The 72,089-nt window shown below is 43.9% G+C and overlaps 1 pseudogene; it reads left to right on the top strand.

The window, feature by feature from the left end:
* Positions 1–33,442: 33,442 nt before the first annotated feature.
* On the top strand, positions 33,443–63,712 carry LOC144824178 (forkhead box protein F2-like; annotated as a pseudogene).
* Positions 63,713–72,089: the final 8,377 nt, after the last annotated feature.

Raw genomic sequence — 72,089 nt, 5'->3', positions numbered from 1 at the left:
CGCAGGGTGGGCTGTCCCTCGCAGGAAAGCCCAGTAAAACTGACGCAGTAAAATCTACAAGATTTCACTGAGTCAGTTTTACGACGCTGCTGCGTCAAATCCTTACACGAACCACCCCGTTAAGTATGGGCGGCCCCTGTGCAATGCAGGAGTTGCGTCACGCTTGCGACACAACTCCAGCAATGCGCCGCCTGTACGCCACAAGATGCATCACGCATCTGCCCCTCCTTGCACCATGGTGCGCCGCATTGTAAATGAGACATATCCATGGTGGTGCAACGAGGGGTTACGTGACACATCTGTTCTGGTGCATCCCTGCTGATTTTCAGAGATGCGCCAGAAGTTGTAAATCTGCCCCTCAGTTTTCCCTGTTTCATGCCTGAGTAGCGCATGCAGTCCGCGTGTTTTTTCTTTGTGGTCTGGGATTTGTAGTCCTGTTATTCAGGTTAGAAAACCAGGACAAGTTCCACAATGTATAGAGAACCCCTTAGCTGGTCGATGCACTCATGCACTCAGCCCGGAAACTCGAGAGGTCTGAAGTTGTAGTCTTGCTTGTTTCTGACACGAACCGAGGGGTCAACCCTGCAACTGGGAGAACCCATCAATCAGGGATGTGTGTGTTTGCTTTTCCAGGTGTTCGTTTTTCCTCATTAATTGAAAGCACGGTGTTTCCCCGCCAAAGCAATGCTCCTATTGCCTCAATAAATGAGTGTTTGTATCTGTCTTTGTCAGGAGAACATAGACAATGTGTGTTTGTTTAATGGCCCATTTTGTTGCCAGCTGATGATTATTATGGCTATGCATTATCGGCCGCGCAGCACCTGATATGAACAGTTTGCACCTGTGTAAGTGCAGCTGCAAAAGCAATTCAGATTGCTGTGTGTGTGATGTCTGTCTACACCCAGCTCTGTCTTGACTTGTTCATATACCGTTTAATATTTTAAGGCTGGATTTAGATTGTACTGCTTGGGCTCGTTTTTAAAAAATACAGGTTCATTGTCAGTTATTTGTATGGAAGCCAAAACTGCAATTGCATGCCGGGATTTTCAAACTCTCATTTACAATGTTGCAACTGAAACTACAAGTCCCAAACTGCGATGCACCCTTGGCTAAAAAGCCGGAAGTAACTGAAGATGCCACCCGTGACATAGGGCCTAATTAGCAGCAATGCCTTGCGTAGAGCATTCTACATTCCTTATAACATGCAAGCAGTTTGACTCAGTCAAGTGCATGTTTAACAGTGAAGCATCCAATAGCCTGTATAACACCAGTTAACTTAGGGCAACGTGTAAAGTATTTATGCAGAACCAAAACAGTAATGAAGTCGAAATTCAGGACAATAAAAATCTGAAACCGAATAAGAAATATAGAGTAAAGTGTAATAAACAAAATGACACCATCAGGCCCTATGTCACTTTGGTTTTATGGGTATCTGTCAGGTAAGTTTCAGGGTATCAAATACAGTGCAGAATCAATTTGTTGGTCGACCAGTTAAACCTCGGATGGACGGAGGTTAATTTCAGTTACAGAAAATTGGGCATAGAAACGCTCGCTATTAATATGTGCTGCTGGATACGGGGAGAGGGGTTGGCCTAACGGCTAGGGCGCTCGACCTCGGACCTGGAGGAACTGGGTTCGAGTCTCGGTAAAGACGCCAAAACCTCCTGTGGTTCTGGGCAAATCAATTAATCTCCCCGTGCCTAAAATGAAAGTAACTGGAAAAAAAACCGTAAAAAATGTAACGTATCTGGAAAAATATGTAAAGCGCTCTGATACCTGATTCGGTTCGCGCTATATAAAACTCTGCAAAAAAAAAAATGTCAACAAATATTATTAACATCAGTGTATGTGCATGGTAATAAGACGAAATTGTCATGTAGAAAACAGGAAATGACAGGACCACCCTAGAACTTACACATACTGTCCTCCACATTATAATTTTACATTTCAGGAACTTCCCTGGTAGCTCCTCCTTGGCCATACTGCTAAATAAATGTACACAAACTTACCAGCTTCAGGGAGGAGGACGAGTTATGGCTCACACATCTCTCACAACTTACCTAGAAATAATGTGTATTAGGCAAGTCACAAACACCAGCCAGAGGCTGTCAGATATTTGATTTATTGTTGCGAGTTATGGTAGGGAATCTGCCTTTTTTGTGTGATAACCCCATATATGGGGACTATCCGATTTGCATGCTTAGAACTCTGTGCCCTTTACATCTGCTAACCTGGCGCATAGAGCCTGTGCTCCCTCTTTAAACATGAATACATTGGTTTATTCCTAATTGGCACATTTAACGTGCCTTTTGGTCCCTAGAATATGGTGTAGAAGGTGCATCCAGGGCAGAAATTAAACGCCACTCATGGACTGCAGACAGGCTAAACTTAAGGCAAAGTGTAAAGTATTTAAGCAGAACCAAAATAGAAATGAAGTCGAAATTCAGGACAATAAAAATCCGAAACTGAATAAGAAATATAGAGTAAAGTGTAATAAACAAAATGGCACCAAAATGATCCAATAAGGGGAACAGGAGACATACATTTTTTTTTTTTTTTGTGTCCTCATATTTGCCACCAAATAGAATGACTCCAAATGGAAACTCTCAACTCTCCCAACACAAAAAAAACACCTTACTGTGCGCCCTGGAATAATTGGTTATATGTGTGGCCTTCGAGAAGTCTCCCAGAGGTGGGTTTTCTACTAGTCCAACTTCCCTGTTCGATGTTCCTGTACCTTGTCCTGGGGAGGACCAGACCACAAACCCCCTGGCTTAATCATTGGACGTTTAGTGTCTAACTGTCCGACCATTTAAGCAACGGTGCCCAAATCTTTTCCGCCTCCTCTCCACCACATTTGAGGTCTGTTTTACTAATAGCCATAATGTTCTTTAAGCATTCTGCAAACCTAGGAGGGGTTGGGGATTTCCATTCTTTGCATACCTCTCTTCTAGCGATGACAATCACATAAAATATAAACTGGGTAATATTATCTGTCAAATCATATTCTTCCAACAAACCCATCAAAATCAACCTAGGGCTACCTGTGATTGTTCTAACCAGTGCCTCCCCCAAGAAGGTACAGACTGCTAACCAGTAATTTTTAATCTCACTACATTCTACAAAAATATGTATGTCATCTGCCTCTGCATGTTTACATCTGGGGCATACATGTAGTGTTCCAGAAATTTTTGAAAGCTTGGAGGGGGTCCAGTATACCCTGTATGCCGTAAAAAGATGATTTCGCCTAAGATTAGCGGGTTTTATTGTTTTCTGAGAGATTGCAAAAGAATCTAACCATACCTCTAGTTGTTTCTCAGGATCTTCTCCTATTATGTTTCCCCAGAGTTTCGAGATCTCTGCCTCTTGACTATCATTTGCCCTAATTAATGCGTTATACCACGCTGAGACCTCACCCTTCCAACCTACTTGTCTGTTTGCCAGGTCTAAAAAGTCACAATCTTCAGTTTCTGACATCCAGTTTTGGCTCCCCCACCATGATGATAGCTGATAATATTTAAACCTGGCTAGAGCTCCTCCTGTTATATTAGATAAGGATACCCAATCCATTAGTTTTTGATTCATCTGGAGATCTCCCCATCGATTTAAACCCGCCTCCCTCAGGGGCAATGAGAGTCTATCTAATAGACATTCTGGTGTTCCGGGGGAGTCCCAAATTGGTGCTGAAGAGTTATAATATGGAATTTCCCATATTTTACATGCTATTTGCCAAACTTTTAGGGCAGTTAGTAAAATTTTGAGGCGGACTTTTTTGTAGAATTTTTGGGCACCGAATTTAAACAAGAAAAATTCAAGGCCCTGAGGTAGGTCAGATAGAAGAGCTTGAAACAAACGACCATGTGACGATGCATCTAATTTATTGGCCAGGAGTCTAAAAATTTTTAAGTGAAATGCATAGCAGTAATTAAACAAATCAGGGAGAGCCAGTCCTCCTATTTTTAGCCCTCTCCTTAGCTTCTTCCAGGCAATTCTTGGGGACTTAGATGCCCAAATAAATGAACCTATTTTCCCCTGAAGATTTAAGATATCTTTATTGTGGAATGTTAGCGGAATACTGTTGAATAAAAAAGTCACTTTTGGTAATACTACCATTTTAATTAAATTAACTCTTCCATAAATACTAAGAGGAAGATTAGACCATCTTTGAAGAAGTTTGGTAATGTCTTTCACCACGACCTGCCAAGACACTTTAGGTAAGTCTAATAAATCTTTAGTAATATGTATACCCAAGTATCTAATCTTAATCTTTACATCAGGAATGGGGATAGGGCTATTCCAGCTCATTATATCTGTTTTATTTTTGTTGATGCCGTATCCTGAAACTGCTCCGTATTCTTCTGCGAGAGTGAATAACTTTGGGATCGCTTCTAATGGGTTTGTGGTATATAATAACAGATCATCAGCGTATAATGCAGTTTTAAGTTCCAACCCACCCATGTTGAAAGAAGATATTGTTGGGTCGGATCTAATCACCATAGCAAAAGGCTCAATATATAAATCGAAAAGGAGAGGAGACAGGGGACAGCCCTGCCTCGTCCCTCTCGATATCTCGAACCAGTCTGACAAGGCTCCGTTGACTAAAACCTTAGCTCGTGGATGTCCGTATAGGTTTTTAACAGCCTGTATAAAAGGTAGTGGAAAACCAAACCTTATTAGAGTGTCCCACAGAAATACCCAGTTGACTTGGTCGAAAGCTTTCGCGGCATCAATTGCCACGATGGTGAGTGGCAATCCCTTATATAGAGCATAATCTATTGCGCCTATAACCTGAAAGGTCAGCTCATTAAGTTGTCTTCCTGGAATGTAGCCCCTTTGGTCAGGGTGAATAACAGTTTTAATAACTTTAGATAGTCTTTCAGCCAATATTCCAGAAAATATTTTAAGGTCCGAGTTTAAAAGAGATATGGGTCTGTATGATTCTATATTCTTTGGATCTTTGTTTGGCTTTACGATTAGGGTAATGGTGGCCTCGAACCATGATGGTGGGATACTCCCTTTTTGCTGATAGATGGTATTAAAAAGAGTCAGTAGATGTGGAGTGATCTCGTTCTCATAATCTTTATAGATCTCAGTCGGCAGACCATCAGGGCCCGGGGCTTTATTCCTACTCATTTTCTTTAGTTGAGCTCTTATTTCCCCCTCTGTAATGTCTCTTGACAGGGTCTTCTTATCCTCTTCATTCAATTGTGGTAGTGCCCTTTGGTTCCACCACTTCTCTAGGTCTTCTGTGCCAATCTTGATGTTTTCTTGATATAGCTCCTCCATAAATCCTCTGGCTTCCTCCCTAATTTCTTCTTCCTTAAATAACTGATTTCCAGAGGCCCTTTGGATCAGGATGTCAATGTTATTTCTATTCCTGTCTGCTCTTGCTTTCCACGCCAGAAGTGCCCCACATTTTTCTCCGTATTCGAAGTTTTTTAGTTTTCTAACTTCCCATCTGTCGTGGATCTGTTTATCAGCACTGGCTTTAAGACTCAGCTGCAGCTCAAAGAGTTCTTTTTCTAGTTCTGGGATCCTTTCCCTTTCCTCCAGAACTGCGTGTTGAAGCTCCAGCTCTTTCTTTTTAATAGAATCAAGGTCTTTGATTTCTGTGTCTTTAATCTCTTTTCTTTTTAATCTCATTTGGAATCCCAATACACCTCTGAAGAAAGCCTTGAATGACTCCCACACTATCTGTTCTAATGCTGAGCCCACATTAAATGAGAAATACTCCCTTATACTATTACAGATTTTAGCTTTCATATTATCATCTAAGAGGATTGTTCTGTCAAGAGTCCATCTGCGTTCGCTGGTAGCATTTGAAAGGTTGATATTGAGCTGTACTACTGAGTGGTCCGAAAGGCCTACGGGGATGTGAATAACCGAGGTCAGAGCTGGTTCCAAAAGGTGATCTACCAAGAATAAGTCAATTCTCGAAAATTGCTTGTATTTTTTACTATAGAAAGAGTATTCTCTGAGATCACCGTTTTTTGTTCTCCATGCATCCAGCAAATTATGTTCTTTCATTATATTTTTCAAAACAGTGAGGGATTTCTTCGGCAAGGTATATTTCGCTCTTGAAGTACGGTCTAATTGAATGTCGAAGACAAGATTAAAGTCTCCCCCCAAGATCAGAGGTGCCCTACTGGAGATTAAAACCCTCTCGAGTTTAACCAAAAAAGTTTCATTATCCTCATTGGGGCCATAGTAGACTGCAACATTGTAAGGTGTACCTGCTACTGAGAGCTCAGCTGCCAACCATCTCCCTGTCTGGTCTGTATCCCACCTCTGAACTCTAATATTCCTGTTTGCTCTGATGATTATTGCTACTCCTTTATTTGTTCCCTTTTGCCTAGAGCATAAAATGTCCTGTACCCAATGCCTTTTCTCAAAGACCTTCTTACACTAATTTTCCTCAATGTGAGTCTCCTGGAGTAGGTATATACTAGCTTCAAGCTTCTTTAAGAAATCACAAACCCTCTGCTGTTTCCTTCGATTTCCTATTCCATTAAGATTCCAAGATATGATTTTACTGTTTATATAGGGGTTAGTAGCCATAACCATATTTTGCTCTCCATGTTCGGCTCAATTATGTTACCTAAGATAGCTAATTGTGCGTTTATGTTTCTGTGTTTGTCTGTGTATGTGAATAGTTGTTTCAGAGTTTCTATATTTAAATGAGGACTTTTTTCTTTTTTTCCACCCTCCCCCCCCCCTCTCCCCCCCACATCCCCCTCCCCAAGGAACCCCCCCTTCAACTTGGGCGTTTGTACTGCCCTTGTGGAGCTCTCCACCTATCGAGCACTCTCTACAGCTCTAGTCCCTTATCCCGTGACAGCACCTAGTGATAGCAACACAAGTTAATTCATCAATACCTACATGCAATTTTAATGCTTCCCTAAGCTCAGACCTTTACCTCATCTCCCTCCTTTTTGCGTAAAATTAATCATACCTAATGTGCAAATCCCAAAAACTATGTGATAGTGTTTTTGTTTATTTTTTTTAATTATTTTTTTTTCCCCAACAATTCGTATGGCTTGGTACATCATGATATATCATTTAATTAATTAATATCTTAATAGTTATCTTACGCCTCAGAATTATATCATGCCTTTCAGACATACATTTTTAAAGTTTTGATCAGAAATAGTGACAAGAAACATGAAGTGCTTTGTAGACTGGAACCTAAGCTTAATTGGATGCAGACTGCTATGGAGCACAACAGGTGAACTAGACCAACCAGGTTCGTCATGGTCAACATTTCACCTTCTGACTTTAGTCCTTAGGACAAAGGAGTCCACTTCTAAAGCCGCTCAAGACCCCAGGTGAGGCACTCAGGGTATCAGGCAGAGGCCACACATCAGGGTCCAGTTGCCACCAGTTATCTGGGTAGTCGCAGAAAAAGGCCTCTTGTAGCTTGTTGTGTCCCTGCTGCTTTAACTGGAGGTCAGCTCCATGAATCTTAGAGTCCACTTTGTCTTGAGTCCAAGAGGGATCAAGTTTAGTACTCCAGGGCTCCTCTCAGGTCACACACAGCAGGTTCAGTTTTCTTCTGGTCTTCCTCAGGTCTTGGAGTGTTCTGAGAGCAAGTAGGTAGGAATGACTCCTAGGCACGCCGTAACTAATGGAGTAACATTGTATGGAGCCAGTCCAACCCACTGTGTGTATTCGCAAGGTGGCAGCAATCTTCAGCCAATCTAAACCTGGTCTCTGAGGGTTGGGGGTGTGTGTGCAGAGTGTACTGTGGTAATCCTAGTGTACACCCACATCTAATTCTAAAATCCAGTTTGAGGCAGTCACAGCACACCCAGTAAACCCAGAGACAGAAGTCTGGTAAAGCAAGGAAGGTTTTCCAACAATCAGACAATTGACACATAATAATTGTTTTGGCATCCTGTTAACCTTCCTTTCAAGTGCGTCCCCAGTGTTAAAAAATTGAAAAAGCAGAAACAGACATTTGATGAGACACAGCAGGTCTTTTAGCAACCAGACACTGGATACACAAGAATTACTTTGGAATGCATTTTTCCTTCCTTTCAAGTATGCTCCCAGTGTCATATGTAAAACCCAGCAAGCCTGTGAAACAAGATTCAACATTCAAGCAGGATTTGATACTGTAATGTCAAAAAGGATGCCGGGGGCAGTCCCTTCACCATTGGAAAGACCTACCATCGTGGTTCAGTGGGGAATCATATCCCTACAACAGTGGTGGTGCCTGCCAGGTACCGCCGTAGGGATTATGATGCCCCTTTCTGCCTGCTTTTTTCATGGCGGGTAACCCGCCATGAAAAGGCTGGCAGAAAAGGAGTTTGAAGGCCTGTGGTGGGCTCCCCTTCCTCCTTGGCCCTCCAATATGGTGCCCCCTACATCTCCCTGAACCACGTGGCAGGCACCGCATGGTACCTACCACAGAGTGCAGGGATATGTCAAGAGTCCCCTTTTTGTATCGTGGCGAGTGCTACAGCCAACAGCACCCGCTGCAAGCCTCCCTATAGTTTTTGCATCCCAAGTTAGAACAAACGGGTTTCAGCCATTTTCTCCTCGCCTGACCATACACTGGGCAGGCGAATAGAAAGTGAGCGATAGATTCCGTAGGGGAGGCAGAGCCCGGGCACCCTGTGTCACTCTCCTTCGACTGCCTCCAACCTGCTCTAAAATCGTTCAGTGGGAGGGTGCCAAACCTGAACTTCAGATATAGAGCCCTGTCTCTCGGGGACTCAATAAGATCCAGGAGGGATTCTAGTTTAGGGGCAGACTTGACAACTAAAAAAGTTTCCGTCAGGGTACCGTGTTTCAGATTTCTTGAGGCAACTACAGAAACCCAGTCCCAATAGGCTTTCTTTACAACTTGTTTAGATGGTGGATTCTGACTCACCCAGGCCTCTCCCAATCCAATGTCCTCCAAAAGCTGTTTCAATTTCGATAGCCAAACTATCTTATAGCCTGTATCTAGTTGGATTAGTTCAGTCAGGGTAGAGGCGTAGTGACATAGTTCCGGGGTCTTTCTGGGGCGTGTCCAGAACAGTAAGGGGCGCAGCCTTGCCACCTCATTTATTGGATGTCTCCTAAGATCATAACGGAGCAGGACTAGTGGGGTCGATAGGGGGAGCGAGACCAGATCTCTAAAGAACTTGTTCTCTGATCTTACTAAGTCCGTAACATTCTTGAAACCCCACAGTTCCGCCCCGTATAGAGATGAGGGCAAGGCCTTTCCCTCGTAGACCTTGATGGCAGGGGCCACGGGGCGACTATGGGAAAGGCGCTGATGTCTAGCAATGGCCCCGACACAAGTTTATGATTGAGCAGCATTTTTGCCAGATGGGAGGACCAATTCATCCGGCTGTTGACACGCGCACACCCAGGTAGTCAAAGGCTTCGACAAGTTCCAGAGGGGAATCATTCAACCTGATGTTGTTTCTAAAACTTTTCGATGGTGCCAGTGCCATTAGCTTTGTTTTAGATGTGTTTATAGTCAGGCCTCTGGCATCACAGAACTGGGTGAAGTGGACGAGTAGTTTTTGTAGCCCCATAGGGCTTTTTGAGATCAAGAGGGTATCGTCCGCGAAAAGCAACGTGGGCGTTTTTCCCCCCGCCAGGGTTGGGGCATCGGCCGTGTCCTCCCTCAAATGGTCCACCACCCCATTGACGAATAGGGAGAACAAGGTCGAGGCCTTAACGCAACCCTGGCGAACCCCCCTCTCAACCGCTATCCGCTAGTCAATTGGCCCTGGCTACCCCACCTCACTCTGGCATAATTCCCCGCATGGAGATGTTTAATGAGGTCCAGGATCAGGGGGGGGGTACCTAGATCAAACAGTACCTGTCATAGCTTGGCACGAGGGACCAGGTCAAAGGCCGTTCTTAGATCAATGAACGCCAAATAAAGGCTGCCTTTCTCGATAGTTATAGACTTCCAATAAATTGCAAAAAATCTGAAGACCTGGCCCATCGTGCCAACCCCCTGTCTGAACCCTGCCTGGAAGTGTGACAAAATGCCATCCTCATCAATCCATGTCCTCAGTCTCGTCAGGAGGACCCTGCCAACCACTTTCTGAGCTATGTCGATTAAACTAATCGGTCTGTAGTTGGTAGGATCCTCCCTATCCCCCTTCTTGTAGATAGTCACCACCTCTGCGCCCTTCCAGGAGTCTGGCACTGGGTGACTACTCACAACAAGGTTAAGAATCCGGAGAATAAAATGCACCAAGAGGTTTTTATCATAAAGCATTAGATCACCGGGGAGTCCATCGGGACCGGCTGCCTTACCCGGCGCGATTGTTGCGATTGCCGATAGGACCTCTCTTAGCCCAAACTGTTCCCCCTGATTAACACATGTGCTAAATACATAAATGGTACTTTTCCACTCGAGCTATCAACGTATTACAGAGCAGCTGCTTTGTCACCAGTCAGGTGGTGATCTCCAGCTACTCCCTGTTTTTAAAGCACAACACAAGTTTCGAAAAATAGGATAACTCCATGTTACTGTAGCAGCACGGTTACAGCTTTGGGCCCTTCTTTTTCATAATCAGTGCATTCTGGAAATTGTAGTCTTGATTGTTAAATTGTACCAATTTTACTAGCTCACCTGTTAATAATAGTTAAAGGAAATGCCAAACCAAGAAAAATAATATCCCAGTCCATAGAGCCGTCTGTGCCCTCTGGTCACCAAACACAAGTCGTAAAACACAAGCATGCCTGTTTGGTATAGGCGGTGCAATGATATCACAGGGTGTGACATCATAGGAAGTGATGTTGCAATTTGTACGCTCTCCTGGCTTGAAAATGCAACCTACTTTTCAGCCTGTGACATGAACTCATTTTTTTGTAGTTCTCCAAGAAAGTCTTCTTTGAGTTACCTACATAGTAATATGTTTATATATCTCTCTTTCTTGTATGCATTCATGTCCTATATTTGTTAGTTCTCAACATTGAAGCACTGCAGATGCCGTAATGAATCTCAGTGGGATGAACAACTTGGACAAACGTGCAATCTAGAGAATCAATTTTAATTATTGTTATTATTATGAATACTTTCGGCCACCATCAAAGTGTTTTGTTGTTGTTTTTTTGTGTTTTAAAAAGTGTGGACATGACCCAAGAGTATCAGAGCACTGTATAAATGAATGAAATAAATAAACAGAGCTGAATTTAAAATATGTACATCTAGCAAAAACATATACCAACTTCAGTAAGATAAGTTATGGGGTTCAAGAGTGATTGTTAAACGACCTCCATTCATTAACAAATCATTGGGAAGGCTTTACCGTGATTGTTTTTTAAGAGTCTGCTTTCCTTCCGTTTTATTCCAGTTACCCATTGGGGAATGTTGTGTGGGGTCTATTGGAGTGGCAGTGTTTCTGGTCTGTATTGGTAATATTGTCATTTTGCTGGCCAATGTCCCCGAAGGACAGATTCACTCTAATTTTAAGAGCGGAATCTGTTAATTAATATCTTTTTAACCTATTTTTTGAAGACTTGGGTTGATGGGTTAGACGGAACCTTGGGCAGTAGGGAGGTCCAAATCCCTGGAGCCGACCTAGAAAAGAAACATGTGTATGTTTTTTGTTTCCTGAATCTGGGGGGTTATACCCTGAGAGCGTTTGTGCTTCTGAGGGAGCGGCTCCCTCCTGAAATTCAAATCTTCTCTGCCAGGGGCCTTGGTTTATTTTAGTGCAAGGCTGCCCTCCAGAGGGAGCCATAAGAGATTTAAGTAATGGATGTTTTCAACTCGTTAATTGCCTGTTACCAATCTAGCTGCTGCGTTGAGAATTGCTTCGAGTGGGATCATTCTCGATTTTGGGAAGACTTGAAAGGGTTGCCGATCCATATTCTAGTCTTAAGACCATTTATGATTGTACTACTTATTTGAAGTCTTGAGGTGGCAGGAATGGTTTCACTTTCTTCAGTAGATTGAGTTAGAATGACTCACTGCTTGTGGTTGCTCTGATATGTGCTAGCAAGTTCAGATTCTTGTCCAGTGTTATTCCAAGGGAGATGGTTTGCAGTTGAGGGCATCTAGTTGATTGAGCCACTCTTGGATGCATGTACGGAGAAAAAAGTAGGAATTCTGTTTTCAGAGAGATCAGCTTGAGGTTGTTTTGGGCTAGCCAGGACTGCATTTTGACTGGAGTTTTATTTAGTTGAATAAGATCCTCTAGGGAGGATATCTTTATGTATAATTGTGTGTCATTTGCGTACAAGTGGCATGCAATGTTGAATTGTTTGAAGCGCTCTGTTAGTGGCACCATATAAAGGTTAACAAGTGTGGGGAAAAGGTCCATCCTTGGGTGGGACTCTGCAACTCACTGGTGTGGCCCCTGAGAAAGAGTTGCCTAGTTTGATTAGTTGTGAGGGTTCCGCAGGAAGGATGCAAACCAGAAGAGCACTTTCCCAGACAGCTCCATTCTGTTTTTTAGCTGTTTCAGTAGGTTGTTGTGGTTGGCCGTGTCCAACGCTGATGACAGGACTAGTAGGATGAGTAGGTAGGAGTCATTGTTGTCTAACATCTTTAGGGAGTCATCAATTAAGTGTCAATGGCCAATTCTGTGATGTGCCCAGGTATGAACCCTGATTGAATTCATCAATGTGTTGCTTCAATTGGTTGTGCAAATATTTTTCCAACAACTTGGCCAGAACCAGGCGAAAGTTGCTCTGGGTTGTAGGATCTGCTCCTACTTTTTCAGGAGGGGTGTCACTTGCCCACCCTTCAGCCAGTCCGGGATGATACCCTCTTCCTATGATAAATATATAATCTTCGTCAGTCTGGGTGAAAAGAGGTAACTGCGTTTCTTAAGTATTGTTGAGGGCATAGGGTAGTTGATATGCAAACTTGGTTTCATAGCTAGTAAAGTCTTGTGTACCTCCTCCCCGTTTAGTGTTTTGAACTCACTCCTGATAGCTTGATTTTTGGTCTTGGATGTGTGAGATGTTGTCTGTTCTCCCATGTGTAAGGAGATAGAATGTTGGAATGATGATCATTGTCTAAGGTGACTCTAAGCCTTTCTTTGTTGGCTACAATTTCCTTTTCTATTCCCCAACATTGCTTTAATTGAAAAATGAAGAGAAGGCTTCATAGTTTTCCACTGTGTTTTTGCTGATCTTGGTTGTCTTTTTTCCCCCGGATTGTTGGTAAAAATGTCAAATAATCGTCTTGGGTGATTCTTTGCGTTGTCAAGTTGGGAGCTGAAGTATGATGTTTTTGCGTTCTAAGTGTGTTTTTGTAGCTGTTCTGACGATTACGTAGTTTGATTAGGAGAAGCATTGAGGGTTCCTGTTGCCACATTTTTTCTGCTAGTGTAGGACTCCTTCTTTCCTTGTTTAGATTGTGATTGTACCAAGGGTGAGAGGGTTTGATTTTTTGTCTTTTGAGGGCCAGTGGGGCTACCGGCTTCTTTATAATTGATATTGTATGGTTTTAGTCCCTGGTTAATTCGAGAACATTCTGTGTTCCTGTTGTGGGACTGAGGTCTTTCTTGCAACTTACATTCATTTCCGCTCTGTTACAGTTTTTTTATGTACAGATCCAGCATCTCCATTTGGTTTCTCGCGCTTTAGTTTTCTGTCTGTGCATATTTAGTTGGAAAATGATTGAGTAATGATCAGACCAGTCATTGGGTGTGATTGTGTCTATCAATCATTTGTTGGCATTCCATCTCTGGATATGATTGATTGAGAGTTGAACCTATGTTATTAGTTTGGCTTGTGCAAGATTGGTTCCATTTTTGATCAGAGAAGAGTTGCTTTAGAGTAGAAACCTGTGTATCATCCTCGTCATTCGAGTGGAGTTTGAAGTCTCCGAGAAAAACAGCATTCTGGTATAGTATAGAGTGTACTGTAATTGTTTCCATTATATGTTAAACTAACAGTTATTTGTCTCCTTGAAAGTGGTAAAAGAGATGTACTGGGTAGATTTTTGCACTCCTATATTCACAGGACAACAGACAGTTTCCTGGAAAAAGTTGTGACTAGTAGGGATTTCTCATGAACGATCATGATCCATCCTCCTTGTTGTTGTCATTGATCAAGGCATTGCATGGTGTAGTTTGGAGGCACGATTATGTCAAGCAAGGGTGTAGACCATTGATTTAGCCAGGTTTTTCATCAGAAATAGCATGTCCAGATCATTGTGGAGATCATTTGGGTGATGTCTGTGATATGTTTACTCACTGTTCTGCAGTTGAGAAGCATACATTTTAGGGTCGGTTTTGATAGGCACGAGGTATGAAGAGTTGGAGTCCATGGGATCTCAATTAGGTTCCTGTGGTTTGTATTCTGACTTTTATCCTTTTGCCTTTGTCTTTTCTTGAAGTCGATAATCAATATGCTGCAGGTTGTAACTGAGGCTAGCAGTGATGAATCCTTGTAGCATAGAAGCAAGCATTCAATGTATGTTGTGGAGAGATGCTTGTGTGCTCTTCGGGGCTGAAAAGTGGATGTCCAGGGTTGGGTGGCATCGTTTGTGGTTGAATGAGAGAGGTTGTTCACTCTTGGGGTTAATGTTTCATGTATGTAAAACTTAAACTCTTGGAAAGCTAGTAAGGATTCCCTAATGTTCATATTAGCTATATTTAATCCCTTGATTATGTTATCAATTTTGTGTTCAAGGTTGTTTACCTGGGTAGTCCAGAATGAAGACTGATAGAGTTCGTGGGCATGTCACCTCTCTCATAATCTGTAAAGAGTGGTTCAGTCAGTTGTTTTTCCCTATGGTTTGATCTGGGTGTGTGGTCTTTGTGACCAGTGGAGTCTGAGTTGGGTGATCACCATATTGCATGTAAACCTACATGTCCGTTCCTTGGATGGTTGGGGTCATTGTGATGTATCTTTCCTTGTGAGATGTCTGGAGCTTCTTTTGTGATGTGTTTACCTCTTAAACTTTTCTGACATCTATCACTAGGAGTACGACTGGTGGGCTTACTGATGGAGTCGATGTGCGTTTTTTTGAGCTTTAGTGATCACACATATTTGGGGGTCCTTTAAAGTCTTCATTCCAGAGGAGTGTTGTTTTGGGCTCTTAACATTTATATCTGGCTTATCTGTTCAAATTCCTTTGGTTCTCGGTTCCTTTCCATTAGTCACTTTGATGTGTCTGAGGGTTATTGGCCGGATTCCGGGAGACTGGAGTTTGCCTTGTGTCCTGATTAGTAATTGTCGATGTTATGGGACTGTCAGGCTTCATGTGAAGGTTGAAGATAGCTGAGTTTGTGACTTGTTTGTTTACGTTGTAGAACAATTTCAGCTGTGGTGTCATAGGTGAGTCTTACGGTGTGGAACATTCCATTTTAGTTGGAATTGAGTCTTGTTCTGGTGTGGTTTTTTCCTCAAGTTTGTTGCTTAGTTTCTATGTCTTGGGGTGTATTCTGGTTTAGGTGTGCTCTTGTGTGTTCTCTTCGTTTGGGGAACCATTGATCAAAGATTTCAAGGTTAGGATCAGATGCTTGAACCAGATTGATCCCATTCTTGTATATTACTATTGTAGCTTCTGCATCAAATAGGCGGGAGGGAGATATAGGCAATTTGAGACCATGTGGAATCTTAGTGGACTTTGATAACTGTAGAGTTGTGTGGAATGCTTTTTTCCACCTAGCTGTACAGCGACTGAGGAAGATAAGGTCTGCATTAGGTCTTTCTTTAGGTGAAGGATTGGCTTTTGCTAGACTGTGTGTAAACTGTTTTACTGCATTCTTGGATAGATTTAATAGGTACTTTATTTTGAGGGAGTTTGGTACGAATTCTGAGAGGCATCTTCTGGAAGGTTGATTGTCCATGTATCCATGGTGGTGTTAGTGGACGATTCTGACTAATGGTCAGGATCTCAATACCCTTATATTGCTTTCAGTGATACGGGAGAAAGATTCACACTCCTCTACGGGCTACCCGGTTATGCCTATTAGAGGGATTATCCTAAGAGCCCTTTGATGATTGCCTCGCCAAAGGCAATGAGGTGACGAGTCCTTCTTTCCTTTCTCTCATTCAGTCTAGTCACATTGAGGCCTTCATTCCTGATTGTGAAGCAACGTGCCACAGGTCCTTTAGATGGTTTCGCTGATTGAGGACCACCCCCCCCCCCCATCGACTTGAGTATGTGGTCCTCTTGTAGTTAGGAGAAAACCACCAAACAGAAGTGTTGGTGTGACCTCTTCTAGCCACCTACAAAACTGACAGCGGTGCGTAGTGATTGACTGTTGGACGGTGTTGGGCAGGTATTGCCTGTCGGTCTGCTAGGGCCACATACTCAGGGAAGGAGAAACCCGCTGGAAAGCGATTATAATTGTCATTATGCAATAGTGAGTGGGCATTCTGAGTGTCATAAATATAACTGAGGGTTGGTATTTACTTTAGTAATTAATCTGCTGCCTACCCATAGGGGTACCTTTGGACCGAGGATCTTGCACAATCGCGTTCAGGGTCATCCTGGTGCCATTCCAAGATGGCCACTCCTAAAAACTCTCAGGGTTAACAGCATGAATCTCACGTCAACAGTCCTATCTTCTTTTCAGTGGGACAACTTTTAGTTTTAGTACAAGGCCTATTTCTGTGGACAAGCACTTCTGTGCTGCTTTCAATTAGGGAAGAAGGTCAACAGTCCCCTTTTTGTTTCTATACACTCCGAGGAAGGGCTATCATCTTGGAAAGAGGCCCTCATGATTGAAGGGGAATCCTAAGATGTCTGTGAAGCAGGCAAAGGCCCTGAAATTACACCGACTTCTAAAGCGAAACACCTCGGGAAGGAGAGGCTGACCCACTGAACCCCAGCATAAGGGGCAAGAGCCCAGCGAAGCCTGTCTCTGGTAGGTAGCAACCTCCCTCTCTCATGCAGGCCTAGGTGTGAAATGCTATCAGGGGATGCGGTCCCACATCTAAAACAACATCGGTACTGTGCTGCTGCACCATCAGGCAGCCTCGGGAGAAACCGGTTAGACCAAAGGCCGGCGCACCTAGCGGACTAAGAGGTGCAGAGTGCATTTGGTCTCAGACCTATGCACCCTCCCTGTGGCCACCTGTCATTGTCCTCGGGACAGCGGGTGCGAACACTGTCACAGCGGCTAACGAGCTCCACTCCCTTGATCTGGTCTTCTCTGCTGTCGATGTATCACGTCCTACGGTCCTCAACAGTCTGGATGGGGAGGCAGGAGGTCATTAATAATGCAAGGCCTCCAAGTGAGGTCTGCAGTGCTAATACGAATGATGACTCTTAGCTAGCTGGTACCACTGGAAAGTGATGAAGCAGATAAACTGCTGAATACTTTAACTGACACATAAAACAGATTATGACACATTGGAGAGAAAAATGACAAAAGTGCACCGACTGTGCTAACTATACATTAAGGAATCATCACAAATCTTGGGAAGACTTAGTAACTGCATCGTAAAAGCATGCAGATGAGAGTAAAATTTGATGAAAATCAGTCATTTAATTAACATAGATTGCACATAATCTACTAGTATTGGTATATCTTTAGAATAGAAGGTGTTAAGTGATGAGTTCACATGGTTAGAAAAATGTTCTAATAACCTTATGTAATAATAATGTGTATGAATAATTAATTAAAAACAATGTAATCTAGATTACATTATATGTGTTTTTAGGAGTCTTATTCTAAACCTCATGTTTTGTATTTGTGAAATTGTGCACCAAGTGAGAAAGGAGAAAAGGGTGCTGCATGTTTATACTGAAACCAAACACTTTGAAAGTTTCAGGGAATACTCTCCATATATGTACTATTATGAATCACAAGAAACAATGTTAATTTATGTTTTGAAATAATTTTACACGTTGGTACTTTGAAAATGCAGTAATATGTCATAGTTACACTTGCTATTTGAAACAAAATTAAAATGCTTTATGGATGCAAATAAGTTGAAAGAAATGTATGAGGTCCCAGAAGTTGTAAGTAAAACGTATATTTCAATTATTTTATATTCTGTATTTCATTAACCAAATTAAAATTAAGCCTGCATTTTTCTTACTTTGCTTGATTCTGTTCTCACGGAAAGGCTTCCTAAACTTCATCATCATTTGAGTTTTATAAAGCGCATGGTTACACTAGCAAGTGTGTCCCCGCGCTGCTCGCTACAGTTGATTCCTAGAGTCCAAGGCATGAATGTTTGCAGAGTCCTTAGTCCGGTCTAGTCTTTGGGGAAGAGAACAGTTTTCAAATGTCTTCGAAAGTTAGACTCGGAGGGTTCCAGCCGCAGTTATTCTGGCAGCTGGTTCCATATCCTAGCGGTCGTGACTCTAAAGGATTTCCCACCCATTCTAGCCGTTTTGACCTTCGGGACCTGTACTTGCCCAGTGCCGCATGATCTGAGTTGACGGGTGGGTTCGTATCGTTTCAGAAGGCCAAGCAGATACCTTGGGCCTCTGCCATGAAGAATGCGATGTCCTACACATAGGGCTTTGAAAGTTACCCGTTCCCTAATCGGGAGCCAGTGGAGTTCTCAATGCTTTTTTTGTTGATGCCCTTCTAGGGAGTTGTAGGATCAAGCGGGCCGCTGCACTCTGTATTCGTTGTAGTCTCGAGAGGCTTTTTCCGCTGGCCCCTAGATACAGCACATTTCCATAGTCCAACCTTGATGTTATTAAGGTATGGACCAGGGTCTGGCGTACCGGTATGGGCATTAGGTCCAGCGTTTTCCTAAGGACCCGCAGTATCCCAAAACAGGTGCCTGCCACCTGTTTGGTTTTATGGTCGAACGATAGGTTTCTATCTAACCATACCCCTAAGTTCTTCACTAGATTACTAGGAGTGGGCAGTTCCCCCAGTTCTTCCAGCCACCAGGCTGAGGTCCACACTGATGGGGATTTACCTACGATCAATACCTCCGTCTTATTCCCATTAAGTCGGAGGCAGTTGTCCGCCATCCATCGTGCCACCTCCTGCATGCAGGACGTGAAGTTGTTAGCGCATTGCTCCTCTGGCTGCGTCAGGGTCACAATCAGTTGTGTATCATCTGCATACGACACCGTCTCAACCCCATATATGTCTGTGATACCCCCTACTGGGGCCACATACAGATTGAATAGGGTGGGGCTGAGACTGGAGCCTTGTGGCACTCCCTGATTGAGTGTGATTTCTTTAGATCTGAACTGGCCCTGAGCGACCTGAAAGGTTCGATCTGTGAGGAATGATTTAAACCATTCCCATGCTTTCCCTCTCACCCCTCCCTTTTTGAGGCACTGTAGCAGTGTGTGATGAGCTACAGTGTCAAAAGCGGCACTGAGGTCAAGGAGAATCAGTGCCGCCGTCTGGCCTTCGTCTGCATACCTTCGTAGGGCTTCCGTTGAGGATAGCAGGGCTGACTCGGTCGAGTGTAAAGCTCGAAAGCCCGACTGTGAAGGGTGGAGCAGTCCATTAGTTTCAGCAAAGTCCGAGAGTTGTTTATTAGCTGCTTTCCCAGCAATTTTTGCAAAATAGGGGAGGAGGGAAATGGGTCGTAGATTGTCCAGTTTTTCTAGACTGATATTAGGTTTTTTCCTCAAGGGAAGTACTATTGCTCTTTTCCATGCAATAGGAACTACTCCTGTTTTAAAGGAGAGGGCCAGGAGATGACTAATATATGGCTCCAGGGTGGTTATGCTGCCATGTAGCCTTTTTGGGGTTGCTGGATCACTTGGTGAACCTGATTCGATGCTACATGCTATATGGCATATTGTTTCAGGAGAGGGTGCTATAAGTGCCGAGAGACAATTAATCTCTTGTGCATTCAGGGCACTTTCTACCATCCCAACACCTGCTCTGGCTGTATCTGGGAAGCCAGCGTAGATTTTGTCTACTTTGGTAGCAAAAAACTCTGCTATTTGATTATATATAAACTTGTAATGTGAAAAGAAACTATGTCTCACTGAGAGAGTTCCCCTGCTCATATGAGGACTATCTGCAACAATATCGATACTTTGGTAACATCTGCCATGGGAACATGTCCTCTTGAATTCACTCATGCTTTTGCAAAAGGACTATTGTTCAAAGTTATACACACTGGGTGATTCGACAATTTATGGGATGATTACCACCTTTTTTCTATAACATGTTGCTTCTTTTTGAAACATGACAATCACCCTATATGAAATGACCAATGGACGGAGTAGTCTGACCAGATGAGGTGACCCAGGAAGTGTCACCCCGAAACTTGAGGCATATAATATACATTGATGAGGCAGAGAGACAGACACGCTCTTTCTCTTGGATTGTTTTGCTTCTCCTTGCTTTTGGAACTTCCTTGCGGCATCTACTGGCTTTCCTTTCGGCTGACGCATATGCTGTGTGCGCTCTGCCTGGACTTCTTTCCCTCTCATGGGAGAGTGCCATTGAGCTATCATCAGTGCTTTAAATGGAAAAATAGAAGTGCAGGTACACAGAGCACCTGTTTGTTTCTGAGAAGTGCCGGTACTATCCAATTAAAAGTATTGCATTTCTTGTGAGAAGTGCCAGTACGCTCCCTCTCCAAATGAAAAAGTGTTGGTACTGCGTACCGGACAGTACCGGCCCATTTAAAGCACTGGCTATCATGGTTCATGTCTCTTTCTAAAATTGTCCAGAGCTTTGGTATTAAATTATCAAACTCAAAATTTGTTTATCTTGTACCCTTAGATCCTAAATGCCTTCTATCGATGTAATTACAAGTTTTGAAAATTATGATAAAAATCTAACTTTAATCAAATCCTGTTTCTTGCTCTCCATGATTAGTCTCCAATAAATGACTGTGCATTCCAACTGGGTTATTGATGATTAGAGGGAATTCTAATAGAGAGATCTCTGGACAGCAGATACTAATGTTGTTATTCTGCATACTCTAACTGAATTACTGGTTTGTATGATCTTGGTTCAACCGAATCTCTTCAGGAGATTTGGTCTAACAGTGACAATACTTTACTTGTATGGTTTAGTTCTGAGGGTTATATATATGAATCTATTTAGAAACTTGTAGGTCAGTTATACAATTTCTGGTCTTCATTGGCGAACTGGATCCCCTATTTCCGAACCCTCTCGGTACAAGGTAAGATCCATCGGAGGACCAAGTGAAGAGATCTAAGGAAAGTGATAAGAGATAAACATTATTGACCAAAAGGTGCCTAGTGGCGCTACAACAAAAGCAATTATAATCCTTATTGTTTGGTACAAGCAGTGCTGTTGGATGGCAGGTAAAGACAGCAATATTTATGATTTATGATCCCTAAACCCCCGAGCTCTGTCTATGTAGCTCCATCTAGGTGGTCATCCTGCCTATCTATCTCAAAGTGTTAAGTGAGGTGCTGTATTATAAAACTGAATGCATGGTTTCAGTCTGTCCTATAGCAAAAAAATTGCACTCTCGCCAGCTCATGTGTGAACTCACTGATGTTGCACATACGCAGGAGACAGTACAGTAAATAAAGGCAGAGCAGTGGTTTCAACTGCCAGAAGACTGACCTCAATGGTGTTGGGATGTCCCAACAGTGGATGTGGTGTGTAGACTGCACATTGTGTGATAGGGTTCCTGGGGAATCCATGGGACTCTTTGTGTTCCCACCCTTAGACAAACACTGTATGACACTTCCTAGGTGGTTTCTCTGAAAAGTATCTGTGCCTGTGCACAAGTACATGGGTAAAAACATCACTCGTTTTCATTGTGCCAGTCACATATGTAAGATGAGGTAGTCCCTCCTTCATGTTGTGCAGGGGCACATTCTACACTCATGCAACTTGTGCTTGAACAACCGGTGTTACCGAAGGGGCTGTGCAACCATCTGCAATTCCTTCAAGAAGGAAGAAGTGGGTGCAAATGGCCAATGTATCGCTGGGCAGTTCAGTAATCTAAACTCAAAAGTGAACTCCACAACCTGTTAGGCAAGACATTCTCACCTCCTAGAGGCCGGAATACAGTGGTCAAATGGCAACCGGCCGTCAGTTCCCCCCTGCCAAAAATGATGGGCTTCAAAGGTACCCCCTTGGGTGCTTGTCTTGGAGAATGTTGCCAGTGGGCAGGGATTAATGGGAAAGCCCCCCCGCAGCCCACGCTGAAGGGAAGGGCATCCCTCTGTAAAAGTACTGGCAGAATGCAAAACACTTGTCCCAGTCTCCCACAAGTGCCTTGCGTTCATGCTGATACCTGCAGTTTCAATATTTTCACTATAAACAGGGGACACTGATTTGTGGCCTGTAAAGTACTGTTTGGCTAGAAATCCAGCACTGGCCGAAGAGACCCTCTTGTTATAGAGCAAGCAGGCTCTATAGATTTGGGTGCACACTGTGGACTAAGGAAAGATTTACTACCTATCACCCTATATTCTTACAAGTGTAAGATAGAGCAGGACTGTTAAGGGGAATGTATTCCACAACTGCACTTCAGCACAAAATGAAAACTGCAGCACTTTCTTTATACAGATTCTAAATTCCAGAGCTAATACACTTCAGTCAATCATATATTTACGTATTTAATATGAAGTTTTAGAAAGTGTGCATGTTCCCTTTTGGGACGCACCCCTATTCTGTGTTGAGTTCTGTCAAGGGCAAATATTAATAGTTCTTTTTATGGTCTGGATTGACAACGCAGCTGTAGCCAGACAATTATGTGAGGAACACTAGAGAAGGGCTTTGGCTCTGCCCACATATTGGAGGCAAAAAGTACATGTTTTGATTGGGCAGAAGTTGTGTTCTTCCACAAAAAAAGTGCTTGCCCTCCACATAGAGGTGATCATTTTGCTTATTAATCCAGCTGCTTAAGCTTGAACATTTAAGGGCACACAAATAACATTGTAAAGCTATTAAAGTTTCATAGATAACTAGGAAATGGATGGTGTTTTTCTCTGGCAGCAACACAGAAAGGGGTTGGGCAGTCATTAACCTACATGGATATTTGGGTCTGGCTTGAAAGTTGAACCGTCACCTGACCTTTTAGCCTTAACCAATATTATTACAGTTCTTTGTTTCCACACACATGCATATCCATTCCCAGGCTATTTACTTGTAATGCTTCACATTACTAAACAACATTCTTTTAAAGCTAGTTTAAATTGCCAATGCTTGTTTCAACTCTTTCCTGAACTGCATTCTCCATCTAAGATTGAGCCTAAGGGAATTTCAGACTCTTAAAAATAAAATTCCGTGCTTTGGTTCAGATTGTTGAAACAATCTTGCATACGTTGATTTACTGAACGCTTTCTTGGGAACCAAGAGTTGTATCTCTATTATGTTTGCCATTTTGGCTTATTGGAAAGGAATTCTCTGTTTTAGTAATTTGGGTTCCTTTGGAACAGCACACTAATCACAATCGTCGTGCACAGTGAGTGGTTACCATGGTGCTGCAGTGTTGTGAACATTGGTTCTTCATAACCACTTTGGGTTACTCCAAGTAAACGGCAGAACCCTGCTATTATCAGTTGTTGCATGCACTCTCTGTTAGCAACCCACAGCCCCTGGCTGCTGCCCTGGAGGTTCTTATGATTACACGTGAAACAAAAGAAGAGGTAAAACATTCCTCCTGGAAAAACCGATAGCAGTTTTACTTAAAAAGGGGGTTATATGGATTTCATTGTTCTCCGACACATCTTCCTCCCATCGAGTCCTTCCTCTGTTTTTCTATTTTCCTGGCATTGAATTAAAAGTGTAAGACTTGCAATGCAATGACATATTGTGTGAGACCGCTGATTGACATGCTCTATCAGCTTTGTAGTGCTCTAAAAGGTGTTCCTATTTCCCAGATCGAATGTACTTATTTTATAAATCTGCACTTGTCACCTCGCTTAATATTGTTATGACACCACTTTACCAGATCCAGCAAACCAAGACCTAAATTCCCATAATGCATTCCGTTGTCAAATATATCCTGCTACTGACATCTGGTGTGACTTGCTTGCAGGTGACGAGTTTTAATCTTTGCGGTAATTCATGTCTTTCTATGGTCAATTCATCGAGGGCCACTAAACAGGTGATAATAGCACCTGTTGTTGCCAAGGTTTTCACGAGGCAGGAGCTAAAGGAAAATAATTTATCACTATGTCACTAGAGGAAGAACATTTTTAGCGTCTAAAGTATATGCGTACTGAGGAGATCAACATGGTAACTCCTGTGGGATTTTACAGCACTGTATGTGCGGCAGAGTACAAGAAGATGGCATGTTGCAAGTTACAATGGCGTTAATGCCACTACTAAGGAATTAATGATGTCATTGCAACCTGACCTTTTTTCATTCACTGACTGAGAAAATCTACAAGGATAAATCATTCTACACACTTCCATGGATTACTTTATGATCAACAAATGATGTCCTTACGGCCATAGAGAAGCCAATATCTACAATAAGGCAAGCCAAAAACATTAGCCAAAGACACTTAAATAAATACTATAGGTACATGAATAAATGTGCTGAGAAATGCAATATATATTGAAGAAATTTGTACCAGGAAGCAAACTATGGAAGTGGCCAACACTTGGTGCCACTCTGAAAGCCAGGGATGGCTTCTCTATAGAACCATTCTCTGCAAGATGCTCCCTCCGAGTGGTTACCAACTAATATGAAGATGAGTGTGGTAAGCCGGCCTTAGGCTATTAAGAATGTTACTGGAATCCCGCAGGCCTTTTCAGTCTGGAGAACAACCTGGTCACAAAGCATGCAGAACATTGTCAAGATAGAAGGGCTAACTTAAACTGGATGCCTAAAGATCACAAATGTAGATTGCTGAGGAGATCAATTGTATGCCCATGTTCCTATCTATCAACTATGGTCTTCCCTTGCTGCAGCCTTCTTAAAAGACCAAGGGGGATATCCACCCTGAGAGCATTACAAAGACTATATGCATGTGGGCTAAAGTCCTGGACCAGTGATAATGTGAAGGCCAATGATGGAGCAGGGTTTCGCGAAAAAGGAAACTTGCTCGAATCAAGTACCCCTATAATATGTACTTACAGTAAGTAAAAGTAGTAAACTAATGTGCACCACACATAAACACGAGGAAATTTGCTTTGCGCATGTATGCACTAATGTGAATTAATATACAAAAGAACTATAACCTGTATTTGTAGTGTGCTTTAAAAGGAAACGAGAAGTACTACACGAATAGGCCGCATGTGCATCAGTAGGTGCATGTTGCATCCCGCTTTGAAATAATAAATAATGCTGCTTTTGCCCAAAGCTTATGCTAGGTAAGACTAATGAGGAATCACACTCAGGTGGGTGGTAAACAGTGAGGGATGCAGTGTCATATGATTAATGAATGTCTATATTTCTTTTGTTTAGTGGATTGGATGAAGAGCCATCTTTCCTTAAATTGACAAATGTAAAGGGAGGGCTTGGAAGGGGAGCGATACTGTCATGACAAAGCAGTCAGAAGCGCTGAGCACAGCAAAAGATGCCTGACAGTTGAAGGTCGTGATGCTGAATGCCTGCCAAGGGCTGTGATCAACTGTGTGAAAGGTGAGAACTTCCGCGGATGCTGTTTAATTTGAATAAAGAATGTTTAATTGTAGCTTTTGAAAACTTCATGTGAAATAACTGAGAGTCAGACTATGGGAAAGGAAGAGGAACAATAGAATAGTCAAAATATAAGTGAAGTCACAATTCAATTAAATTCAATACATTTTTTATTCAGATATAAAATATCCAGGAAAGCACAGTTAAAACCAGCATATGAAAGCAAGAAATAAACACATTTTTCCGATCAAGTAACAGCATAATATTGTAAAGTGCAATTTGACAGTCAATGGCTAACAGATAAAATCAATATGGGGGCAATCAGATCTAAACAAATCTAAACAAATAGCAGCGTGATATATCAAAGTGCAATCAGGTCTAGACATATGTAGCAGCAATATGTCTTAAAATGCAGTCAAATATAAACAATATAATAAAACCATAATATGCAAGGCAACAGTTCCTACAAAGCACCGACCAGCATATAGGCTTGACATTTACGGCTTAATATATCAAAGTGCAATCAAATCTGGACAAAAAGCAGCATAAGATATTAAGGGAGCAGTCAGATGTAAACAGTATAGTAAAAAAAAAACCCCTGATGTACAAGGCAGCAGTTTCAACGAAGCACCGCCCAAAATATATGCTTGATATTCACAGCAAAGTGTTATTAGGTGAGATCAAGTGTGTTTATAGAGTACTCGTAGAGCCGCGTTAACTGACTGCCGCCTTCTCAAATCCATCCTCTCAAGATTTAAAATTTCCATGTGGTTATTCTGTAATCAACAGTGGTAGTTGCCTTAAAAAGAGGAATCAAAAATGGTTTGGTGTATTTTTTTATTAAAATTGCAAAAGAATAAAAAATGTAACATTGATTTGTTACTCTGATTGCCACAGGGACAGGTCAATTGCTCAAGGTTTTTATTAAAGCCCATAAGGAAGCACAATAGATATTTTAAGGTGCCTGCCCTAAGGTGGAAGAGCAAGCTTCTCTCCCAGCGCCTTAAGTTCTTTAAAGGATACCTGGATGGCAAATGTGATGGAGGGCAATTAGTGGACACAAACAACATATACCTCGCAACTGACATTTTCAGTACCTCAGTTGTGTGTCTAGAGCCACTTTATTGATCATATAAAACCTCCAGTAGGGTCTTCTTAGTTATGCCCTCTGTATTACTTGGGTTTAGAAAGATGTGGTCAAAATTCAGGCTAATCAGACTGTTTCTAACAGCGGCAAGCCACGGTATGTACCTGCCCTTATCACATTTAAGGCAGTCTGCTATGATTTCTCTGGTTAGCATTGCTGCTGGGTTTTGCCAGATATTCAGCCAAAATATAGCCAGGCGAGAGCTTATATAGTCTGCAATATAAGGCACTTTTAATTCCCTGTGACAAATAAAATTTGCTGATGAAATTTGGGCCCCCAGAAGTTTTCCACAAAATCTGTTTTCTTCACCCTGAATGCTGCTACATTTGGTAAAACCCCAAACTGCTGCGCCATATGTTGCCGTTGGTATACATTGTGTTTTGTAGCTTTAATCATAGATAGCACTACCTCAGTTATTTTTGGTTGTGGAAGGCACAAAATTGAGTTAGTGGACTTTAGAAATTTACTCCTACTGTGCGCTTGATGGGCTGCCCAAGAACCAGTATCTGAAAACATTAAACCCAAATATGGGAAAGTGCGAGTGCATCGGAGTTGTTCAGATCCGGAAGAAATTGTGTTAATATGGTGTTTTTTAGGGCCACAACTCATTATAAATGATTTCTTAAAATTTGTGCAAAGATCTAGGCCGGCCATAAAATCTACAAAACCCCCAACTAAAATATGCAGTGCATTCGGGGTGAGGCCTATTAAAACCACGTCGTCCACGTATAGTAGGACGGGAAATACATTGCCATTCCTTTTCGGGACATCGTTGGTGAGTGCAGACAGAACATTGTGCAACACATTGATGTATAAAATAATCAAAAGTCGGGACAGTATGCACCCCTGCTTGACCCCCCTACCAATATTGATGTTTCCCGAAACCTCCCCGTCCTTACCAATCCTCACCCAGGCTTTCGAGTCCCTGTGCAAATAGGCCAAAAAGTGAACTAAGACCTCGTCTAACCCATACTTTAAAAGAACTGACAATAGACGTGATCTGTTTACAAAATCAAAGGCTGAGGAGAGATCCATAAATGCCAAGTAAATGGGAGCTTGTGGAGCTACAGTATATTTACCAACAATCAGGTTGAGATTTATACATGGTTCATCCGTTTCCAGTTTACTTCTAAATCCTAACTGGCACTTATTTAAAATATGTTCCTCCTCTGCCCATGATCTTATTTTATTAAACAGGATCCCCTCGAGTATCTTAAGTGTGTTATCAATCAGGGAGATCAGTGGTTTGACATCCCACCCCCAAAACCAACCAATCCATTGTCAAGCTTCATGAAATCTTGCAACCAATGTGGGACGGACATGTGGGTTTTAGACTATAATTGGGGTACTTTTAGGGGTGTGGTTTTAGGCTTAGGCTGGCAGGAGGGAAGAGGAGAGATGAGTCGTTGTCCGTCGGTTTGCAGACAGGCCTAGCTGTTCCTATCTTATCCTGTTCCTGGTAGATATCTTGCATTCCTGAATACCTTTTGGGCAACCCCTGCCATCACCTGGGTCCAGGGGCGGTTCTTCCTATAGACCATTAGTTTAGTATTTAGCCTATGTTTTTACCAGAATATCAACTTTAATGTTTTGTCTCTGAATCTTTTGTCTCTTCACCTATCCACTCCGTCAACAAAATATTTATTTGTATTATTTTAGATGAACCTATTGTCTCTTCATCTATCCCTCCATTAGGTATATTATTGTTTCGCATAATCATTTGCTGAATCTTTTATCTCTTACTCTATCCATTCCTTCATTGCATAATGTCATGGCACAGTGAGTCTGTATCAATTGTAACATTTCTCTTGTCATGAGATTTCGATGTTTTTGATTGTGACCAAATTGCAACTGAGCATTTAACCTTTAATGGAGATATAAATTCATTTGTTAACCTTATCGAGAGTCTGTTATTAATTTGACTAAATTATTAGCAAATCAGTATTTATCATTACCATCAACTACTCAACTAATTGGTCCATCGACCAAGTAGAGGAAGAGTTGATATCAAGATTAGTGGTAAGACAGATGTCCCGAAAGGATCTATAAGGAATATTTGATGTAAACAAAACACATTGAACCCGGCGCCTCAGGGATACTGGGTGAATGTGAATGGGCCATTGTATTAATGTTGTTGAGTATCGATCCCTGATCAATTATTTGTATTGGCACTGAATCACCTATATGCAAACTGGAAGCATTCCGGGCATTTATCTCTGGACAAACAGTAGGACTGTGAGGTTCTGTAATTCTCGAGACTGACTCCATTTTATATTGTGCCACCATTTTGTGTTGCCTTCACGTAGGCCTGTGAAGGTAGCCTGGCGAACAAAGTGGCCTGGCCTTCTTAGTCCATGTATACATTAACTTGGTTTCTTTCTGGCTCTTGAATGAACTGTAAGAAACTGACTTCTTCACCTGAAACTGACCTCGCAAAGCCAATTACCCTGATCGATCTTTGTCTGAGATTGCCAATCAATGTTCAGGACATCGTTAACTTTTAGTTTCCTTGCACATGTTTTATCTTGTTCAGCATCTATTACTGTTTCCTTTATGTTCTGACATTACATGGGTTATGCTTTCAATTATAGGTTTGTCCGGCTTTTGGAGATTGAATTTGGGACATTCCTAATGATTAACTTTTGGGTTGGGATACTGTACATGTAATCATGCCATGCCCTGCAGTGCCATCTAAATCAGATTAACCTTTGTGAACTATGTAATTATAATGTTTTGCCCATATCCTGCTAAAATCCCAAAGGCTACTCACCTGCTGACCCTCCAGATTTTCCATTTGTTTAGGAATGTAATTGGTACAACTCCCTTACATGCCTGAGGCAGGATAAAGAATATATAATATGTGAAGGAAGACCATTCTAGCAGACTGCCTCATTCAGTTGCTAAGGCTTCTGTGTGATGTAGTCTCACTCATTTGAGTTTAATAAAAATGTTCCCTTTATATTCCAGCTTCTGTGTCAGATTCTTCTTTTGTATTAGTGAGACCCCTGAGAATGAAGATTTTTATTTCTTCAACTGGGTCCACTGCTTGACCTGGGACTAGTGCTTCATCAGCCTGCCTAGGATTCCCCAACTTTTTCTATTTGCTAGTCTTCACTTGATTTATTCTAGCTCGCTGTCAGAGGGCAAGTGAACAGAAGGGTGTCTTGATGGTAGCTTCATCCTGGACCTTCATTTTAACATTTTAGTCCCATTGAGACAAAGGGAAGCAAACTACCTACTACTGGAACACAATATGTGCAAAGCTATTGAAACATGAAATCTGTAAGGGAGAAAACAATGTTTGTCTCTTGTCAGTTTTGCTGTACTGTAGTAATACATGTGTGACTGAGCCTTTATTAGTACTGTTGCTCTAAATATTATTATTGGGCTACATTTATTTTCACTGCAATAAAAGAAGTATATTTGCAGTGTAGGGAGAGGGTGCCAGTTATAGCTACTCTAGGGCATGAGTTTTAACTGACATTTTCTTCTATCTCTAACGTCCTTTCAACATTTATTTTTTCCAGTGAATTTCTAAACTATTTTTAAACATAAAGTAATACATAATTACAATTCCTAACTACAATGCCACGTTAACCTTTGTTTTTTTAGTGAATTTTTATATTTTTTAACCTAAATTAAGAGGTCATCACTGTGCCCAGTGTGGGCTTGGGCAAAGACCCTGCGCCCAACCACTCAAAACTGGCTATGAGACTCTTGCGAGCCCAACTGTTCAAATATCTATATTGTTTTTACCCTTAATATGACAAAAACTACTGAACAGATTTAGACCAAACCACTAAAATACTCAATTGACAGACCAAGATCTACCTTCGTTCCAAATTTGGTGTAATTTCGTTTAGCAGTATTTGCTGCAGCCCGTCTCATAGAAGTTGATGGAAAATACGTGGAGATTTTGCGTTTTGGGCCCCCCTTTTATATATATAAAAAACAAAGGTTGCCCAATAGAGAAGTCACACGAGGAGGGGAAACAGCACACGGCCCATAGTAGTCGCACCGCAGCGTTCCCTGGTCACCTCACTGCAGTCTGCCAAACACGTTTCGAGCCCCAATAGCTCTTGATCACTGGCCTGCATGAAAAACACACGAAGACAGCACTGTTTCTGCTCAGTAGCCATTTTGTTTTATTACAGCATAAGTCCCGCCCAACGAGGCGTAGCCCTATGGCATGCTGGTAGTGGTAGTCCGCATGATAACGGTCCTGAGTACCAACCCTTGTGTGGGTGGTGCTGTCCTCGATAAAAGTTCAACCAAGTGGGATAATGTTCAAAATTGCTGGTAGTCGGAAGTGACAGGTGAAAGCGCTGGTCAGCCACCAATAACAATCCAGGGGTCAGGCCTCCTCCACTCCAATATGTGCCCACGATTGCGAGCACTGGATCCGCACTTCATGCGGCGGGACTGCTCCGCGGCCGGACGAGCCGCTAAATACAAAAAACAAAGGTTGCCCAATGGAGAAGTCACACGAGGAGGGGAAACAGCACACATCCCCTATCAGTCGCACCGCAGCGTTCCCTGGTCACCTCACTGCAGTCTGCCAAACGCGTTTCGAGCCCCAATAGCTCTTGATCACTGGCCTGCATGAAAACCACATGAAGACAGCACTGTTTCTGCTAAGAAGCCATTTTGTTTTACTACAGCATAAGTCCCGCCCAATGGGGCATGTGTAAGAGCTCTCGAGTATAACACACCAGTGTTTAAAGCTAGCACACATGCATAAGTCTAGTCTCAGTAAGAGCTCATCTAAGCTACCACACATTACAATGCATGCAATAGATTAACAAAGTGAAGGCAAAGAAATGTGTAATAGCTCATTTCTGGAATATCACACCAGGGACCAGTGTGCACAAGAGCTCAGTTCAGTTCAGTACTGCACACTCGAATGTTTAAGAACTCCTCACAGGGTCGGTGTGTGAGGGCTCATCTACAGAACAACACACACAAGGGTGTGTGAGAGCTCAGCGTAGGTACAAAAGGAAGAGGTGCATGTAAGGACTCATCTCAGGTATGACACACCTGGGTCTGAGCAGTCCTTTAAGCGCCTGTTCACATAGATTCAATTCCTCTCAGGGGCACCATATAATTGCATGTGTAATAACTCATTTAAGCTACAATATACACCAGTATGTGTGAAAGCTTATCCGAGGTGCAGCACGCACAAGTGCGTGTAAGACCTTCATTTCAAGTACAGCACACCAGTGCACAGGAGCTCATCTAAGGTAATGCGCACCATGTGTGTAAAAGCTCTTTTTCAATGAGAACAGGCACCAGTGTGTAAGAACTCGTGATAGGTACAACAAACACCAGTGAGTAAGAGCTCATGATAGGTACAACAGAAACCAGTGTGTAAGAGCTCATGATAGGTACAACAGACAGCGGTGTGTAAGAGCTCATGACAGGTACAACAGACGCCAGTGTGTAAGAGCTCATGACAGGTGCAACAGACACCAGTGTGTAAGAGCTCATGATAGGTACAACAGACGCCAGTGTGTAAGAGCTCATGATAGGTACAACAGACACCGGTGTGTAAGAGCTCATGATAGGTACAACAGACACCGGTGTGTAAGAGCTCATGATAGGTACAACAGACACCGGTGTGTAAGAGCTCATAACAGGTACAACAGACACCAGTGTGTAAGAACTTGTGATAGGTACAACAAACACCAGTGAGTAAGAGCTCATGATAGGTACAACAGAAACCAGTGTGTAAGAGCTCATGATAGGTACAACAGACAGCGGTGTGTAAGAGCTCATGACAGGTACAACAGACGCCAGTGTGTAAGAGCTCATGACAGGTGCAACAGACACCAGTGTGTAAGAGCTCATGATAGGTACAACAGACGCCAGTGTGTAAGAGCTCATGATAGGTACAACAGACACCGGTGTGTAAGAGCTCATGATAGGTACAACAGACACCGGTGTGTAAGAGCTCATGATAGGTACAACAGACACCGGTGTGTAAGAGCTCATGACAGGTACAACAGACACCAGTGTGTAAGAGCTCATGACAGGTGCAACAGACACCAGTGTGTAAGAGCTCATGATAGGTACAACAGACGCCAGTGTGTAAGAGCTCATGATAGGTACAACAGACACCAGTGTGTAAGAGCTCATGATAGGTCCAACAGACACCGGTGTGTAAGAGCTCATGACAGGTACAACAGACACCAGTGTGTAAGAGCTCATGACAGGTGCAACAGACACCAGTGTGTAAGAGCTCATGACAGGTACAACAGACACCAGTGTGTAAGAGCTCATGACAGGTACAGCAGACACCAGTGTGTAAGAGCTCATGATAGGTACAACAAACACCAGTGAGTAAGAGCTCATGATAGGTACAACAGACACCGGTGTGTAAGAGCTCATGACAGGTACAACAGACGCCAGTGTGTAGGAGCTCATGATAGGTACAACAGACACCAGTGTGTAAGAGCTCATGATAGGTACAACAGACATCAGTGTGTAAGAGCTCATGATAGGTACAACAGACACCAGTGTGTAAGAGCTCATGATAGGTACGACAAACACCAGTGAGTAAGAGCTCATGATAGGTACAACACAAATGAGTGTGTAAGACCTTACCTCAGGTGTCGGGCTTTGAGGAACCCTAAAAGTCTCTGATATTAATCTGACCACCTCAACATAACCTCCCATTATTGATTTATTGATTTATTGTACAATTGAAATATGTGTTTTGTTATCATAATGACAGCCCCCAAAGCACTTTGCAGTTTACCTTTGTCAAAGCCACTATAATTATGTGGCTGTTTATCTAAATTATATGGCCAGAAAAGTCAGATTATGTGACATTATGCAGCAGATTCTTTGGCAATATTAGGTAGAACAATTTGAGCTAGAAGCATTTTTTGTTGAAATCTGCAAAACATGCGGTACATTATTAGTAAGAGGTATGACATACAATTAATGTGGTAAATTCCACAACCACAGAACTACATAATTTAGCTGGTTCTGACCATGGTCCATTGTTTTAACAACAATCAATTCAGGAACTGGAAAGAAAACCTAAATATTAAAATTCGAATCAGTGGCTGTTGCTAGCTGCACATTGAAGACGTAAAAACACGATCCTGCGCACTCAACAAAAATCACAATAGCAATGTTATTAAGTAAATTCAAATTAGCAAAAAAAGAGAGAAAGTCTTGTCCAGCGTCGTTATCATTGGAGGTTCGTGTGTCTCTCCTTTTATTAGATCAGCAGATAGGGTAATGTATAAACAGCCAGCCGACACATGTTTCATTGTGGGACTGTACCTAAACAGACACCACAACTCTTCAGGGCTGGAAAATACAAAAGGAATGAACTAAATTTCACTCCTGTAATTTTCAAAATATAGAGTACTATTATATAAACTCTATATCCCAAGTGACATTTTAGTCGAGGTGCACCTCCTCATGTGGAACCCTATAGAAGCTTTAATTTTTACAAGATTATCATGTTTAAAACGAGTTGAGTTACAGATTCTTGTAAAGGAGTACCAAGTACATGACTCATGCAACACCCGTGTCGCAATTCTAACATCAATGCAATTGTGTTTGTGCACCACAACAACTTTGATTTCAGTGATTCAAAAGGTGCTCGCCACCACAGAAAGAACACATCTAGCACAATCTAATCGAATTAAATGGTACCTTAATTGCTGAGATGTAAATTCCTAGGCTAGTCCATTATGAAGAAAGAATAAAAGGAAAAAATGAAAAAGAGAGGAGAGGGAATTAGGAACCACAGAATATGTCTCGCAAAACACTTCCTTAACTTCCAACTGCTAGCATATAATTTGAAACTTGAAACTTACCCCAGTTCCGGTGATAATTCCAACCCGGAAGGGTAACCTTGTATTGTATATACACGAAATCAGTTGCCACTGTAAAAATATATAGAGGTTAAGATTTTAGTGGATCTTAACCTAAGATGTATGTGTCAACAATCCCATCAGACACCTAACAATAACCTATCTAAGTTGAAATGGCTAAAATCCTTATGGTCACCAAGTGCTGTCTTCTCGCTATTCAACATTGTAAAATTAAGCCTGACGAAGTTAAACCTCTTAAGTCATGAGCTTGTTGAAAAGATACCACAAAACTTCTATCTACCCCTAAAATCGAGGTGTGACAACCTAACACTCATTATGCACATTAAATCCCAAGTCAAAAGGATATAAACATAACGGTCCCGCTTACCAAATTTTCCGAAAATCACGCTATGGACTGTCAATCTTCAATCCAAGTTACAAAACTTATTATCACTCAACGTCATATATTTCCGATAGTGGAAAATCTCCAATTTCCAAAGAGATGTAACCACTGGTGAGTGTGTTACGGAGTCCTACAAGATACCAAGTTAATGCCCAATGTTAATCTTATGTTATGGAACAACAATCACCATAACAATTCTCACACAACGGAGTTAAAATAATAATGTCCCCCGCACTCGTTCTTACCTACGGCTCAATCGCCCTTGCGCTACTGGCGTCTGCAACCCGGAAGTGAATCGGGTTTCAGACGGGAAGTGGTGCCTAAGTACTGTTGCGAATCGAAAGCTGAAACACAGATGTTAAATACACGTCCAGCCTCTGAATGGGAACAGAATGAAATGCTAATTAGAATGATGTAGATAATCCTACATAATAATTTTTTCCTCTTCGAGGGAAAGTTGTATAAACAAACAAAAGGGGTAGCGATGGGGTCGAAATTTTCGCCTTCATTTGCTTCACTGTTTATGGGATGCCTGGAAAAGGATTGGATTTGGGGGAACAAGGGCAGTTTATGGATTGACAAAATAATTTATTGGGGTAGATTCATTGACGATTGCCTTCTATTATGGGCAGGTACACATGAGCAATTACTACAATTTTCTGAATACCTGAACAACAATAATTATGGGATGAAATTCACTATGGAATCTAGTTACACACACATCTCCTTTTTAGACATGGAGTTATACATAGAGGGTGGTGAATTGCGAAGTAGATTGTTCAGGAAAAGTACTGCATGTAATTCATTATTATACGCCAACAGCTCACATCCAACACACCATATCAACGCTATACCTTTTGGGGAATTTGTCAGAGCAAGACGTAATTGTAGTGAGGAGGGAGAATTTGAAAACTGTATTGAGGACATACAAAAACGTTTTGAAAAGAGATGTTACGCACCCACTATTCTTCAAAAGGCCAAGAATAGAATTTAAAAAGTCAAAAGAATAGACACACCTAAAACTAAATCTTCATCTAATGAAAAGAAAGAGACAACTCGTATAGTTACTGACTTCAATGAACTCAGTGATGTTCTCAGAAAGAGTCTCAAAAAACATAGGGGGATCCTTACGGCTGATAAAACACTCACCCCACACATCACGAGTCACCCTCAGATTACTTTTAGGAGAGGGAGGACCCTGCGAAATAGACTGAGTCCCACGGTACCAAGAATTAAGGGAACTGAATCTTGGTTGAGTTCCCCACACAAAGGTTTTTTCAAATGTGGATTTTGTGGAGTGTGCCGGTGGGCTAAACATAAGACCAAGAACTTTAAGGGATGTGACAACAGGAATTATGAGATTCGTACTAACATCAACTGTGTAACTAAATTCGTAGTTTACATTATTAAATGTAAATGTGGTCTTCAGTACGTGGGCAGTACGATCAGAAGTCTGAAAGATAGAATTGGAGAACACATCAGGGCCATTTTACAACAGGACGCCAGATACCCTGTAGCCATTCATGCAAGCTTATGTCATGCTCAAGGACCCAAGAAAGAGTTTGTTTTCTTTGGGATAGAACATATCCCTTTAAACATCAGAGGTGGCAACAGGGAATTACCCTTGAGACGCGCTGAGGCGCTCTGGATCATGAGGTTACATACAGTTGGGCGGGGGCTTAACTGTGATTCAGAAATGCAATTCTTTTTAGGCGATTGGGATCATGAAATATAACCCGTTTTGCCTTTTGGGACTATATACCATCATGTTCAGATGCATGGTTCATTGAATTTAAATGCTTATTGTAAATTTTTGTATTAACAAATCAACTCAGTGAACTCAGGTATGCATAAAGATACTGTGGCAATTAGTGTCAACTTTGAGAGTATATGTTGTAAACTCTCATGTGTATTTCAATTTGGACAACCATTGTCATAACATATAATTTTTCTTATACGGATGGCATCAGATAATTATTATTATCATGAATTTACATTTATATATATTGTACGCTTTGAAAATTTAAATGTAACTTTTCTGTCTTTCATTAACTTCCTTTTTATTGGCTTCCTGGCCTTTTGAGGTTTCACTTTTTATTATATCCTTACTTTCTGTCCTGAAATATTCAATTGGTGTCCACTTAATTATGGGTGCCTCATGGCATTGGAACCTAATTAATTTTTATTTACGGTCTAGCTTAGAACTGAGGGCGGCACATTGACAAGCGACACTTTGGCTTTGCATTTATACTTTTAGGACCTTCAACTACTGTTTAATTTGTTTAACTCAGGCGTGCAAAATACAGCACAAATTATTTAGTTTACCTTGCGTCAAGGCATGACAGATTGCAGACTTTAATATTTTGGACTAATTATCCGTAAACACAGGCGTGCATAATGCAGCACGAAGTATTCATTTCACCTCGCGTTTGGGCAGGATAGACTGTACAGTTCATTGTTTTGGACTAATTATCAGTAAGCACAGACATCTATACTTACCGGATATATTATTCTGTTTACTCGAACCTAGGTATCATTGGTTTCATGTTTTCTGACATATGGGTCAGCGTTTCAGCTTTCGATTCGCAACAGTACTTAGGCACCACTTCCCGTCTGAAACCCGATTCACTTCCGGGTTGCAGACGCCAGTAGCGCGAGGGCAATTGAGCCGTAGGTAAGAACGAGTGCGGGGGACAATATTATTTTAACTCCGTTGTGTGAGAATTGTTATGGTGATTGTTGTTCCATAACATAAGATTAACATTGGGCATTAACTTGGTATCTTGTAGGACTCCGTAACACACGCACCCGTGGTTACGTCTTTTTGGAAATTGGAGATTTTCCACTATCGGAAATATACGACGTCGAGTGATAATAAGTTTTGTAACTTGGATTGAAGATTGACAGTCCATAGCGTGATTTTCGGAAAATTTGGTAAGCGGGACCGTTATGTTTATATCCTTTTGACTTGGGATTTAATGTGCATAATGAGTGTTAGGTTGTCACACCTCGATTTTAGGGGTAGATAGAAGTTTTGTGGTATCTTTTCAACAACCTCATGACTTAAGAGGTTTAACTTCGTCAGGCTTAATTTTACAATGTTGAATAGCGAGAAGACAGCACTTGGTGACCATAAGGATTTTAGCCATTTCAACTTAGATAGGTTATTGTTAGGTGTCTGATGGGATTGTTGACACATACATCTTAGGTTAAGATCCACTAAAATCTTAACCTCTATATATTTTTACAGTGGCAACTGATTTCGTGTATATACAATACAAGGTTACCCTTCCGGGTTGGAATTATCACCGGAACTGGCGTAAATTTCAAGTTTCAAATTATATGCTAGCAGTTGGAAGTTAAGGAAGTGTTTTGCGAGACATATTCTGTGGTTCTTAATTCCCTCTCCTCTCTTTTTCCTTCTTCCTTTTATTCTTTCTTCATAAAGGACTAGCCTAGGGATTTACATCTCAGCAATTAAGGTACCATTTAATTCGCTTAGATTGTGCTAGATGTGTTCTTTCTGTGGTGGCGAGCACCTTTTGAATCACTGAAATCAATGTTGTTTTGGTGCACAAACACAATTGCATTGATGTTAGAATTGCGACACGGGTGTTGCATGAGTCATGTTCTTGGTACTCCTTTACAAGAATCTGTAACTCAACTCGTTTTAAACATGATAATCTTGTAAAAATTAAAGCTTCTATAGGGTTCCACATGGGGAGGTGCACCTCGACTAAAATGTCACTTGGGATATAGAGTTTATATAATAGTACTCTATATTTTGAAAATTACAGGAGTGAAATTTAGTTCATTCCTTTTGTATTTTCCAGCCCTGAAGAGTTGTGGTGTCTGTTTAGGTACAGTCCCACAACAAAACACGTGTCGGCTGGCTGTTTATACATTACCCTATCTGCTGATCTAATAAAAGGAGAGACACAAGAACCTCCACTGATAACGACGCTGGACAAGACTTTCTCTCTTTTTTTGCTAATTTGAATTTACTTAATAACATTGCTATTGTGATTTTTGTTGAGTGCGCAGGATCGTGTTTTTATGTTGTAAGAGTGTATTTTGTTATACTCCCATTGAGGGGTTTGAAGGGTCTCCTCTCCCTGCCTGCACCATTTACTATCGAATAATATGTACTCACGTTTACTTTGCTAGAGCGCCTATTGAACCCGTATACTTGAAACCCTCCCATCTGATCTCGCACATTGAAGACGTGACCAGAACATCTTCATGAAAATACTGGCCCCTTTTTCATGGTTACTCATCACTTATCATCTCAAGAGAAAGAGATAGAGAGAGAGAGAGCGAGAGAGAGAGAAATAGAGAGGGAGAGAGAGAAAGTGAAAGAGAGAGAGAGTAAGGGTGAAAGTGGCAGTTTTAGAGGACCTTTCAAGATATTAGTCTATGAATCGAGGCGTGGCAACAGAACATCTTTGTCAGAATATTGTCTGCCATAAATATTGTGCCCTTAACGTTATTTACAAAAATATCGTCTCACTGGAAATAGAAAATCTACACCCAGGTGGACAATTTTTTGGAGGGAAATATTTCGGACACAATTTTTATGTAAGACTGTATTTCCTTTTTTCAATATTATGACGTGCAATTTCAATCAGTAATTACATATGTGGAATGACGTGTGTGCCCTTATGAGCTTCCCTTTGTACCTGGCAAGAAACCTAAGCGGGCTTCAGGAGAGTGGAAGGCAGGGCCGTTTCTACCATTAGGCAAGACTAGGCCGCCGCCTAGGGCGGTAAAAGAGCTAGGGAGGCAAAAAGGGGAATTTTTTCTTTAAATTTGAACCTACAAAAGTAAAGCTAGGTGTCCGCCGAGTCTTGCCTAATGGTAGTAACGGCCCTGCGCACCAGCAGCACCCCCCCCCCGTCGACCCCTATGCGGCCCTGCAGCCCCGGTGGATCCGCACAGTAGGGCCTGCTGAGCCGCCCACCTGCCCAATGGAGCCACCAGCCTTATCGAAGCCAAGAAGCTGTGTACCGGCCTGAGAAGCCACCCTACTCCTACATCGTGCTGATCTTCATGGCCATCCAGAGCGCGCTGGCGCAGCGACCAATGCTGAGCGAGATCGAGATCAGTTCCTGCAGGCGCGCTTCCCCTTCTTCCGCGGTGCCTACCAGGGCTGGAAGAACTCAGTGCGCCACAACCTCTCCCTCAACAAGTGCTTCTTCAAGCTGTCTAAGGGCCTGGGCCTGCCCGGCAAGGGCCACTACCAGCCTCCGAGTTCATGTTCGAGGAGGGTTCCTTAAGGCGGCGGTTCCGCGGCTTCCCGTGCAAGTGCCAGGCTCTGAAGCCCGCCAGGCACCAAGTACTGCATGGTCAACGGCCTGAGTTTCAGGCACCGCCATTTCTAGGTATTTTGCCACCCTAGGCGAGAAATGAAAAATGCCGCCCCCTCCCTTTTACTACCATAACTCTCTCCCCATGTTGTCCAGGCGAGAGAGGCACACCCTCTACTGTCGAACCCTTCTATGTTACTCTCATTTACTATCAGGAAACACAATCACAATTCCCACTGGGAAGCCACTCGGGTGGCTACGGCTCTGTACGCCTGGAAGGGCTCGGCGGCGGCGCCCACCACATGCCCCCTAGCCCTGGCTCCAGCTACAAGGCCTGCTGCTACTCCGGGGGGGGAGACAAACTGCCAGAGAGTGTCGGCAGCAGCCGCCCTCTGCCCTCCTCACCTGCCCTGGCCAGCGCAATGGACTGCCACTCGCCTTATGCCAGCCCTCAGGTGCACTGTAGCTACTCGGGGGCCAGAGCCTACATGAAGCAGCAGCCCTTGCCGCCTAGTGGCGCTCCTGCAACTGGGGTGCACTCAGGGGTGGCCTGCACCAGAACACAAGGGATGAGCTCTCAGGTGAGAGCTGCCGTTAGCTAAGCGGGTTACAGCTGGAGGTGGGGGAGTAATCTTGTTTAGAAATTGAGTTTTGCACAATGTTTTTTTATCTATGGGGTCTCATCTTTAGCAACCAGACTATGGTGCACAGTGCGTGCCATCGAACTCCTTTGCGCATGCATTCATTATCTTGTTAATTCACACATCCATGTATTAATTCCTGCGCACATTTGTTAATGCATTCACAGCATAGCCATTCAATCACTTCTCGTTTAAACGATTATGTTTCCATGAGCTAATTTATCTGCAAAGTTTATTCTTCACTTCTAACATTCCTCTGTTCACTCAAAGAATAATCCATCTATCCAGCCATCATGGATCCATCTAATCATTCATCGATTTGTATCATGAAAAATTCGGCTTTTAGGAGGAGATATAGACCAAATTTAGCACTAGGACACTGCAAAGATTGTTTCTTTACCGTGTGACCTGCTCGCATATACATTTGTATGCTTTGATTCTAAACGGATATTAAATTATTTTAAATACTTCGATTCCGTATATAGTGAAAAACAGACCTTTTGTACCCGCTAGCATCAGAGTTCCACATGCCAACAGGTAGACCCCGCTTCCCGTTTCATCAACAGTGTGGTCCTGGGGATACCCATTTATAATCCCAGTACCCCTGTTTCTTCATACGCCAAACTGCTGAGCTCTTAAAATACTCCTCACATGCACTCCCCTACATCATGTTGTGTAAAAATGGGCTTTTACAAGAAACGGAAAATTAACTTCTTTATAGTAGTCTGGTGTTTTACAGAGAGCGGATGCGGTAAAATCGCGGCTGCTGAGCAGGAGACCACGATTTGTAATCCCGGCTCCTTATTTAGCCAAATGTGTGGCACCCCAAGCAGTGGTAGATGTTAACTATTTCAGGTGCCTCAGTGAGAGAAAAAACAAGCGTTGGCAAAACCACTAGGTCTGGCCTTGGAAGATGGTGCAAGTTACTATTTTTGTTGTTTCTGGTTTTGAAAATGAGGTTATGTTTACGCCTCGGTGGTATTTAAACACAAGGCTCTATTGCGCATCCGTGAACATAGTTCTGTGAGTGTATGGCTACCGTAACGGTCTAGCCTGGGCCTTTCGTTGAGGTTGTTTGCAGGACTGACTGTTGTGATTGTGTTTCCTGATAGTAAATGAGAGTAACATAGAAGGGTTCGACAGTAGAGGGTGTGCCTCTCTAGCCTGGACGACATGGGGAGAGAGTTATGGTAGTAAAAGGGAGGGGGCGGCATTTTTCATTTCTCGCCTAGGGCGGCAAAATACCTAGAAACGGCGGTGGAAGGCAGACTGCCAATGGAAACTGAACCTGCGCTAAAGTAAGACTAGGCATGTAGGAACTCAGCAACTACATCCCCAAGTGACTAGGAGTAAGCAAAAAGCAACAAAGGTGAGGGAACTCCGCTGGTGAACAAATTTAGGATGAAAGCCGCGCAACAAGAAAGGTTAGTAGGGACTATGGAACTTGAGACGTCATTCTAAATGTGACTCTGCTGAGTGTGCCCTGGAAATCGCACCCTATGGCCCAGAAAAGGTAGGAATCACAAGTCCAAGTGGCAGCACCTGAGTGCTTAGAAGGTGATCCACCAGTACTGTGAGAGCCTGGCTGCCACTGATCTGTAACTCTCATGCATCGTGGCCATTGCATAATGGTGTTTCCCTCAGGAACAGACCGTGACATTAGATGCAATCAGGGCTTTAAGTGAGATGAAAAAACTGGGGGGGGGGCTCAACGGGGCGTGGCAAATGTAATCAAGGGCGTGGCTTAAAAATAGTAAGCTAAACATCTTGGTTTAGCATAGTGTGCCGTCCGACTTGTATTTTGCTGTTCCTGTCATTGCATACAGATATATGATAGAACAAGCAACATCATACCTACAAGCCAGGGCTATTGGCTTTGTCAATGGTTGTTAGTTGCATTACATAAATAAGCAACAACTATGGCTTGTATGTAATATTGAAAACGCTTCCTATTAAAGCCCTGGTGACACCACGACAATATTGCTGGTCCTGAGTTACAAAAAGACAAGGGAAACCCAGAGAGATAATGACTCTTTAAAGGATTTCCCTTCCCCTACAACGCTCACCTGGCATGACGTCATGTCGTAACTTCTCACTAGTGAAAAGTAATCAGTGTAAGCAGCGCACGTGATGTGCTGCTGTCATTGCAGTCCGGCAAAAAACGGAACGCCTGTGCCAGGGCACAAAACAGAGCCAGATAGAGACCCATTTCGAGGCCCCCTTTAAAAAACTGCCGGTGAGCACCGGTGAGACCCAGCCCACTTAAAGCCCTGGGTGCAATATACACCAATGTGTGGAAGAACTCTTGTAAGTGTAAGTAGAAGCTAATCTAAGATAGAACACACACTATTGCGTGCAAGAGTTTATCTCAGCTACAACACACCACTGTGGAAGAGCGAATCTAAACGCCAATATAATTTAGCAATCATAGGAGCTCATTTTACCAACAACACACACCGAATTGTGTTAGAGCTCACTTAAGGTGCAACACCCACCATTATGTAAAGGCTCATATCAAGCATACCACACCTGAGTGTAAGAGCCCATCTCAGCTTCATAGAACCGTTGTGTAAAATGAATGTAATGCACAACACGTATCTGTGTGCAAGAGCCCATCTTATGTACAACAAACAGCAGTGTCTGCGAGAGCCGTCTACGGTGAGGCACACGGCAATGTGTGTGCTCATCTACGGTGCACGACAGGCCCGTGTGCATAAGGTCTTATCTGAGGTATGGCACACGGCAGTGCATAGGAGCTCATCTCTGGTGCGTGACACACGTGTGTATGTGTGAGAGCTCATCCTAGATTCAACACACTTGTTTGTGCAAGACATTATCTAAGGAACAACACTCACCAGTGTGTGTAACCTCATATCAGCTACCACAGGCCCCATCGTGTAAGACTTCACCTCAAGCAAGCACACCTGCGGCTGTGAGCCCTCATCCAATAAATAACACGCACTATTAATGTGTGTAAGAGCTCTCCTCAGGTAAAACAGACCTAATTCATCTGAGGTACGACACACACCAGCGTGTAAGTGCTCAGCCCAAAAACCATGCACTGGAGATTCTGCCCGACAGCCATTGCGTAGTTTTTTGTTTTTGTAGTTCGACGCGTATTACGCACCAGTCTTATTTGCCTGGTGGCAAGTTTACTCCTGCCGTACTCCGTTACCGCCAGGCCAATCACCGCGCCCCTCTGTCTTGCAGACCTTTGTGGTCGAGTGCGCAGCAACTGGCAGGTGGAGGGACGAGGTTTCTGGCCTGGTCCTCACCTCACAAGCCTTTACCCTGCGCATTCCGGGACAATCATAGGTAGCTGTTCCCTTCCAGCCCTCCAGCGTGGCCAGCCTGGGAACTGCCACAATCCACGGCTATCTCCCCAGCCCTCCCGGCTATGTCCTTTTCATATTGTGCCTCCACTGCCCTGATCCACATCTCCAGCACACACACCCCACAGCAATTTGCCTGCAACATCTGTCATCCATAATGACAGAGTAGATGGATTAAATTGGGCCCTATAGAGGCGGACCTCGGCCAAGCCAGCCACACCCAGTCCACCTCTGGGTTTCCGGGCCCATCCCTGCCATTCCACTCTTGACCCCCTGACTGGCCAGGCCTCAGCCTGAATTTCTGGTTTTGAGCCGAGGAAGCGAAGGACAACACTCTTTAATTATGCTGTTTCAAGCTTTCTGGATATTGTTTCCAGTGTTTTGTTGTTTCTAGTGGAGACACACCATGTTGTAGTTGTTTCACTGAATGTTTTGCACAACTCTATCAAAGGTGAAAAAACAAATAAGTATTTCCCCTACGAATAGATTGTCTTTGACTTGGTGGCTGTGAGTGAATGTCTGAAAACCTTATGGGGGAAATGCGTTTCAGTGCACAGAGGAAGCGTTGAGTAAGTAAGATGGATATTGCTGAAGGATGGCTAGGCAACATAAACACTAACCACAGAGATACGTAGTAACCTGCTGGCTTCAAGATCAGTTCATAGCTAGGACATCTCAGCCTTCCATCCTTACGAGGTCGGTAAATCGAGAAGCATTCATTTGGGTAACAGTAATTGAAAAAATAAGCTACTGTTATTAACATGGCTGCTTCGGCTCAGTGTGGAGGGGTGGTGGGTGGAAGGGGCGGCCCTTAGAGCCTTCTAAGCCTTTAATTACTAGGGCCAATTAGAGGTATTTGGACTATTGACATTAGACCAGGAAGCAGGGTTGAGGAATCCAGTTACTGCCAGCTGAGTCTATTAAACTGGACTTGTTTTATGAAGGGAGGTATATTGTTTTTATAGAACAATATTTACATATTTCCAGAGTACATGCCTTGGTTTCCTCCTAGTATGTAGCAATTTCTAAGGATGACTCATCTTTTCTTTATCCTATATTCCTTTGTCCCAGAAACCTCTGCCTTGCCAGAGCAAGCAGAAGTTTAGCAGGGGTTGCTTCATGTAGGGTGAGGTTGAAATGAAATGAATCAGTGGTATTAGCGTGCTGGGCTGTGACGTCTGGTGTCCCAATGCAGTATACTGTATTTAAGGCAAGGACATTCCAACAAAACGCCTATCCTGGTTTTGTGCTCAAACTTCCTGTAAAAACGTTTCTACATCGCATGCCACCAAATTTCAAAAAGAAGTAGCTAGATATAAGACTTCCATTTTTGTTGTCAGTTGCCATGGTGCCCAGACATTTCCAGTTAAACTGTAACCACAGTAGTAACCCGGAAATCAAAACAAGATTAGGAAGCTTGAGTCTAGGGATCAGATCAGGTGCATGGCAGCTATGACAGCACAGGAGATCTGGAAACTAACTGTGCACTGACTCATCAACTGCAGAGTGTCATGTGAGTAGATGCCCAGATCACTCTTGCACTGACTGGGCAGTGAAGATGCTTGTGCAACATTAGTGAATTTGATGGCAAGAGAGGGGTGAGCAGCACACACCGGAACTAGTATTGCACAGGTTAATTTTCACAGAAGTGTTCTGAACTCTGAAAAAACTCTACTGTTGTATTTAGGGAAGTAAGACTTTGTAAATATTAGTCCACGATTTCTCCCAGACTGTCATACGAGTTGTCCTCGTCGTCTTCTACGTTTTGTGTGTGGAATCCTGCCTTAGATTAAAATGTTAGGCTGGCATTTTAAAATATGTAACATAGTTCATCAAAGATTGCTTGGTCATTATTTTGACATTCTTCAACTCGCTGCTGGCTTGTCTCCTTACAAGCATTTCTGTTGTTACACTTCTGCATGTTGGCCTAGATTCTCAGGTGCCATGTGGAAACAATAAATAAGGTCTGGCGACTTGTCATTATTGTGATAAGCCCTATTTTATAGTGAACTATGTGCCCCATAAACTGTGACTTCTCTCTGTTGTTGGTGGGCTCATGGCCTAAAGCTTTTGGGGTAGTCCAGGGTGCAAGCATCGTGATCGTCTAAGCATGGTCCACCCTGGCTCCAGACCGTGCTTGCTGAACACTCTTGGACTTTGCGTCATTTCCCTGACACCATCCTACCCGTGGTGCAATAGCCGCATAGACATTGGACGGACTCCAGTAAGATGTGGTAGGTCCCCTCCATTGGTGTTTTCAAGACTCAAGACAATCTCTGTTACCAACAAGCCACCCACTGTCATTATCCATACAGCGAGGAGAGTTTTTGGACACTGCAAAATCATGCCAGGTGCATGCAAACTAAGGCAGCTAAGAGGAATTTTATTGTAACTGACCACAATGCCATTTCTGCAAGACCACCCAGGGCACAATTATGAGTAATACAATGACAAAGTTGCTCCTGTTGCAAACTTGTATCTCTCTTGGTTTACTTAATGTGATCCTATACATTTTTTCAAAATATGGTGCAGATAGCACAACATTCAGCTACTGATTGACTTGTTGGTGTTACATGTGTGTCAAGTGCTTACCAGAGATTGCAAGTATTCATGCAGCATGTTGCAGGACACCAAGCGAAGTGCATGGTTATGTTTCTTTACCACCAAAATCACACCGGTGTTTCTGTGCTTGCAGTCACCTGGAAGTCTGCTCTACATGTCACAAAGAGCGTTGGGTGAGAAGAGTGGTGGCAGAATTGCAGAGTTCAGCTCGGGGCAAAGAATATCAAACCGACTTTTTGGGCAGTCAAACTAATGCTATGAGATTAAGGAAAGGGACGTGGACACGTGTTATAAATCACCCTTTCCAAGATGGTGGTCTGTTCAAAGAATTATATTTGAGGTTACCAATCCAAGATGGACGATGGTCTGTTTCTCAGATATCAGTTCCTATTTGACTCATACTTAAGGAGAACAGGATTTACCTCTGCATATTCTTGCTTGGCTCTTTTTTCTTCCCCAATGCCAGGGAAAGATTGGTACCTCAGTATTAATCTTCATCTTCATTCAGAAGGTACATTATTGCCAAGGACACCTTTTACCTTTTGTGTGTTTCCTCCTAATTGGGACAGTCTTAAAAAGACACTTGACACCTCTCACTTGTATTATTAAGCGTTTAGTTCCACCATGGCTACTTTGAGGAGCTGTCCTTTACTCAACAATGATAAGGGGACTCAACAGGCCTTCTCAGCATTCAGTCCCTGGCAGCTGGAGAGCCTACTTCAGGATATGATCAGACTCTAACTGCCTGTGACATCAAAAAATAATTAGCTTCTCATTTTCCCGGTCTCTAAAGTTACCCTAGGGCATCAGATAGGAAGACACACTTTCAGGGCCATCCCTTTAAATCAAGCGCATACGTTCCTAAAAATTTACACTGAGGTACAATTGTAGTGTCATCAAGTGCACTGAAGAAGCTAGCACAGCACTACAAATGGAGGAACAAATACATTCATACATTTTCAGCGTGTGACCCAGAATGTATGTGACTTATGAATAAGCGCATAGAGCCTTGTTTCAGGTGGATTATGTCTCCTACACATCGCCACTGGGTCAAGAATGATTTGCATTTGGCTGGGTCCAAACTGGTGTGGTGTAGTGGGCAAAAGAACGATGGATTTAACCCACATCTTTTGAATGGGCGAGAATGTTTGTATTGTCAGCATTCCGTCCATCATTTGTTTGCTGTAACACTTTTCACCCTAAGTGGGATGGGTATGCTTAAAACGTGGATCCCATGCTCACTGTGTCTCTGGATTCAAGCTAGCCTGTCTGAAGAAGGGTGACCTACCCTGAAACCGGTCCCAGGATGCTTGTTTCCAGTCCAGAGAGGACCTGGCCAGGCAGTTTTGTCTGGACTGTTCCCATTAGGCACAGGGTCAAGACTGATTTGCATATGGCTGGGTCCAAACTGGGGTGGCATAGTGGGCAAAAGAATGGTGGATTTAACCCAGATCTTTTGACTAGGGGAGAATGTTTGCATTGTCAGCATTCCGTTCATCATTTGTTTGCTGTAACACAATACCTCGACTTAAAACACTGTTAGAAGCGGCTGTCTCTAGTTGGCAGAGGTATACACTTCTGACAAATAGGGACACACCTTTTCTAGTCAGGGCAAGGAGATCACACACTTAGATAACCCCTGCTCACCCCCTTGGTAGCTTGGCAAAGCAGACAGGCTTATCTCAGAGGCAGTGCGTTAAGCATTTATGACCACATACAGTAATAAAGTGAATACACTACAAATGGACACGACACAGTAGTATTATAAAAATAAGTATTTTTATATAAGGTTTAGCACAAGACCAAATAACGACAAAAATATACCACAGTTTCAATAAATACTCTTGGAAGGAAAAATAATAGTTCAAGCACGGTTTCTTCTTAGCACAAAAGTCTTTAGTATCAAAAGCAACTCTTCTTCTCTAAAACACAGTTCTTGGCAACAATGTAACCCACACGGGAGTCACACGACGTCGAGGCACAGTTAATCCAAAGGTTCGGCGTCGACCGCGAGGAGCGCTACGTCGAGCCCGGAGTCGCACAGACCCCAACAACACAGTACCTTGGAAAAGTGAAGCACTCGATGATCAGCGGCGTCGAGATGTCCGGCGTCGCGTCTTCGGCGTCGATCGGGCCTCGGAGTCGGGGCGATCTGCAGCGGCGTCGACCGAAGTCAGGCGGGAGCAGCGCTCACGGGATGAAGCAGGATACGGCGTCGTCGATGTCGATGTTGCAAGAGTGAGCAGCGCTCACGGCGTCGAGAGGGCTCGAAGTCGATGCGATCAGCGGCGGTGCAGACACGGGGTCACTTGGAGCTGGAGCCGAACTCACTACTCACTGGCGTTGCTGCTGGCGTCGATCGGGCCCGGCGGCCGGCGTCGAGGAAGCGGGACACTGGAGCCGTTACTCACGATGTCGAGCTGGATTCGGCGGCGTCCGTCGGCGTCGAGATTGCTGGATTCTTTCAGAGGTGCTGGATTCACAAATCCCAGCAAATAGCACTTTAAGCAGATGAAGTCCTTTAGCCCTGTGACTTCAACAGGAGACTGGCACTCTTCCAGCCCTTGGAGATTTTCTCAGCAAAGAGTGAGAGTACACACAAAGTTCCTCTCTCCTGGTTCCTTGGCAAAAATAAAGAAGCAATGCAGGATTCCCCCAACAAACAGCACTCTGGCAGAAGGGGTAGGCAGTCCTTAGATCAGCAGGCTTCTTGTCCTTGGTTCAGGTTTCCTTGTCAGAAGTGATCTGATTTCTTGGTTCAGGGGTCCTTCTCTTATACCCCTTTTTGGCTTTGATCCCTTTGTCCATGCAGGGGAATTTCCCCCCATCCTGGGTTTGTTGTGGGTGTTGCCAGGCCAGAGCACCTGGCCTATTCACTGGGCAGGGCAGAGTCCTCAGCCGCTCAGCAGGAGCGGAGCCAGCATTGTCACTGGCAGGGGCAGGGCCATCAGCTGCCCGGCAGGAGGCGGGCCAGGAAAGTCCCAGGCAAGCACAGAGTCATCAGTCGCCTGGCAGGGGGGCGGAGCCAACATTGTATCAGGCAGGGCAGGCTATCAAGAGCTACTCTCCCCTACTCTCAATGCAAATGCCCCACTCATCCCACACTGACTCATTCAGACTCTCTGGAGCCACCCAGCTCCTGTCACACACACACCAGAACCAGCAGAGACCGGTAGACAGTTAGACAAGAAAATAGCTACTTTCTAAAAGTGCTATTTTCAAACACAGAGTCCAAAAACCATCCACACAAACGGATGCGTTATTAAACCCTGAGTTCAGGGATACCAAACTCGACATTGCACCATGCTCCCCGAGCCCGCTAGGATTATAACATTAATAATCCTGGCAGCCCATTCTAACTGATGGAGAGCAGGCTACCTTACAATAGTGAAAAACGACTATGGATGTAATTCACTATTAGGACATGCCAACCTTGTCAGGCTTGTCCTACCTTATGCTTACAATGCACCCTGCCCGTGGGCCTACCATAGGGGTGACTAACATGAAGTTAAGGGAAGGTTTAGGGACTGGCAAGTAGGTGTACTTGCGCAGTCCTCGTGACAGTCAGACTGCACGTGGTCTGGCAATGGCAGACCTTCAGACATACTTTTACTAGGCCGCTCTTGTGGGTGGCACAACATGTGCTGCAGGCCCACTAGCAGCATTTGTATTTACAAGCCCTGGCACCCCTGGTGCACTCTACTAGGGACTGATAGTAAACCAAATAAGCCAAACATGGAAGTAAATCAATACAGCAATTTCACATAGGGAGCACTTGCACTGTGGCACTGATCAGCAGTGGCACAGTGCCCAAAGCATATACCAGCAAAAACATCGTAAACAGAGGAGGCAAACAGAAAAAAAATGGAGGAGAGACTCATGCCAATGATGCCAGGTCTAACACGTGTCCCCTCCAGCTGAAATGTGGGGAGAACTACCCTTACCCTAGGGAGTCCTCATCACTAAGGCGGAAAAATCTGGACAGACCATCAGCATTGGCGTGATCTGTGCCAGGGCGGTGTTCCACCGTGAAGTCCATCCCCTGTAGGGAAATGGACCACCTCAACAGCTTTGGATTCTCACCCCTCATCTGCATCAACCATCTGAGGGGCCTGTGGTCTGTCTGCACCCGGAAGTGAGTCCCAAACAGGTAGGGTCTCAGCTTTTTCAGCGCCCAGACCACAGCAAAGGCTTCTCTTTCTATCGCACTCCACCTCTGTTCCCTGGGAAGTAACCTCCTGCTGATGAAGGCTACAGGTAAGTCTCGGCCCTCTTCATTCACCTGAGCTAGAACAGCCCCCACGCCATGCTCTGAAGCGTCCGTCTGGACAACAAATTCTTTAGAAAAGTCGGGTGCCTGGAGTATGGGTGCTGTGCACATTGCAGTTTTCAGGGTGTCAAAGGCCGTCTGACAGGCGTCAGTCCAGTTCACAAGTCGTGGCTGCTTCCTGGAAGTCAGCGAAGTCAAGGGGTGCACAATGTTACCATAATCCTTGACAAACCTCCTGTAGTAACCCGTGAGACCCAGGAAGGCTCTCACCTGAGTCTGGGTTTTGGGTGGTGCCCATGCCAGGATGGTATCAATCTTGGGTTGCAGGGGGGCCACCTTGCCGCTCCCTACTTGGTGCCCCAAGTACACCACTGAACCCTGCCCAATCTGGCACTTACTGGCTTTGATTGTGAGGCCTGCTCTGCGCAGGGCCAACAACACTTCCTGGAGGTGGCACAAGTGTTCTTCCCAGCTGGCGCTGAACACTGCGATGTCGTCCAGGTAGGCGGCACTGAAATCCTCCAGCCCAGCCAAGACCTGGTTGACCAACCTCTGGAAGGTGGCAGGGGCATTCTTCATCCCAAAGGGCATAACCCGGAACTGGTAGTGCCCATCTGGTGTGGAGAATGCTGACCTCTCTTTTGCCCCATCGGTCAAGGCGATCTGCCAGTACCCAGACGTTAGATCAAACGTACTAAGATACTGGGCAGCCCCTAACCGATCGATGAGCTCATCAGCTCTGGGGATGGGGTGCGCGTCAGTCTTGGTGACTGAATTGAGTCCTCGGTAATCCACACAGAACCGAAGTTCCGGTGAAGCACCAGGCGCTGCCGCCTTTGGAACCAAGACCACGGGGCTGGCCCAAGGACTGCTAGAGGACTCAACCACCCCTAGGGCAAACATCTTGGAGACCTCCTCCTTGATGTATGCTCTGACCTTGTCAGTCACTCTGTAAGCCTTGTGCTTGACAGGAGTGCTGTCCCCGGTGTCTACATCATGGACACACCACTGAGTAACACCAGGAATCAAGGAGAACAGATCAGGGAATTGCCCCAACAAATGGCGACAATCCTGCTGCTGTTCAGGGGTCAGTGTGTCAGAGAGGACAACACCATCCACTGACCCATCTTGCTCTTTTGCATACAGGAGGTCAGGAAGAGGCTCACTCTCCTCCTCCATTCCAGCATCTGTAGCTAGGAGCATGCCCACTTCGGACCTTTCTAAGTGGGGCTTCAAACGGTTGACATGCAGGACCCGCAAGGGGTTCCTGGGAGACTTTAAATCCACCAGGTAGGTGACATCGCTCTTCTTCTCCACAACCTCGAATGGTCCAGTCCACCTGTCCTTGAGCGCACAAGGTTCCACAGGGGACATGACCCAAACTTTCTGTCCAGGCTGAAGCTCTACCAGAGTGGCCTTCTGGTCGTACCACCGCTTCATCTCCTCCTGGCTGGCCTCCAGATTTGCCTGAGCAAGATCCCTGAAGCGCCTAGTCTGGTTCCTAAAGGCCAGCATGTAACTGTATACATCCTGGGGAGGTTTCCTGGGAGATTGCTCCCAGCCTTCTTTGACCAGACTTAAAGGTCCTCTTACCGGGTGACCATACAAAAGCTCAAAGGGGCTGAACCCTAGAGACTTCTGTGGCACCTCACGGTAAGCAAACAACAGGCATGGCAAGAGGACGTCCCATTTACGCCTCATTGGTTCTTCAAGACCCATAATCATGCCTTTAAGGGTACGGTTGAATCTTTCAACCAACCCATTACCTTGAGGGTGGTAAGGAGTGGTGAACTTATAAGTTACCCCACACTCCTTCCACAGAGACTTCATATAGTTGGAAATGAAGTTGGTGCCCCGGTCTGACACCACCTCTCTGGGGAACCCCATTCGGGAGAAAACACCCATTAGTGCCCGTCCCACCACGGGGGCAGTCACTGTTCTGAGAGGGATGGCTTCCGGGTACCGTGTGGCATGGTCCACCAAGACCAGGATGAACCTGTTGCCCAGGGCTGTCTTGGGGTCCAGTGGCCCAACAATGTCAATCCCCACCCGGTCAAAGGGGGTACTGACCACGGGAAAAGGTTGGAGGGGAGCCTTCTGCTTCCGCCCGCTTTTCCCACTTGCCTGGCAAGTTTGACAGGTCTTGCACTGGATGTCTACATCCCTTCGCATCTGAGGCCAATAGAAATGGGTGACAAGCCTGTCATAGGTCTTGTCCTGCCCCAGATGTCCAGCTAAAGGAACGTCATGAGCCAAACCCAGTAGGAAGGCTCTGAAGCGCTGGGGTACCACCAGCACACGGGCTGACCCAGGCTCAGCAGCCTTAGGCTCGCTATACAGGAGGTCGTTCTCCCAGTACACAAAATGTGACCCTGACTGATCACCTGAGGTTTGGGCTGAGGCCTGCTGCCTCATACCCACAAGAGAAGGGCACTCTTTCTGTTCTGCACAGAATTCCTCCCTGGAGGGACCACCATCCTGCTGCCAATGGGTCAGCTCGGGCAGGTCTCCCAGTTCGGCAACTTGTTCACCTGTGGGTTCCAGGGCATCCCCCTCGAGGTCTGCCTCCTCCTGGACCACGGGAACTACGGGGGACGGTTTCCCGCGCCCCCTGCCTCTTCTCTTCACAGCTGGGTCCTGGGCCATACTTTCAGGCTCCAGAACCCCATCAACACCCTTACTTGCTGTCATGGATCGAGTGGTTGCACACACCCACTCTGGCACACCCAACATTTTCAAATGTGTCTCCCTCTCCACCTTAGCCCAAGGGAGTCTTCTAAATCATTGCCCAGGAGACAATCAACAGGCATGGCGGGCCTTACAGCAACTTGAAGAGTACCTGAAACTCCCCCCCATTCAAAGGAAACTTGAGCTACCTCACACTCTTTCTGGGAGTTGTCAGCAGCTATCACAGGGTAGAATGCGTGGGGAACAACCTGCTCTCTGGACACCAAGTGACACTTGACAGCTGTCACACTCGCTCCGGTGTCTCTGAGAGCTTCCACTCTATGGCCATTAATGGTCACCCACTGCCTATATTTTTTAGTGTTACTAGGCAGAGGGGGTGGCGGGACCAATTCCATGTCTCCTAGAGAGACCAGGGACGTCTCTGCGGGACCCTCCCCACCATGGGCAACCATCTCCTCCCCTCCCAGAGCTACACTAGCCAACTGACGGGGTGGTGCACTGGGTAGTGCACCAGACTTCTTCAAGGGACACTGAGGGTCATAAAAACGGTGTCCTACCTGCTTAAAAACGAAGCAGGTCAGGGGGCCCCTATGACCAGGTTTACCTGGCGGGGCCTCTGATTTCTTCACAGGGGGAGGCTGGGAACCTTTCCCTTGGTTCCCTTGGGGATTACTTTGGGGCCCTTTCTGGGACTCCTTCTGTTTACCCTTGTCCCCCCCACTCTTCTGCTGGGGACCCTGCCCACCTTTGGCTGAGTCTCCCACCGGACCCTTGTGGACCCTGGTACTGACCCAGCGGTCCGCCTCTTCAGCAAGTTTTCTAGGGTTAGATATCTTGCTATCAATAAGGTGCTGGCGCAGCTCTGGAAAACAGTTATTAGACAAGTGCTCCCAAGCAAACAAATCATAAAGAGCATCATAACTTTCCACTTTGCTGCCCTTTACCCAACCATCCATGGCTCTGCAAAAATATGACACATACTCCACCCACGTGGTACCAGGCAACTTCTTACATTCTCTAAAGGCCTGTCTGTACTTTTCTGGGGTTAGGCCATACCTTAACATTAAAGCATCTTTCATATGAGCATAAGACATCCTATTCTCAACAGGCATGTCTAACAGGGTATCTCTTCCCTCATTCACAAAGCGACCCCACAACCCCGCTCCCCAATCCTTCTCAGGGACCCGGTGGGCCAACAATGCTAACTCATATGCTTTAAACCACTGACCAATATCCTCATTCTTCTGAAAATCTTTGATCACATCTTTGGGAAAATAAAACCTACTTTCTGCAGGCACAGATGGGACGCTGCCACCAGAGGGATTCAATTCTAACTCCTTAGCTTTGAGCTCCATGTCCCTCACCATTTTCTCGCGCTCAAAAGCTAACTTCTCTCTTTCAAACTCTAATCTTTTGATCTCCAAATCAGCTTCTCTCCTGCCTCTTGCATTCTCTATCTCCAACTGCCCATTTATCTTAAGTTTTGCCATTTCCACGTTGTAGGCTCGCTCCTTCGCCCTTTCTTCTCTTTCTTCAGGGGAAAGACCTTTGGAGGAAACACTGCTGCCAGGAGGGGATACAGGCCCAGTCACGGGCACTTCCTCCTCCCCTTCCTCTGTCGGTACCACCACCGGGGCAGAGGGATTCCTGGCCTCTAACCAGGCTTCCAATGCTTTGCGAAATTCTGGTTTGTTTTTGCAGCCTGTGGTAGGAACTTTAAATTGCTTGCAAACGGATTTCAGCTCCCTTAAGGAATAATCACTTATCTTACTCCTATCAAATTCCTCCTCAACCACAACAAGGGGAGTGACTCCGGCGTCACTCATGGTCAAAACTGGCAGTGTTAAAAAAATCAAGCTTCAGGAAAAGCGGAGAACAAAAATAGAATATCCAACCAAAACAGATTGTGGCTGCGCTATGGTCTGCTTTCACTATGTAGCGCACACTAATCACTGCACATGGGTCATAAATGCAAAGTTCAAAATCCCACCGCTGACCCACCAATGTTAGAAGCGGCTGTCTCTAGTTGGCAGAGGTATACACTTCTGACAAATAGGGACACACCTTTTCTAGTCAGGGCAAGGAGATCACACACTTAGATAACCCCTGCTCACCCCCTTGGTAGCTTGGCAAAGCAGACAGGCTTATCTCAGAGGCAGTGCGTTAAGCATTTATGACCACATACAGTAATAAAGTGAATACACTACAAATGGACACGACACAGTAGTATTATAAAAATAAGTATTTTTATATAAGGTTTAGCACAAGACCAAATAACGACAAAAATATACCACAGTTTCAATAAATACTCTTGGAAGGAAAAATAATAGTTCAAGCACGGTTTCTTCTTAGCACAAAAGTCTTTAGTATCAAAAGCAACTCTTCTTCTCTAAAACACAGTTCTTGGCAACAATGTAACCCACACGGGAGTCACACGACGTCGAGGCACAGTTAATCCAAAGGTTCGGCGTCGACCGCGAGGAGCGCTACGTCGAGCCCGGAGTCGCACAGACCCCAACAACACAGTACCTTGGAAAAGTGAAGCACTCGATGATCAGCGGCGTCGAGATGTCCGGCGTCGCGTCTTCGGCGTCGATCGGGCCTCGGAGTCGGGGCGATCTGCAGCGGCGTCGACCGAAGTCAGGCGGGAGCAGCGCTCACGGGATGAAGCAGGATACGGCGTCGTCGATGTCGATGTTGCAAGAGTGAGCAGCGCTCACGGCGTCGAGAGGGCGCGAAGTCGATGCGATCAGCGGCGGTGCAGACACGGGGTCACTTGGAGCTGGAGCCGAACTCACTACTCACTGGCGTTGCTGCTGGCGTCGATCGGGCCCGGCGGCCGGCGTCGAGGAAGCGGGACACTGGAGCCGTTACTCACGATGTCGAGCTGGATTCGGCGGCGTCCGTCGGCGTCGAGATTGCTGGATTCTTTCAGAGGTGCTGGATTCACAAATCCCAGCAAATAGCACTTTAAGCAGATGAAGTCCTTTAGCCCTGTGACTTCAACAGGAGACTGGCACTCTTCCAGCCCTTGGAGATTTTCTCAGCAAAGAGTGAGAGTACACACAAAGTTCCTCTCTCCTGGTTCCTTGGCAAAAATAAAGAAGCAATGCAGGATTCCCCCAACAAACAGCACTCTGGCAGAAGGGGTAGGCAGTCCTTAGATCAGCAGGCTTCTTGTCCTTGGTTCAGGTTTCCTTGTCAGAAGTGATCTGATTTCTTGGTTCAGGGGTCCTTCTCTTATACCCCTTTTTGGCTTTGATCCCTTTGTCCATGCAGGGGAATTTCCCCCCATCCTGGGTTTGTTGTGGGTGTTGCCAGGCCAGAGCACCTGGCCTATTCACTGGGCAGGGCAGAGTCCTCAGCCGCTCAGCAGGAGCGGAGCCAGCATTGTCACTGGCAGGGGCAGGGCCATCAGCTGCCCGGCAGGAGGCGGGCCAGGAAAGTCCCAGGCAAGCACAGAGTCATCAGTCGCCTGGCAGGGGGGCGGAGCCAACATTGTATCAGGCAGGGCAGGCTATCAAGAGCTACTCTCCCCTACTCTCAATGCAAATGCCCCACTCATCCCACACTGACTCATTCAGACTCTCTGGAGCCACCCAGCTCCTGTCACACACACACCAGAACCAGCAGAGACCGGTAGACAGTTAGACAAGAAAATAGCTACTTTCTAAAAGTGCTATTTTCAAACACAGAGTCCAAAAACCATCCACACAAACGGATGCGTTATTAAACCCTGAGTTCAGGGATACCAAACTCGACATTGCACCATGCTCCCCGAGCCCGCTAGGATTATAACATTAATAATCCTGGCAGCCCATTCTAACTGATGGAGAGCAGGCTACCTTACAATAGTGAAAAACGACTATGGATGTAATTCACTATTAGGACATGCCAACCTTGTCAGGCTTGTCCTACCTTATGCTTACAATGCACCCTGCCCGTGGGCCTACCATAGGGGTGACTAACATGAAGTTAAGGGAAGGTTTAGGGACTGGCAAGTAGGTGTACTTGCGCAGTCCTCGTGACAGTCAGACTGCACGTGGTCTGGCAATGGCAGACCTTCAGACATACTTTTACTAGGCCGCTCTTGTGGGTGGCACAACATGTGCTGCAGGCCCACTAGCAGCATTTGTATTTACAAGCCCTGGCACCCCTGGTGCACTCTACTAGGGACTGATAGTAAACCAAATAAGCCAAACATGGAAGTAAATCAATACAGCAATTTCACATAGGGAGCACTTGCACTGTGGCACTGATCAGCAGTGGCACAGTGCCCAAAGCATATACCAGCAAAAACATCGTAAACAGAGGAGGCAAACAGAAAAAAAATGGAGGAGAGACTCATGCCAATGATGCCAGGTCTAACAAACACCTATTCCTATTTTGCCTTTTGTATCAAGAGCCAAGACACTGCTTTTTAGGTGCCATTGCTGCGCAAGACCAATGTGAGAAAGTACAAGGATGGTCTAATTGTTGCGGTCCCTATCTTCACTTAAAATTTGTTTGTGGTTCTTAATTTTATAAAATCAGTGCCCCATATTAGGAGCATATATTAGTTTTAATGGTTAGTCTCTAACATTAAAGTTTTAGATATGATTTAGTGCACCTGCTTTGGACTTTCAAACATATTTTTATTATATAATTGTTATATGAAAAACGGATATTGCATATGACCCCTGTATAAGATGACATTTTAAATCATGTTTTATTATTTTGTGCTTGCTTGTATAGCCTTTTGGGGAATACGGTTTACTTTGACTTGACTTGAATAAAGGCATTATACATTTATAATTTTATCTAGCATGGGAAAATGTTCAGGTTTCCATGTTTCCACAGTTCTTTCAAAGAATATGCACAGAATGTGAAATTAAATGAGAAATTGACGACCACGACCAAAATATATTCATCTCTCCCTGGTTTGGAAACTTTAGAAAGCCCAATTTCATGAGTGTTATTCCTTATTGTTAGTTTTAGGAACCCACCCAAAAAACTTTGGGGCAGATCTACAAGAAAGCGCCACAGCGCGGTACCGCAAGCCCTTTGGCTGCGCCACGCTGCGGCACTTTCAGAGCACAGGAATGCAACATATCTACAATAATATGTCGCATTCCTGTGCTCTCCCCAGCGCTGGCGCAGAAACAGCTGCCATGCGCCGGCGGAGGCACCCTTGCACCATGGTGCAAGGATGCCTGCGCCATGGGGAGATTGCTTTTGTGAAGGAAGGGGCCCCTTCCTGCACAAAAGCAATCACTGCAGGCATTTTCCTCTTTTAATGCGTGCTGTAGAATGCAGCACACATTGAAAGAGGAAAAAATGAGGAGAAATGTAAACATTTCTCCTCGTTTCGCTTGGCTACGCCACCCCTATGGTGGCGCAGCAAACTGACGCATTTCCAGGTTTACGATTTCTCGTAAATCTGGAAATGCATCAGTAGACATGAGTGTTGCGAGGGAACACCCACAGCAACACCCATATCCCGCCCCTAACACGCAAAGTGCTGCGTGAACAGGGGCGATATTTACAAGCACAGGTAAAGTCACGCAGGGTGACTTTACCTGTGCTTGTAAATATCACTTAGCAGGCTGTGCCACCGGTGTGTCACACAACGTGATACACCGGCGGCGCATGGGCCTTGTAAATCTGCCCCTATGTTTATAAATCTTTTAAAATGTGCACGTTTTCTTCATATTTTGTCACTATTCCCAAATCCCATTTCATAAAATATGGACACATTGTAATTATTGATATTTTCAGAGAGAAAAGTTAATTGTGGCTTGAACATGTCAGAATATAAAAGGATTCAGAACTGAGGAGTACAACAATAAGTTAGGAAGTGTACTATAGACCACCCACTGCACAAGCCCAGAGGCTGCTTCAGAATGCAAGTATATGACCTGGATATGTTCACTTACCAAGCTGGCGTGTGCAATGCATATTCCATATCCAGAAACCTTACAAAATAATTGTATTTTTCAGCTTTCGAAAATGTGTGCTGACTTCTTCTGTTCCCACATTACGCTTTAATTTGTTCCAGAGGCTGTAACCCTGGACTGCAAGGGTCCGTCCTCCTAACCTTTTTTTGAACTCAGGTTGCTGTGAGGCCTACACCTGAGGAATAAGCTCCGCATAAGTGCAAGACGACGCCCCTGAAGCCAGAAGTTATGGGGTCAAGAACAGGTTATATGTGAAAAGGCTACTGGTGGTTAGATGTGTAGAAAGGTACAGAGAGGAAACAAGAAGGTGACATAATTAATGGATGTTGTTAAAAAATTACAATTAGTTCAGGCAATTTAAAAAAAAGTTTTGTTCAGGTAGAAACCTGTACAAATTCACCGTGGGTATGACCAGGGATTTGCAGTTGACATTGCGACAGGTGATACATCATCTTATAGGTCAACATGGAGACTTATGATCAACGTTTGTTTTAGGGTGGGCCCAAGGAACATTTTTTGAAGTCAGATGCAGCCTAGTTTTCCACATTACTTAATCATTACATTATGTTTGCATAGTTAGGCTACTAGAAATGTGTTAGAGTAAGTTCTCCAAAATGAAAATTGATAAACAAACTATGTCCTTCCTTCCATTCTTTTTTACAGCGCTCTGATATCCTTCGGGATCATGTCTGCGCTATAGAAACTTTATAAATAAACAAGAAGAAGGCATTTCAATGAGCAGCAAGACATTGATGAGTAGCACCGTTTTCATAATCTGGAATTCCCGTATTATGGGAAGAAAGTGGTAACCCAACCTTCAGATTTTGACTTTAGTCAATCCTCTCCCCTTCACACTGTTATTATTCTTTCAGGATTGTATAAGTGACATCACACGCTTCCAACAACGTCAGAGAAATTGACATCAAACTGCCTTAAACCCCCAATGGCATCACAACAAGTGATTCCACCCCTACCTTGATCTTGATGAAATCACACAATATTGGAATACATTTTTCACCAAACTCTGCAACTTCCTACCTGCACCCCTCAAAGCAGTCCTATATTCTGCTGCCATCTCATAATTAGAGCCTTGAAATTCGATCACTGCATATTCTCGATTCAGGGGAATCGTGCCTTCTGATTCTTCTTAACCTCTCTGCAGCTTTTGACACTGTTAATCACAACACCCTCCTTAACATTCTTTAACAGAGAATGGGCGTGGAAGGCACAGTACTCAAATGGTTTGCCTCTTTCCTCTCGGACAGATCCCAAATGATCAAGATTGCAAACAGTCTCTCGTCTCCACTGGTGGTTGGTCAAGGCGTCCCTCAAGGTTCTAACCTCACTCCCACTCTGTTCAATCTCTATCTGGATCCATTAGGGAACCTTCTAAGCAAATCTGGAATCCTCTACCATCTCTATGCGGAGGACACCCAATCTACCTCAAGGTGTCTTCCCCTCATGATCTCTCACTACTCAGCTCTACTCTCAATACTATTCACAACTGGATGTTAGTTCACCAACTCATTCTCAATCCCTCCAAAACGGAATTCCTCCTTTTATCTAGCTCTCTCTCTCCGCCTCCTGTTCAATCCTGGATGGATCAATCGAATCTCCTCAACAGTAAACCCATCATTGTGGACTGCGCTAAATCCTTAGGTGTCATACTTGACAAAAGACTCAACCTAATCTCACACATCAACTCCATGGCCAAGAGCGCACGTTATCAACTGTGCCTTTTATGGGGGATTCGTCGGTTCTTCCCGGAGAATGACCTAAAAACCTTGGTCCAATCGCTAGTTCTCTCTAGACTGGATTATTGTAATTCTCTTCTGACTGGCCTTCCCAAATCAAACCTCTCCCCCCTCAAATCCATCCTCCATTCAGCAGCTCACTTCATTACAGGGTCCAAACGTAGTGACCACATCACTCCTATCCTGTCTTCTCTCCGATGGCTTCCCATCGAGGCTAGAGCTATCTACAAAACAGCATGCATCACCCAAAAAGCTTTGCACTCTTCCTCCCCTCGCTATCTGGCGAATAAACTCAAACTGTCTGGAGGCTCAAGACCTTCTCGGAATGCGGAAAAGTTCCTTCTTGAACCCCCCTCTTTCAAAAGGGAAAAATTGTTGGCACAATCGTTCTCAGGTAATGCAGTGAGAATCTGGAACTCGCTTCCTCCTTCGCTCCGTGCCATCACCTCCATCCAGATCTTCAAAGCGGACCTCAAATCTCATTTATTTAAAAGACACTTTCAGAACTAATTCCTTCCTTCTCAGACCCCACCAGGAAGTTCTTTAGTCATTGTAAATTTGTCACAAATATATTTTTTTTTGTTTGTATATCCTGTGCTTGCTGCGTTTGATATTTTGTTCCTTTTGCCTGCGTTGTTTTGATTCTATGGCCTGCTATTGTTCGCCAGGAAGTTCTTTAGTCATTGTATAATTTGTCATATTTATTCTTAGTTTTGCTTGTACAGTCTGTTCATGCTGTGCTTGAGATTGTGTGCCTTTTGCCTGCGTCGCTCCAATTCTATGGCATGCTATTTTTGTTTGTTCTATTCCTGCAACAGTTCTCTCATGTAACGTAACTGGTTCTACTGTACAGTGCTCTGACACCTGCGGGTAAAGTCCGCGCCTTATAAAAATGCATTAAATAAAATAAAAATAAAATAAATAACCATAGCAGTTTTCCACATCTATAAGACCAGATGAATCATATATACGTTGCCGCATTTGGGAACCGCAGAAGCCATTTTCACAAAAAGTGTCCCACCAATGGGGGCACTATTTGTGAAAATGCATGTCAGACGGGCTTCTATATCAGGTCTGCTTGCTCTGCCTGTGTTCTTCTATTTCAGCATGGGTCTGATCTGAAAGACAAAAAAAGTTCCTGAATTGCAGGAAGTTTTTTCCTGCAAATTGTGGACATTGTTTCTATGTTGAAGGCTTGCCCTGAATAGGGAGGGCCTTTCGATATACACAAACTGGCAGCTATGTGGCAACATGGACGCTGGTCAAAGCTGCTTGATAGAGGAGCTGGCTGAAGCTCCAGCGTCGGAAATGTGACATTCCCCCTCCCCCAAATGAGATGGGGATCCTCAAGGTTTGGCGGGAGATTGTCCTACTCTACCAAACCATAAATGACCCCTTGTATCTGGAGTCAGCCATTATACAGAATCACCCTCAACGCTTATGAAACATTTCGAACGTGATTATTACATATCTTCTGAATGATTCTATGGAAACACACATCCTCTAACTTACATTTTTCTGTATTGTATATTATGTGGTGTGCTCTGTTATTTATTTCTCATGCAATTTATATTTTTGATATATGAATGCAAGTTGCTGCCGGGACCTGGAGGACTTTGAATGGAATAAACACAGCACTTACCGTTACCGTCAGCGTTGTTTCTTCTTTTCACTATACTACTCTACAAATTGCATAATATGAATTAGGTTTAAATCTTACTCAAGCAGTTCGAACCCAATCACAGGAATCACAAGTGGGAGAAATTCCATCCCCGGTCATTTTTAGATGGCATCCTTGTCTGCTAAGGTCTTAGTTAGTTCCTGGAAGGGCTCAGGTGGTGCACATAAGTACAGATATCTCAGCTCCTGTAAGCAGTGGGATCAAGAGATGCCCTTTGAGGATTCAAGGAGAATATTATTGTAGACTATGGAAATCTATAAGAAGCAACTTCTAACTCCTAAATAATATTGATTGCCCTTTACCTCACTACAACAGTCATAAAGGGCTATATGCATCAATTTTGGGAATAGCGATTAACTAATTCCGATTTTCTTCCAATTGCAATTAGGTAATCTCTATTCTTAATGCATGAAACTCCATGAGTTTTATTTTAATGATTCCTAGAGGGTCGCAAATCGACCTACCTCATGAATATTAATGAAGTAGGTCGCAATCCACGAACCATTAGGAATCGTTAAGATCATAGCGATGATGGCCTGCTGGGGCCAGCAGACCATGTCCGTGATTGCTTTTAAATAAAGCAACAATTTTTTTTATAAATGCAGTCCGTTTTTTTTCAAGGAAAACAAGTTGCGTTTAAAAAAGAAAATGAAAAATGTTCTTTTCATTTTATAGGAGCAGGCAAGCTCAGCCTCTATCTTGTACATGCAGAAGTGCAGTTCCTTCAGTCTGCAGCACCACAACCTCCTCTTTGAAACAAATGTGGTTTAGGATAGTTTGTGCAATCAGGAATGTGTGGGGAGTCATCATTCAAGTGTGCCTCATTACAAAACACATTTTGGTGATTAGATTTTTGACTCTTATACAGGGTGGACATTCAGGCCTTGGAGTAGTATGGAAACTGTACAGATTTCGACATTTTATTCAAAAGAGTCAATCTTCAGGAGATGCACTTGCCACCCGGACCAGTCAGACTTATTACGTTAAGGGAGTAACGGGAGCGGGTAACTGGTATTGTATACCACAGCAACAGCTTCATGCTAAAATTGCACATACAGGCATCTACTGGGTGTAAGATTGAAATGCGCACCTGGAAAACGTATAACGAATGGGCCCATAAAGTCATCAATGGGACCAATTTTACAAGCCTTTGTTACAAAATGCCTGTTTTACTACACACCATTTCGCCTACACAGCATGTATCCCCATCTGTATCAGAGATATGCTTGTAGACAAAATACAGTTGATTGGTTGATGTATACTTTACCTGCCCAGCTCTCACAGATATTTGGAAAATATTCTTTCAATGGCTTAGCTCCAAACTTCAGGTCTCTCTAGATCCAGACAATCTGGGAGCCCTTTTTGGTATATATGTCACATACAACTACCTGTTCTGCAGAAGCAGCTACTATTTATTGCATTCCTGGGGGCTCAATCCTTGATACTTCAAAAATGGAGATTGGTAGAAACTCCATCTTTTGATTCATGGGTCCACAAGATGAAGCAGGTGAAAAGTAAGGAAAACCTATATTCTCAAAGAGTAGGGGCCCTAGTGTAGTAAAAAAGCTGGGGGGGGGGGTCTAGCCAGCTGCTGCCAAAGAATGGGAAAGGCTGCAACACTATGCTAGGTTTTTTTCCTGTTAGTTATATTGATTTACTTTAGGAAGAAGAATATGAGTTGGGGGATGTTTTGAAATGAATTGGTTTATATGCGCCTGTAAGAAGTATTTATTTGATTGATTTAAATGCTTTGCTTCTTTTTACTTTTGGCACTAAAGTATTTTTTTTTAAAGAATAAGGAAACTGTGCCAGATAGCGTCAGTGTGAGCGGTCGCAGCAGCAGTGCTCTGCGACACTGGGCAGTTCTTACCAAGAAAGTGCTTTTCTACACTTCAACCGAGTAATTAAGATTCCCCGCATAGGCCCTGGACTCTCACACACTTATCTCACCTCTGTCATCCTCGATTAACTTGCCAGCACCTCGATCGACTGCCGCTCTCTCCCCTTCGAGGCACCGAAATCTCTCCCCCGTCCTCTCCTCTTGGCTCCTAGGCGTCATCTGCTGACACGAGAGCAGGGGCCTTAAATCTCATGCTCACTGCGTGTACCGCGTTTCCCGCATTTCCCGTTACCGGGGAGACGCAGGAGGCGCGTGGTACAGAACAAGAGAGAGGGAGAGAGAGGGAAAAGCGGGGAAAGCAAATGCTGCTCAGAGGCAGATTAAAATTGGAGGTGGTTCTGTATATCTTATTTGAGACAGTGATTAACATTACGCTATTTGTATCGATATTTGGGACAGCAGCAAAACTTCAAGTGTGTAAGCTTTACCCCCCCATCACTGATTTCTCACAGAGTGTGCAAAATACTTGTCTGTAGAAAATTAAAGACAAGAGAGGTCAGAGGAGCTGCGATACTGTGCTGAGAAAACGTTCCTACAGATGCAAGAGAAAAGCCCGAGGAGGGCAACTCCAAACTCAGCGGGGTTTACAAACGTCAGAAAACAATCAGATTTGGATTGCGACGCCCTCTCAGGCTACAGATATGGAGAGGAGCGCCGGAGAAGACAGAGAGGACGGAGGGGAAGGACTCACCATACAAAAGGACCAAAAAGGGCAGCAAATGCAAACAGCAGCACCAAACAATATGACTCTCAACAAAGAAAAGGGGGATGAAGAAGGCGTGTTTTTACAAGGGTAGACACTGATCCTAGAAGACGCGGCATATTCAGAGGGCGCGGTAAATCTAGGAAGCCGTCAAAACCATGAGAACGCCGAAATTGAAGGAACACCTGCTCCACACACAACTAGCAGACATGAAGGCCCTGAAACTAGAGGAACCAGAGCAAAGGAAAAAGATCTGGCAAGAAATGAATCTCAAGAAAAAGGAAAAACTAAAGACAAAAATGCAGAAAAAAAGCTGGAAAAGGAAAGGGAAAAAGCAAAACGAAAGGAGAGAGAGAATGAGAAAGAAAAGGAGAAAGAGGTTGGCTACAAGAAGGAGACATGGGGAGAAACAGAGGAAAAAGCCAAACTGGAGTTAATGGCCAAAAAGGCACAGAGGTTACAGACTATACAAAATTTAAAAGCCACTGCAAGGAGTACTGGTCTACCGGCAACATCCCAGCCAAGAATATCTAATATATTCAGCCCTCGGCCCAAGGATTGCCCGAGTGACGCACCAACAAATGAAAAAGTACAGAGCCAATTGCAGAGCAAGAACTCTAGAGAGCTGAGTGGAAGCTGTAAGGATGATCAAAGTATGCCCCCAATTGAAACCAACTCGGAGGGAAATCATACTATAGGTTCAGGCGAAGGAACTCGGAATGCTGACCCAAATATGAGGAGCAAAGAGACAAGGGCACCCATAGAAGTGGACGCAATGATATCTAATCAGAGAGAGCAATCTGATAAAAAAAGATGAATCAGAAAACTGAGCACTTACACCCTTCTCCCAACACGCGAACGCTTCCAGCTGGGAAAGAATCGCATTCAGCTAATCACTCACTCTCCGACGAAGACTCCGAATCAGATCTATACGAAGCAGGGATGTCTATCTCAAGTGACTCAAGCGAACTGAGCGACTCAAGCGAATCAAATCCAGGTGCGCAAATGGGCATTCTATCTCTGGAGATCTCTGGATCCAATGAATCAAGATTACCCAGCGAAACTAACATCAGGAAAAAAAGGAGTGGGGGAAAAAAAAGGATGAAACACAAAAGGGAACAAATCTTGATGAACGAAGAGACCACAGACCCCGGTAATACCACGGACTATGCCAAAAGTAGACCTAATTCTACCTGAAGAAACCCAATGATTAAATCACCGGGAGAAACACCACGTCAAAACCCGAGCATAAAAGAGCATAAAGATAGAAGCCAAAAAACAACTGAGCCCTCATTGAGCGAGGTGCTTAGTTCAATAAAGAAATTCCGCAAGGATGTGAAGAAAGATAGTCAAAGGAATCGCATGGCCATCGAAAAATTACAAGGCGCGGTGAAAAAAGTGGGCAGCATTTGCTCTGAGATTTCTGAGAGAATGGTCATGGTGGAAACTCGCACCGAGAATCTCAAAACTGATGTCGTGAAGCTTCAAAAAAACGAAAAAGAACAAGATGGAATAATAAAGGATCTCATGGCCGAAGGGGAAGATCATGAAAACAGATCCAGAAGGAACAATTTAAGGTTTCTTGGAATTCCAGAAAACTTTGAGGGAGATGACGCTAGAGGGGCAATGATCAACATTCTTAAAACATAATTTCCGGAGTTGGAGGCCTGGGATATGGAAAAGGAGATACAGCGGGCCCATCGCTTTCCCCTAATGCCATCAAAACATTCTAACAAGCAACATCAATATCCCAGGGCAATGCTGGTCTACTTTGGCAATTTCCTTCTCCGTGAAGCAATTTATGACCTTGCAAGACCTACCACCCAAAGAGAATACAAAGGGTTCAAATTTTTTGCCAGACCGGATTTCGCTCACTCTACTGTGGAGCGAAGATGGAAAATGCGTCAGCTATTTGGACCCTTCGAAAAAATTGGAGCAAAAGTATTTTTGCAAAATCCAGCTCGCCTGAAAATCATATTCAAGGGCTCAACAAGAAGCTTTAATAGCGAAGTACAGGCGGAGGACTATCTACGAGAAATCTCAGGGACCGGGTCACGAAACCCAGGGAAATAATCTAAATCACATAAAAGGACTTGTAGAAGGAATAGATAAGCTGAATTAGCCATTCCAATTTGTATTAATCAGAAGGTATAGTCTGGGGAAGCGTGGAGAACTAGTAGAATGGATGAGCAGGTTGGAGAACAAATTTAGCTTACAAAATTAAGTCTGAAACGTTATCAGATTATCTAGGTTTTGGCCCAATTGGTACTAGATAAGTATATGATCCACATTAACAAACTAGCCCAGTCCGCAGGGCCCGCTTACACGGATGTCACACCCCTGGTCCCGACAGGGCCAGGTAACCTTCAAAGGTGGTGGCGGGTGGGGGGAGGGAAAGGGGGGGGAGGCAGGGCAGGTCAGGCAGCTCTCTGGTAAACTCTTTAGGGAATGGAAAGGAAAACTTCACATAATCGACACAAAAACGGATAGATAGATGGGGATGTTAAAAATATTGTCATTAAACATTTGTGGTTTAAATGATATCAAGAAGAGACAAATGGTGGCAGTGGGCTTACAGACCATCGGTGCCAACATTATCTGCCTGCAGGAAACTCACATTGAAGGGTCACAATCACATATGCTAAGATCACTAGGGTACAATGTGATCGGCGCAACTACACAGGGTGTTCGGGTTAGAGGGGTAGCACTTCTAGCTAAAGGTGTAGGGAATAATTTTATCAGAACAAAATCGGATAAACTAGGTAGGTGGGTGATTACAGAAGTTCAGGCAGGGCAATCTTCGCCAATGACCATCTACTCAATTTATGGGAATAATAGCGATGACCCCTCGGCAATCAATCATGTCTCTAATGAACTCACCAATTGGCCGCTACCTGTAATAATCTGTGGGGATTTCAATATAAATCTTCCACATGACTGGTCAATGAAAGACGACTGGCAATATCGCGGCCGAAAACCTAAGGTCTTTAGGGCTATTAAGCAGCTATGTATCACTCACGGGTTAGTGGATGGGTGGCAGACTTCCAATCGTAACCCCAATGATCCAGGCTACACATTTTATTCAAATCCTCATCATACACATGCCAGGCTGGATTACTTCCTAATCTCTAATTCAGTGAATTCCTCATCTAAATTAGAAAAGCTACCCCGTGTCCTCTCGGATCATAATTCTTTGCTATTTACAGTCGATACAGCATCATTGACCCAGACACAACAAGTCTGGACATTTGATAGATCTCTGCTCCTTGAGAACGAGTGTTGCAACCACATGAGAAGCTGGATCTCTAATTTCTTAGCGGTCAATAACGGGAGCACAACGGTAGATTTCGTTTGGGATGCCCTAAAAGCATGAATTAGGGGAGAAACTATACAATATTCACTTAGGACTAATACAGGTGCAAGAGAATCATTAAGATTGTTACAAGAAACGTTAAAGGGGGTGGAAGAAGATCTTATAAGGGTAACAAGAGGTTCTTTCACCACAGAAAAAATAACTAATGTTCAGCTTCAGGTTGCAATAGCCAAAGCAGCAATTACAAATGTATATACCATCAAAGCGGTTAAAAAAGCTACTGCCCACCGCGAAAAAATATATGAAGTTAGAGAATCAGTTGGTCAGCAGTTAGCCATCCGGAAGAGACAGCAGACCTCACAGAATGTCATACAGGCGATCCAGGACCCTACAGAAAGCAGGGTATCCGACCCAGGGAAGGTTAGAGAAGCATTCTGGCGCTTTTACAGTGCTCTATATACAGAAGAGGGAGAAATAGACCAAGAGAAGATTGCCGAATATTTAGAAGCAGATACTTGTAATAAACTTAACACAGAAGATCAGGAAAGCTTGGAGGAGGCCCCCGACATAGATGAAATAGTAAAAACAGTGAAGGATCTCTCCCGTGGGAAGGCAACTGGACTAGACGCTATTCCATTAGAATTTTATATAGTATTCCTGGACCAGCTTCAAGAAATATTGTTAGACCTATGCCTACACCTATTCAGAGGAGGGCAGCCCCCCAACTCTTGGTCCAGGGCAAAAATTGTCATATTCCCCAAGAAAAATAAACCCCCGGACCGGATGGGCTCTTATCGCCCCATTACTTTAATAAACGCAGACTCCAAAATATACTCTAAACTGCTGGCTAACCGCATCTCATCAATTATTCATAAAGTTATATCTAAATTTCAACATGGCTTTGTCCCCGGGAGAGAAACCACAAATCACACACGGAGGGTAATCAGCTTATTTGACAGTACCCAGGTGGCAGGAGACCCGATGGCGTTAATACTACTAGACGCCGAGAAGGCCTTCGACAGGGTCTCCTGGCCATTCCTCTGGCAAGCTATGTCCCGGGTGGGATTCAAGCAGGATTTTATACAGGCAATTCAGAAACTCTACATCAATCCTCGGGCTATGGTGATGGTTAACGGTTGCCTCTTTAAAGAACTAATAATCTCGAGAGGAACTAGGCAGGGATGTCCGTGTTCCCCGTTGCTGTTCGCTATTTACATCGATCCGTTTATTCGTAGTTTGGAATGCAATAGGAACATAACCCCTAAATCGACACAAGGATATCTAACAAAGACCCTTGCATATGCCGATGATATTGCCATTGTCACTGCTAAGCCAAGCGTGGCTATGCCTATCATTGAGTCAGAGGCCGAAATATTCGGGAAAGTTGCAGGGTATGCGCTGAACCAAGGGAAAACACAAATAATTATTAATAACAAATGTGATATGGCAGATCCACGCATAACAGAATCAGCTACTTATCTAGGGGTCACTATCACATCCGATTTAGGAAACCTTGTCGACTTGAATTTGGAACCCTCACTAAATAAAATGCAAAAAGATCTCCGCCGTATCAATAATTTACATCTTTCTCTGATTGGACGGGTGAACGCATTAAAAATTGTCTATTTTCCAAAACTCCTGTACATATTTATAGCCATTAATTTGGAAATTTCAGACCAGTGGTTTAAAACAATGGAGCGTATCTTCATGAACTTTATCTGGTCGTACACACAGCCCCGCCGCGCCTACAAACTGCTGACGCTCCCCAAAGAAAGAGGAGGACTAGCCCTCCCAAATCTTAAGGCATATTACTGGGCAAGAGTTTTGCTACATAATCATGAGCTCTTTCATCTTGATGGGACAGGGACAGCGGTGGATAATGACGCCCCTTTAATCCACCAAATAATACTGGGCGATAAAAGCACTGGCTATTTTTGGAGATATCTCTTCGATAGCTATCACAAAAAAGTGAGATTAAAAACACTCATAGGAGCATTCAAGGTTTGGAAATCTGTGAGGAAAATGGTAGGTCTGGGACGCTTATCTTTTTACACACCTATTCAAAATAATCCCTACCTACCAGAAATATTTAAAGATACCTGCATCAATAGGTGGAATACAGCCGGAATCACTCATATAGGATGTTTTTTCTCCTCAGAGGGGCTATATTCTTTTGAAGCCTTGAAAGATAAGTATCATTTGGAATGGAGAGACTTCTTCAAGTATCTCAAAATTAGAGATTTTCTATCACGACGTACAAGGGGAGAGGGCACCTTGAGTAAAAATGCCATAGCCGACATTCTAAGTCACTCTCAGAAAAAATTCAGGATTGGGGGGTTATATCCCTTAATATTGATGTATTTTACGGACGATATACAGAAAATCACTCAGAAATGGCAAAGTAAAATCACTATTTCCACAGAAGAATTTGAACACGCATATGGGCTATCTCAAACGGTCCTTATGTCAAACGAACTCCAAACCCAATTTTATAAAATATGCTTCTTTATGTATTACACTCCGGACAGAATCGCCAAATGGGGTAGTGGGAGAGGTACATGCTGCTTCCGATGTAATTTACAAAATGCGGACTGTGTACACATTTTTTCTTCTTGTCCCTGTTTAACTCCTCTTAGGTCAAGAATTGAACGCTTCCTCTCACTGATTCTCAAAATAGTGATTACCCTACCTGACGAAACAGTTGTCTTGGGTGTAACAAATCTTACCAACCCGAATGTCGGTCATGAATTGATTTTTATTTCGATGGCCGTATTAAGAATTTGTATAGCTTCAGCCTGGCTAGATCCCATGGCCCCATCATATCAACAGTGGTTTTCAAGACTGTTAGCAATTTTTTACTTAGAAATGGCGATATATAAAACTAAAGGCAGGAAGCGTCGGATAAAAGGACTAAAAATCTGGTCACCCTTAATAGAATGGTCTCAATCTCAGTGACATATGCAGTAGTAATTTGGTTGTAATGTTTTAACTGCCACCTGTATCTCTGTAATCTTATGCTCATCTGTCTATGAATGATTCTCTGCTAATTCATTAGTTTACTTTTGATATTTTTTTGTCCTTATTACTTTCTCTGTTTTGAATTTCTTTTTTTATGCTTTTTGCTTACTTTTCCTTTTCTGACTTGCTCGACCGGGGGGGGGGAAGGGGATTGTATTATCTGTTGTATTGTCTTTTTGTTGTAAAATCAAATAAAGATATTTATTAAAAAAAA

Source organism: Lissotriton helveticus, chromosome 3_1 (assembly GCF_964261635.1).
Source record: "Lissotriton helveticus chromosome 3_1, aLisHel1.1, whole genome shotgun sequence".
NCBI classification, from domain to species: domain Eukaryota; kingdom Metazoa; phylum Chordata; class Amphibia; order Caudata; family Salamandridae; genus Lissotriton; species Lissotriton helveticus.
This window is presented reverse-complemented; position numbering and strand designations above follow the sequence as displayed.